We start from the raw sequence: 72089 nt of genomic DNA on the forward strand, positions 1-72089 counted from the left end.
ACTGAATATTTGGTTTACAAACATTTGTTTTAGTCCCAATCTGCTCTAAATACAGAAACCTACTTCAGGCTTACGGTTTTTATCAGATTTTTTCCCCCACTGCCAACAAATGTGGAAAACCCCACAAACCTCAAAGAACACAGTCCACTCCTCTTGACAGCACAGCTGACTGCAATCACAATGTGCTGCCATGCCATAGAGGACAAAGATAGGCAATATGCATAAATGCAACAATATTTAAAGTGACTTTTTTAGCAGAGTTTCCTTGCTGGCTGTGATTGGCTCCATTTTTTCCTTCCCTTCCTTCTGGGAAAAAGATACATATTATTCCCAGTGTGTTAAAAATGCAGGTAAGTAATAATTAGAAACTTCTGCAGATAGAAATATTTAACTAAATTTTAAAAATTTATAAACTTCAATAATCTTTCTGGTACACACAGGTTCCTTAGACTTCTGGTATTTCTTTATTCTTATTTTGGGAGAATTCCATCTGTTTCTATTTTTGTTTCTCAATTTTTACAACTGATCACTTTTCAAGATGAAGGGAAATAGTTTTCTAGCATTAGAAGAGCTAGACAAGAGAGCTACAATTTTAAAATCAATTTAAATCTTATAAAATTGGCCAACTATCAAAGGGTAAGAAAGAGTAATTCTTACACTGTTTTAAGCTCAAGCATAGTTCCTTACTGTCCTCTAGTGGAGCAGTAATATCCTCATAGACACTATCTGCTCCTTTCTTCTTGTAACTAAACCTGCTACCCTTGGAGAGCAATCCTTGCTATTTTCCACACTTCATGACACTATCAGCATCCATCACATCCCTTTTTTGTCTGTGAAGGGGTTCTGCTCTGCAATTTCCCCCCTTCTATATCCCAGTTCCACTTGCTCAGTGAATAATTTAACAGACTTCTCCCTCTACCCTTTCTAAGAACACAAATAGGCTGAATAAAATCCAGAATCCCACAGTAATGTCTGATGTACCTTTAAACAGGCATCCTCTGGAACTTCTTTTGCACCATGACAAATTGGTTCTACTGTGAGTTGCCAGATAAATCATACTTTGACACCTTCTAAGTGTCAAAATGGCCATCAAAACAGCAGCTGCAAAAAGTGTCATCTTTTCATTATATTTATAAAGGTCTGAAAATCTTGTTCATTATACTCCTATCAATTAGCCCAGTTCCCATGACTCCATAAAACTCATTAGGCTGCAGCCCCACTTATCTCCTTGAACTCTTTTTTAAAGCCTCAAGGCAGAAGTGTTATTCTGTTCTCCTTGACCAATACAGCTGGTTTGAGTGTCTCCTTCCATGCTCTAGTGACAGATTCAGCAGCTTCTACTCTCATTTTCCAATCCATGGGAGCAAGCTCCAATCCTGTGTGCTTGCCAGCACCCATTGACCTTTTCTGCCATTTCAGCTCCTGACAGCTCTGCCCACCCACCCTGCAAAGAAAGGTTCCCGGGCACTTCCATAATGAACATCACTGTAAAAATCCCACCTTTTCTTGTCATCTTACATTTAAATGTTCCCATTATTGTTTGATCTTTTACTTTACCTTTCACTTTTACTAATAAAGTTTGTTCTGATAGTTTTTAAAACAGGATTTATACTTATTTCTTTCAGAAACTTTCTCAAACAGCCTACTTCATAGCAAAATTTACATTTGATAAGTTGCAATGTGCTTCCACTTTTCTTTTGGTGGATGTAGCTTCTGTGTAAAGGCTCTCCCTAGTTAAAAGCAGTGTCCTACCCTACTCCTCTTGTTAAAAGCTTCTTTTCTAAAGGATAAATATTCAGAGCATGTAATAGTTGCTCTTAAATAATTTTCAATATACCTGCAAGAATTCCACTTTTTGGCAGCACTTGTTAATTTTTTTCAATTAAAAAATAATTCAGGAAACCAGACTTACCTACGCATGGGTTCTTTGACTGCCAGCTCCAATAAATGATTTTACAGTGTTGTAAACATTTATTGTCAGCATGTATCAGTATATATGGGAATAATTAAAGACTTTCATTGTTATTTGGCTTTATGCCTTTGGCATTCCTTAGGGTATACCCCTGTGAAATGCTGAAGTAAGTAAACCAACTAAGCAGGTAGGATGGGGACATTGCCTACTGTTATACCTTCTTCCACTTTTCTGCAAGGCCTGTAATTTCAGCCTAAAAGGATTTTGTGTTGCTTAGTGTTACAGTTAAACTGATCACACTCATTTTAGTTTTCTCCTTGGGCCTATGCTACAACCTCTCCACCAGCAGAATCTGCCACCATTCCTATATAAATACAGCTGAATTAAAATGGTCCTATCCACCAAGTTTTTAAATATATTTTTATACCCATACATAAAGTAAAAGAATAGAAATTACAGATACATTTATATATATAAATATATATAAAGATAAACCTCCAGATATATCTGTACTTTCTATTATTTTATTTTTACTTAAGGCATTTCTACAGCTGCTTGCTTTACAAACTCTTTTAAAAAGAGTTCTCACTGGTTGAATCCAACTCCAATTGTAGCTTCTTATTCCTAGGGATCTTATGGGGATCTCTGGCCTACCTAGCTATGTAGGTATTACCCTGCCTCTGTGATACTGTATAATCTTACTTTCCCAATGCAAGTATGGAAATGTATCCCCAGCTACAAAAGATTACTTTAAAATATCTCTGCAGAATCCTTCGTAATCTAGGTGATGACTATTGCTGTCCACTAGAACTCTGAGCAGAGCTGTCACCCAAATTTTGAAATAACAATGCTTATCTCTATCAATAAATGTGACATATATGCAAAGAGATTTGAAAGAAAAAATAAAAGGAATATTGGATATTCTAATTTAAACACTGAGGAATACATAGTGCTATACATTTAACACCAGAATTGAAGAAAGACACTTAGACCTCCTGGTTTTGACACCTCCAAACTATGAACAGTAGATACATTTCATATTTAATACAGCTTTATTCCAAGTAGATATAACCATTATTGCAACAAGAGAAAAGAAATATGAGAAAATCCAGAGCAAAATAAAAGCACCCTAGAAAATTGTCATTTCTGCTCCCATTGACAAACATTTACCCTTGAAAGAACAACTGATTTCAGTGACTTCAAAGCAGTCACTCACTGACATAAAGTTTAGCCAGGAATAGCTGGAATTTCAGCTGCTGGCCTTAAGGAAGAAAAAAAAAGTAGGAGACTTGTCTGACAGGTGCAAAAACAAATACAAAATGTATTAACACAATATGAAACAAACATACATTAAATAGTTTTGTTTCCTGATACAGCAGACTTGCAAATGAATTTTATAAAACTTACATATTCAATTAAACAATTTATCTATCATTGTGGAAAAACACAGTTCTTTATTTCAAGTTTATATTAACTATAAATATCTACAGACAGGAAAGTTACACTTCAGACTGGCACTCCTAACTTCCCCATCCTTTATGTCTTCTGCTCTTTGCCTTTTGGAGAAAACATTACAGCATAAGGCTGCCGCCTTTTTGGACGTTGACAGGGAGCAAGATCCTCTTTAATGTAGCCTTAAAAAGAATAAATCTGAGGTAAGAAATAGAATATAAGAACAGGCATAACTTTAGCTTTAATGTGTGTTCAGCCTCAAAAAATAATAATTATAACTTGTAAATTATTTTTTTTTCTTTTGGGGCTACTGGTTCTGACTTCACACAGAAGTTCTGAGATCCCAGTGTGCAAATATTATTCATTAAAATACAAGCTGCTTTCTAGTAGGTGACTGCACAGTAATGCAATACAGACAGTTGACAATGAAGAACAGAACGGAAACTATGAATTGTTCATCTATTCAAAACAAAACTGCAATTTTCATTTTCTTTCTACCAAGGATTTTACATAAGAGTAACAAAGTATGGAAGAACTGCTAATTCAATTCACTATTAAAAATCACTTTTAAAAACACAAATCCTAGTCATACAGAGGAAACTTCAGGCACATGTGTTTAGTAGATTTGAACAGTACCTCCCTCTGTTTTAAGAGCACCCAGATTTATTAAAGAGTGGAAAAAGCCAAACGTGGCTCAAACCTTGAAAGCTCTCTGATAAGGAAAGTGTATAGAAAATTTCTATAACATGCTCAACTTAGCTAACACTGACAGTGAACAGATATTTTATGCAAGTCAGTTTCAGCACCTGGCTTTTGTCAATTTCTTACTATTTATCAGCAACAACATCCACCAAAATGAGAACAATAGATTTCTACTTAATGGTTGGAAAATTCTGTCTATGTAATGCAGTTATTTAAAAAAACCCAACGAAACAACACAAACAGATGGTTCAAGATACCAATAAGAAGTAGAAAATATTTTTACTACTTTGGAGTGGCAAAAGCAATTGCTCATTGTGGGAACTCTCTCCTGTTTTAGTTCTCTTGCTGCACGGCTATAAAATATTTTCTTTTCCACAGGAGGGTTGATCTAAAGTCTGCCTCTGATATGCTGTTGAGGACCATTAACAACTGAACAGCTCTTACTCCAGCAGAACAAGGAGAAGCTAATTTTTAGTGAGGGGGCAAGCAGATTCCAAATGGGTAGCAACAAGTTACATGATCCACAAAAATCAAGGCTCCCTGTTCTGAAAGATTAAGGATGATCCTGCAACACCATTACACAATACACATACACAACTCTGGCTACATTTTCCTATGCCTGACCTGACACTGTTACAGAAAAAGATTCATATTTCACAGCTAATGCAGAAGTAAAGATATAAGCAACTCAGAGAGTTCCTTTAGGGCTCCTCACCCCAGCATTTCACCACTTCTGAAGAACTGTACATAAAGTACACTGTAAACTCACCGTGTTTTAATAGAATTTGTAAAAACTCATTTTTAGACCAAACTCTAAAACGTCAAAAAATGATTTAGAAAGAACAAACTTCTATGTGACAACCAGTTAAAAAAAATTCCAAAACCAAACACCACATCTTTCCATTGTCACTAACAAGCAGGGTATATGTATGAAAAACTGTTGAACTACACCTTACCTACAACATTTCCATTATCACCTGGTATTATGAAGCCCTAAAAACTCTGCCAATGGACATCAATAGTGGTGCCTGTCTCTCCTATGTAAGTACAATCTGCTGGCCTTTGCCTCTGAAAATCCAATTCTTGCTTATGGTCAAAAATATGTATGGCTTAAATTAAGTTCTATGAAAATGCCAATTATTTCTGCCTTCTCCATCTAGGCTGTAAGAAATTCTCCTTATACTGCTTTCTTAGCACAGGAACTGCTAAAACCAGACAATATTTATTAAAAATAATGGCTGCTGATAAACAGACCTCATCAGGACTGGGTGAGAAAGGCTGCTATATGAGCTAGAGATAATTTCAGGGGGAAAAAGAAAAAAGAGCTTTAAAAAGTTCTTTTCAAGATTTTTTTTTTTTTTTGTCCACAAACCTCTTTCCACACAGGTTTGGGTGGAAGGAAATCCAACCTCCCAGAAATTTTCTGGAGTATTTGGAGGAATGTAGCGAAATCTGTGTCTGGAACAGGAAGCTAGTTTCTTCTCTCTCTCTTCTTCTGGAATGTCTGCATAATACTGAAAGTAAGGGGGGGGGGAGAAATCCCAGTTAATAAATTCATACATAATAGAGAGACTGCTTTAGACAATTGACATTATCAATCACTATGTTTATTAACACAGTTATCTAAAAACAATGGTGAGGACAGCCAGAGTAGAGATTTGTTATCCAAGTGACAAACACCAGGCAATTATCCTAAAAGCTTACTGAATTTACAGACTAAGTATAACTTTATCATGGCAAATTTGTTAATCTTCTATCTTTTAACATACCATAAGTAACAAGGTTTAGGCATGTGTACAATTACTTATGTCAACAGTTTACTGACTGATTTTACAAAGCTAAGTAGCACAGGTGTTGAAAGAGATTGGAATGTTTTAATTTATTAAGTGTCAGCTTCCACTTATAAATAAAATTTAAAAAGGAAAAAAACCCACTACAAACCCCATGCTGCAGAATTATTTCCAGTATCCAATTTTACAGTAGTAACTGCAAACTGAAGTCAAAATGCTTCCTTACTTACTCACTCTCAAATTAGAAGTAAATAAAGAGTTCGTTTAAGTAGCTGACTGACACTGGGACTCCAGAAATTATCTGCCAGCTGACCATTCTCTATAGTAAATTTGCTATACTCTTTCATCCCTGTCAGCTGTACTGGGGACTGCAATGAGAAAAGTCTATACTCTCTCCAAACCTTTTTGCTGGGTGTTCCCCTGAGTAGCATCATAGAAAGTTAGGGTATATTTTTTTCCATGCAATTTTCTAGTGTCTTAATTTTTAATTCTAGTTGTATCTCCTAAAAATACAAATCTAGATCTTAGAGTACATAGAGTGTCAAAATATATTGGAAGTGAATGCATTGTTTGACTCAAGTGGTAAGTCAACATTCGCAGCCACACAAGAAATCTAACCCTTGTGAAAATGGTAAAATAATTCTACTGAAATGGCACTGTTACAATTCAAAAAGGCAAATTAAAGTTTATAACACATTCAGTCACATGGAAAGTGACCTAGACTGGGGAAATCGGGAAAAGAACAGAGATTATTTCCTGCTCCCACCTCCTGGCAGGATTTTAGAAAACCTACTTGGAATTGTAAAATATGCTCATTCAATTTTTACAAAAATTAAGAGCGAGGTGTTAAATCAACAAAATTAACTAAAAGAATTCAATGTCTGTGTATGACAAATATTGATGAGATTTATTTAGGAGTAATTAGCAGTGCACCTTATTTTGTCCTGTAAATAGCCTGAAGCTTTAGAAATTCATCTACTAAAAGTTGGTAGTGTTGCATTTTTTTTTAATTTAAAAAATTGTGATTAGTAAGGAATAATTACAGATCCAGTAATGAAAAATACAGAACAGTTAAAAATCAAGATAAGCATGTTTTAAAAATAAATTAGAAAGAAACTTTTCTTCTTTGGCTTATTAAGAAATCTATTAGGGCTGACAGAGAATGAGAGTTACATATGTCAGCTAAACAGCTAAAAGAACTCTCAGCTATTTTCTAGATTGATCTCACTGTCCACAGCATTTTTCATCCACACAAAACATTTGAGCTAGGCTTTTCCATGTGTGAATATACTTCAATCTCATCCTGTCTTCCTTGTAAAATAATTGTTTATAGAACTCTACAATTTGCAGTTTCAGAAAGGCAACAAACCCTATAAACATTCCTCCTTCTAGTTTAGCAAAAACTTACAGAATAATTCCTGTAATCTAAATGCATATAAAAACACCTGAATAATTCTCCTACTCACCTAAGTATAGCAACACTTAATAACCACACTAACAAATGTTACTCTTACAAGCTGCCAGTAACTTCTGCCTACTATCTTTGATAGCATCACAAGGTCATAAAAAAAAAACAAACAAGACTTCTTATCAAAAGTTCTACACTATAAAATGAATGAGATGCTTCCACAAAGCTTCAAGACAAGCACTTATAAAGGACTTTAATCAGCCTGTTGTGGAATGTGCAGAAGTTAAATCTCAGGTTTTCTCAGAGTGACAGTAACTGAACCCACTCACACCACTTGCAGTACCGGGCCAGAATCAATCTACTGATCTCCACTCACTCCCTAAATATTCCCTTAGACTTTGGCAGCTTTTCAAACTTATATGGCAAATCAGCAAGCCAAGATTTTTGTAAAGCATCATTTATGCTTTATCCAATACTCCCTTTTTCCACAGGCATTTAATTCAAAGCTAGTTTTATTATTGTGCAATGACACAGCCAAGCATTCCACACGTTCCAAGACATTAACCTTGAATGGTATAGACTTAAAAAAAAAAAAGTCCAAAAAAGCCCAAACCAACAACAAACCCTAACTTTCCTAGCATTTAATGTAGAAACCTACTGTTACAAAACTGGAGCTGTGACTGTTTCCAGAGACCATAGTTATCACTCCAACTTGACAGAAAGTAACAAGAACTGGATTTGCAGAAGGAAGGTCTGTAGCTTACAGAAACAGAAAATTAAAAAGCACAACACGTGGCTCTGGAACCATGAAACAGACTGACAGCTGAGGATTTTTTGTTTTCTTTCAAACTCTTTAAATCAAAGATTTTTTAAAACTGTGTTTATAGCTGACTATAAAAATTATTTATATTTAATAAGTTTTACCAAAACTGTTTTTCAGAAAATACTTTCATTAAAAACATACTGTAATAAATTTCTTCAGCTAAATAAATGGGACTTGCCTGTAAAGTGAATAGCAGGAGAATCTCTGAAAAATGTTGGTTCTATATATATATGTGGAAATTAAGTGAAAATATTCCAGAAAATCCACCATTGTACAGTCATTAATCCACACATCTACTGAATAATCATTTATTAGAGCATAAAGTCTATTAATGGCCAAATAAAATATGTTCCTATTACACACATAATTACGTCAATATTTTATCTCTACACCCAGTATCTGAAAGCAGTTTAGTAAATAGAAAGGGAGGAAAAAAATGTGTAATGTGAAACCTAAACTTTTGTACTTTTTAACAAGTATTTTGAACAAGTAACTTTAAACATTTTTGCATACATTTGCATAAATGCACACATTGTCACCTATGCTGGTGCAATTACGTGAAAAAATTAACCCAGAAATTAAATTAAACCAAAACGAGATCCGTCTATCTAGATAAAGGTACAACAGGATACAGAACTTATTTATTCCAGCTCACATAAAGTTCAGTAGAGCTTTTGATCTAAAGTTTGGAAACTTTATAATAATAATAAGTAATAGTTCTTTGACCAGCTGATGTATTTTTTATTAACAGTAATCTTACTGGAATCATGATATAAGATGCTCTTCCTTCGTACAGATACACACATCAAAATCACACCCAAGACTTTTCATGCTATATGCAGCTACTACACAAAAAACAAATAAACCATCTGCAAATTTGGTTATCCGGTTTTGGTAAACTAACTTCCCAGCTACTGTAGGTAATGAGGATGATACAACCAGATTAATAATTAAAAACAGCACTTCAGCACTTAGATACTGTCTTGAGTTAGGAGAATGAAAGACTGACAAATTTTAAAGCACTACTTACTATTTCACATTCCTTACAAGTGTGGCCAAGCAATTTTCTTCTTTCTTCTTTTTTTCGAATAACCTCAATATGAGGAAAATCTAACACAGTATTCTTTCTGAAAAACAAGAATGTTTTCACAGTACTTTAAACAGTACTTTTATTTCTTCAACGTGACTGGAAATTTTCGTTTTTTTAGAACACAATGATGGGCAGTCAAGTTAAAAAAAATAATTCAGAAAATGTCTACAAAACCCAACTCATGCTGCCTTTCATAGCTGAATAGGGCATTTTTTATAAATAAAACAGTTTTCAAACATATTATGAACTTTTACATAACTAGTGATGTGTGTCTCATTATTATGGCTTTTCATAGTGTAAAAGTAATTACTATATTGAAATTACTCAAATATAGATCTTCTATAGAATATTTATTTTTGCCTAAGACAGAGTTGTGCTTGCAATGATTTCTGTAAGAGAAACATATGTTGGGGCTCAAGATGAGTAGGCTCTTTTCAACTTAACTGCTCTCAAAACAGTAAATATGTTTTCCTCTACAAAGAAAACATGCATTGAGATAAAATATAAGCTAACTGAAGGGCTAGGTATCATTACAAAATGAAGATTCAGACTTCCAAATATGATTATACTGGAAGGCAACAGAGGAGGCACTACGAGAGAGGCACTAGAGAGCAAGGGGCAAAAATACCACAGAAGGAAAGGTTCGTACAATGCATTTGTACAAGCAGCCCACCGGTTCTTGGCTCATAAATTCAGGCACGACCACATGCCTATATGAAACCACATGGATTACAAAACACTGCATTCACTAAAATTATAAAAAGCAGAAGCGACCCCTTCTCTTGAACAAATGTAACAGGCATCTCATTATCCTTCCCCCTACCCCAGTTTTTATTTGGTCTTTTATCTAATTTATCTTCTACCTCTGCATCTTCAACTGTTAGTCTGTTACAAACGAACACATATATTTTATGGAGGATCAAGTTCCCTATAGGGAAGATACAAAGAACCTTAAAATGTCCCTAACCCTTAAATTACCTCTCATCACTTTTGAAATAAGGCTCCACAAAAGCTTTCTGCTTGGCTTTATCTTGTTTATCCTCATGTTCTGTAAATACACGTGCAAAACAAAATATAAGGTTAACAGACTGCCTGCAGAAACTTCTGTAAAATTATAAATCAACTGTTAAGAAATATAAAAATGCTATGTACATTTCAGTAATACAGAATTAATAGAACCAGCAATCAAAAAGCATTACTGGAGCAGGAAAGCAGCAGTTAGTAAAGCAAAAAAGACAAGAAGAATGTCAAAGGAAAGGCTGCTTAAAATACAAAATACTGTAAAATCTTCAATAGAATTTAGAATAGTGAGAAGAAAAGAAGTAAATAACTGTAGCCAAAACCTGGTGTTTCTTTTAAGAGTCACTTTGGTGTTCTGCTGTGCCAACTTCCACTACACATTACACATTTGTGTGGTGATAAAAGAATTACCAAAAAATATTTCATATTGCTTAATGTTATGTCCTTACAAGTAATCAATTTTACCACAAATTGATGCAAAAAGATGGTGGTTAATTTGGCATATTTGTTCCTAAAAAACAAAATCTGATTTCAAATCAACTCTTGTACTCTAAGAAAGCAAATAAAGACAACATCAAATTATATCCCACCCTTTAGTTTCTTGCTTGCTGCTATTTCCTTATCCTGCTCTTCATCATGAAGAGTTTCTTTTTCATCACATGCAGAAAGACTGTCTTCTGGTAGGCAGGATTCATATTCTTCATGGGTTGTCCGATCAAACATATCTGTTATTTCTCCGCCTGTTATTAAAAGCACGAATAACATCCAAATCAGTGTATCAATGATTTTAGTCAAGAAATTGCATTTTGACTAAATGCGTATCAAAAAAATTAACATTTACTTACTGCTTTAGTGTCAATTAACTCAAAAAGAGTTGTAGCTTTATTCTTGATGCAACATCTTTGTCAGTCTTTCAAATGTGGCCAATGCTCATTTATTTTTCTGATACCTTGTAACCCATTTCTAAAATCTGATTGACTGCTAAATCATTGTGAGGCACCTTTAACCTTAATACTGGATACACGAAACTTGTAATCATGGACTTACCTAAGCAGAAGGAAATACTTTTTGTGGGTAGGAAACAGTCACTACCCTGCAGCCATGATTCTCCACATAACATATGTTAAAAGTGATATAAACACATTTGAATTTATTTTAAACATACTAGTTAAATTAGTGAATACTAGTGAATACTAATGAAATTAGTATTCTCATACAACGTCTGTGTAATTACATAGAAAACTTTCAGAGCTGCTCACTGCAGATGAGATCAGAACTGTTACATGGCTAAGTATTTCACCCTTTAAGCACTGTAAAGGAATACCTACTGGCTCTCTCAGTACAAATCCTGTCTTTTTTTCTAATCTATGTTAAAAAAAACCTTAAAACCCACCACTAATTCTCTAGGAAACAGACTGATCTGGGTAACCTATAAAAATACATCACCACTTTTTTACTGCAAACCATTTTCTACTATCTAGCCATACAATTTAGCCCTACTAACTCTTTCCTCCTCCTCAAAGAAACCAATCAAACAAAAAAAACTCCAAAAACACCCCAAAACCCCATCATACCACAAAACAGCAAACCAAAGTAAAGAGAAAAAACAAAAAAGTCTTACGTGGACTGCTTTCTTGATTTTTCATTTTTAACAGTACACTGTCACTAACATATGTATAATCCATATCAACAACTTCCCCTCCAGCTGTGGTCTGAGAACCACTCTAGGAAAAAAGAAAGCAAACATGACAATTGCACCCAGAAGCAACTGGTGTAGTCAGTGTCAGTGCCGTGTATCTGATTTGGACACTGATTTGCTTTTTTTCCTGCAGGTTACAGCCTCATTTGAATTCTTTCTCATAAGCATTTGTCCACTTTCATACTGAGAATATGTCTGATGAGTTTATGAAGTACAACTAAACAGTGGAAATGTTTTAGGATAACTGTAGTATGAACAAGTATCAAATGAGCCAAATTCAGAATTTTGTTACAAAGTGGGTTTGGTCTGCCGAGAACAATGTTCATTATAGTACTTTGCAGGCTTTTTCAACATCATAGATCATGCAGACTTATTATAAAAGTTCACCTTTGTATCAATCACAGTAATGTCCATTTTGTACTGTGAAAGGTCAGCTCCTGGGTCTATGCTCCACTGGAAGTTTTCTAAAGAGGGTTTATCTTTCAGGTCTGTATGGACAGAATGTAAGAAAAAAAGACAAATAATCATAATCAAACTCTGCCAGAAGTATCTGATGTCCTGGTTGTTCTATATGTGCTTTTCGATGGCACTCAAGGTGATCTGCTCCATAACCTTTCTGGTCACCTGGGTCAGGCTGACAGGCCTGTAGCTCCCTGGATCCTCACTCCAGTCCTTCTTGTGGATGGGTGCCACATTTTCTCACCTCCAGTCAACTGGGACCTCCCTGGTTATCCAGGAGTACTGATAAATGATGGAAAGTGGCTCACGGAGCACTTCTGCCAGCTCCCTCAGTACCCTTATGTGGATCCCATCTGGCCCCATAGATTTGCGTGTGTCTAAGTGGTGCAGGAGGTCACTAACAATTTCCCCTTGGGGGAAAATTATGGGGGCTTCTTTCTGCTCCCTATTCCAGTCTTCCAGCTCAGGGACTGGGTACCATGAGAACAACTCATCTTACTATTAAAGATTTAGGCAAAAATGCACTTAAGCCTTTACCTCATCCTTTGTCCCTATGTTTCCCCCACATCCAATAAAGCAAGAATATTCTCCTTAGCCCTCCTCTTGTTACTGAGAGATTTACAGAAACATTTTTTATTGTCTTTTATGTCAGTAGCCAGATTAAGCTCTAGCTGGGCTTTGGACATTCTTATTTTCATCCTGTGTAATCTTACAACACCCTTGTAGTTCTCCTGAAGCCTACGCCCTCTTCCAGAAGTCATAAACTATTTCTTTATCTCTGAGTTCTAGACAATGCTCTCTGTTCAGTCAGGCTGGCCTTCTTTCTCATTAGCTCACCTTGCACCACATGGGGCAGCCTGCTCCTATACATTTAAGATTTCCTTCTTCAAGAATGTCCAGACTTCTTGGACTCCTCTGCCCTTCAGGGCTGCCTCCCAAGGGAGGACTGTCAACTGGTCTCCTAAACAGGCCAAAGTCTGTCCTAAAAAAGTTCAAGGTAGTCGTTCCGCTACCTCCCACTTCTCACTTCTCTGAGAATGGAAAACTATAATTTTGTGACTGTCATACTCAAGATGGCCCCCAACCAACTCTCTACCTACCAGTCCTCTGCTCACAAACAAGTCCAGGGGGTGCCTTCCCTAGCTGGTTTACTATTGAAGTTAGATCAATGACAATTACAAGTGTCAGGTCTAAGCAAAGAGTACAAAAGTGTCAGATTGTTGTTCCAAAGATGCCTCTTAATTTATCTCTGAGGGGAATATTTAGATTCCAAGCTACATGGCCACACCAACTACTGGCAAGTAGCTTTTAAATTCACAATGCAAGTATTTCTAAGTATGCAGTGTAACAGCTTTGCTGAGGAGTACAGAAGTTTTAATTCTACAATACTAGTTAAAAAAATGTAGTTCTCCAACTGGGAGCACTTAAGAGGAAAGATGATACATGCTCCAGAAAGAATACATGACAGCCTGTGTTCATTACCAATAAAGGTACAAATTTCTTTACCTGATCATTAGGAATAATGAAAAATATTAACAAAATTACTTATGCTTACACTTGAGTAGTTTTCAAGTATTTGATATAGTTTAAACTCAAACTTCATGATATTTTATTATTACACTACAACAAATAACAATGCTAAACAAACAAGAAGGAACAAGATTCCTAGCTTGTTGAATGTACACCTGAATACCAATGATATATTTATTATACAGTGGCAAAAATATGCCAGGAGGATATAGACTTGTAAATGTTGGGGGTGATCTTGAGAAATCCCAAAGAGAATGTGACTTAGTGAGAAGCAGAACAAAGGGATTAAAATGGAAGAAAGGAAGATTGGAAAAATTCTATTCAATTAGAACACAGGCTGAGGGGGTAGGGAGGCAGTAAAAGGAATATTTTCATTAAGTTACCTTGCTCATTTTGCTGTGCTTTACTTTTTGATAGTCTACAAGGGTTTGGCTGAAGTACAGATGCTGGTTCAGACTCTCCATGTCCTGTCCTTGTTTTCTTTCTATTTGGTACATGGCCACTGGCAACCTAACAACATATTGCAATTTTACTATTTCCCAAAACTTAAATAAAATACTTAAAAGGAGAAGAAAAAGAGTCAGAAAAACATACCTTTACATCATCAAAAAGTTCCTCTGTCTCTGCAGAACCCAGCAGCGGCGCAAATTTAAAGGGCGGAACTTCTTCTTTCATTGGGATCTGGTTTTTCCTGTCAGGGAATGTTTTTCCCAGCACTGCCTCTTGTACATAGGATTCCTCTTGTAAATCTCTGCCAAACAAACAGCTCTCATTGTTGGCATTTTGAACGGATGATGAACCTTCAGGAATGGTCTTCCCTACGTGTGAAAAAATGTCATGCAGAGTCACTTGCTTCATTTTATTTTTGTATGTCTCCTCACTTCCTTGCTTTTTCTCTTGACCACGAACTCCAGAGAAGCGATCAGACAGATCCAAGGGCTTATCACCTGTATGTTCCCCACTGACCTGCTGAACATCAGATCGAAAGGGTACAGAGTTCTCTTTACTGAATGATGTTTTCTCACAGCTAACTGCATGATCATCTTCAACTTTCTTTCTCTTAGCACACCTGCCTTCTAGCTGCTTCTGGTATACAAGAAGGACATCGCTCTTGATCACCTGATTTTTAGCTGTGCAGGCATTTCCAACACAAGTTACAGCCTCATTAGAATTCTTTTTCACAACCATTTGCCTATGGACAGAGGCCTGACTGATAACTGAGTTGATTTCTGTCCCAAGATTCAGTGGTGCAACAAAAGCAACATCTTCAGATTTTGATCTATTTTTATGAGATCTGGAATTGGATGGATTGTTGAAGAGGTTGGTTTTGAGATGAGGCTTTGATCCTGAATCTAAAATACAAGGAGTATGAACTGTACTTGAGTTGTTCTTCATGCTGCTAGAAGCTCCAAAAACAGGAGAAGCTACCCGAGAATCCCAGCCATCACGTGTAGGAGTGTTATGAGATGGATCTGAAATACTGAATACAGTGACACATGAGAGATTTTTCTGGTGTACAGATGGAAGGACAGAAAGTGATATAAAAAAAAAAATGTAATGTTTCCTATCGCTGATCTGCTTTAAAGCTGTCTGAGCTGCTAGTACCAACTGAAAACAGAAGGAAAAACAAAAATTAACCTATTCTACGGATAGGTACTGTTGTACTCAAGAGCTGAAGAAGGCAAACAAAATACAAGATCTCGTCCTTCATTTTTGGTGTATGGTGCAAAATTCTGTTCCATGTTCAACTGAGAATCAAGGATAGAATTAAGCCTGCCTAAGAAACTCTTCTATACAAGGACTCCCTACCTTCTAGTGCAATGAAAAGGAAGAAAGTGAGAATGGTTGTGATAGGAGTCTATTTATGTTCTTGTATAGATCTTAAAAGCATGACAGATTCTCAAAGTTTCTGCAAGTGAATGAAAAAAGTGCAAGCTCCTTTCAGGTGCTGTTTTTCACCTGTCTTCAACAAAACATACATTTAAGAGGACAAATAGGGAAAAAAAAAAAATCAGTTTAGACCACAGTATCCTGAGGATACTGAGAAGGGCAACAGTCAATTGGTTTGACACGTAACCAGAGCAATAAGATCCTTCTTGCATTCCAGCTCCAGGCCCACTATTCTCAGGATTATGGGCCTCAGAAGATACCCTGCAATAATGAGAAGTCAGGAAAGAAGGGACTGTGTACACACAAAGCCCAAACAGAAGACTGGAAATTAAGTAAAAGCCTACAGTTTTGCATTCTATCAGATTCCTTGCTTCTCATGTTATTTACTTGGAAGAAATCCCTCTGATATGAAAATACTTATTTCCATTTCTATACCTTTAAAGCAAAATGCCACAAAGTTTGTAGTTCTATGAAGACCCAAACTTCTATAAGCCTGCTAAAAACAATATTATTATAACTGATTGGAAACACACCCTAAATTGTTGTCATCATTTCTTGATTCAGAAGCTGGATGTTTTCTTGAGTCTTCAGACTGCATGCTCTCTGAGGGCTGGCTCGTAACTGTATTAGTGAGGGGAAGATTCAGTACACTCTGGGACTCCTTGGAAGTGGTTAAGGAAAACAAAGAAAAGAAGTGTGAGAAGATATTTGATTTAAAATTAGAAATATGCTTGGTTGGTGCATAAATACTCTGAAGACCCATTCAAATCAAAACATCCAAAACTCTGAAAAATAATAAAAGCTAAGAGATGAAATTTGGATCACCAGCTTTAAGTTGAAAATGGAAATTGAAAAAATTCATTCATGTGCATGGACACAAAAATATTCTGCATACTGTAATTTTCACGGTAGTTACCAATCAAAATCATCAAATAATCTCACCTGAGTCACCAACCAGTCTCAATGCCAAGAAATATTTTTCAGTGTCCTAGATTTGATTAGTGCACAAAGGGAATTTATCAGACCCAAGGATTTAAATCACTGTACTAACAAAACTTGAAAAAAGGAACCATGTCTCTACCCTCCTCCTCCTCACTTCCCCCAGACAGGTCAGTGCAGTTATATCTCTTCTTGCTAAAAACTAAGTCAGTAAACACTAAGAATAAGCAAACCAAAGTGAGCTTACTGGAACTCAGAATACTTTTGCAGAATTTTAATGCAAAAGAGAAAAATACTGTTTTTGAAAACAACTGGCCCAAAAAACTGGTTATGTAAGACATTTAGGAATACTTACAGATTCGTCTTCAACACCAAGTCCAATTGTTTCTGCAACGACTGCAGCCAAGTTAAAAGATGGCTTTGGAACAGGGTATCCTCCCACCTTTGGTTTATCTTTGTGAGTAGAAGGAAGATCACATTAAGTTACATATGCATTATAGTACCTTGCTAGATTCACAGAGATGGTACAAACACAGAACTAAAAAGATCACAAATTAAAACTGGCAGTCATGGAAATAGTTTGATCTCTGCCAGAAAAAAATCTTATCTGGAACGGTAAGTGGCCAAAGAATTTCTGATGACTGCAAACTGCTGTATCAGCACAGAGAAATACATGTCCAATTTGAATACAGCCCCCCCAAATTAAAAATCAATGTAAAAGTTGCTTTTCACACTCCTGGCCCAGGGCACAAATAGTCTGATAAAAGCACGTGGAACAGAGATAACGTGTATTTATAATACAATGCTTGTATTGCATATTTCCTAACTGACAGTCACTATTATTTTTCATATGTTTTTATTACGAAAACAAATAGATGAGTTTCCCTTATTTGAGGGGTTTAACATTACTCAGTTCATTAAACTGGGGCAAGATAATAAGATTGGAAAGTACAAGAACAGCAACCACCACAGCTCTGACTTGCATGAATAATTCCATGCTGATTCTCACAGTCATTAAAGAATTTTAAAAGGTTTGCGCTTCATCAGGTTTCTGTGTTAAAAAAAGGTTAGAGATGAAACCTCAGTTTTACAATATTTTTGCCTTATTTTAAATGGAATTAGAACTAAATCTATTAATACACTTACTTGGCACAGGGGACAGCTGTGGATCACAGGTGTCTGCCACTAGTATCTCTCCTCCATGGTGAGTGTTCACTTGTGTGGAAAAAAGTGGAATTTTTCCAGTCTCTAAGGAATGTGGAAACATTTTCATATAGTAAAATTAGGTATTGTGTTGTGATAATTTTGTGTAGATACAGGCAATGACCCTGATTTTAAAAGCACTTGAACGTATGATTTAATATGTCAGTAGATCTGGAAATCTAAGCACATCTGATAACTTGTGACAGTCATATGTCAGAATAAAAATAAAATTATAAAAATTTTATATTAACCCTTTTTCTCACAATTATGATCTCAGACAGCCAGCCCTAAAACAGTACTATCACAAAATGACACCACCATCTAGTCTGACCACATAAAATAGTTATTCAAGTTTTATGACCTGTTAATGAAACTACTGAAGATTAAACCATCCAAGGCCACAATGTTCTGCATCGGCTTAGGTAATAAAAAGCTGAAAAACCTGAGATCTGAATTATGACAAATATATGCCATGTAGTTCTTTCTACCTTGATGACCAATAGCTTTTCACAGCCATTAACTGTGACAGGCAGCTCCATTTTTTTATACATTATATGGAAAGAGATCGATATGCTTAGAAAGGAGAAATTACTCACCGCACTAAAAATTTCAAATGAAAAATAAAGGGCATGAATAACCAGCCCACCCTTCTCATCCCGCCGTTATCCTATTCTTATTCTTAGGAAGAGGCTTTTAGTCAAAACTAATATTTAGATGTATTCATACTTAAAATATATTTTTTTTAATACCACAAGATAAATTGACCTGGATTATGGTATTTACTGTGCAACAATAAAATACAAACACAAAGTGCCTTATTTCACCAAAGCACTTTTTGTAGACAAAATATATTAGAGTTTCTATGATTTTCCAGAACAAAGTCTGGAAATTAAATGCACACAATACTTCTGAATTTATGACACAAAACAAATGCAAACAGCGTAGAATACAGACAAAGAGAGATCATGTAGATACCTATCAGTTTCAGTAACATTACTTCAGTTGCAGAATAATTTCAGAATGTTGCAAAACATCTATTTCCACTAGGTGGTGACATTGCTGCGTGCACAAGTCAAACCTGAACAGATGCTTTTTCAGCCAATTTGTTCGAAGAGAAGAAATATAGGCTGGAAAACTGCTACATTTGCATGTGCATGTGGATGAATAAAAGTAAAAGGTTGAGATAAGTTCTGAGCATATCACTAATGTAACAGTTACTGCTGTAGACTTTCTTCCCCGGACTCAGGCATTACCACACAAACAGAGAAAAGGCAAAGGGAAAAAAATGCAAAAAAAAAAAAGTTTTTTGTTTTTTTTTTTAATTTTGCCCTTTGCAATCAAGTTTATACACCATCTTTCTCTTTAGCCCTTAATTAATTAGAGAAAAAAAAAAAAACAAAAACCCCCAAAAAACTCTTACCACTGTTGCTTTCCCTAAGTTCCAGATCTGGGGGTGTATGTTCTGTATATCGGACATGCCTATTCTCTTTTTTTCTTCTCATACAATTCACCACAGAAAATGAAGATGTTAGAACTGGAGAATCTGGAATGACTCCTTCTTCCTCCACTGCTTGCTGCTTTTGCACCCTGGAGACCAAATCAGGTGGTCAAATAAAACTCCAGGTCAGCAAGATGGAGAGGTTTCACTTCAGCAAGCAGGACAATCACACAGTTCAAGAACACAGTAATTCTAGAAATACAGCAACCTCAATAAAATTACACTGTTAAAAACTAATACTCAACCCTAATACATCTAAAAAAAGATTAATCATTGCTCCATCCATCCAAACAACAACATACAACCCTAGCTCTTCACATTTGAAGTCAACATACAACTGCACTATGGAAGCCCATTTTCCCCAGAAGAAGCTAGGTACTGTAGAGGTTATAGCTTGTTCTCTGAAGCAGATGCTCCTTTAACAAAACAATGCTGAAATTGATGGATCAGTGTTTCTCCTCCTGTATGGAAATCCCTGTGTATCTTCAGTTTATGATCCTGAGATTGGTTAGAGCATGGTGCTGGATAACACCAAGATTCTGGGTTCAATCCCTGGATGGGCCATTCACTTAAGAGTTGGACTTGATGATCCTTGTTGGGTCCTTTCCAATTCTGAATACATTCAGTGATCTGTAAATACTGTCTTAAATACAAAACAAAAGCTTTTGGACAATTTTAAATAGTAATGAACAACACTGTATTCAAAGCAATCCCTCTCCAAAACTCAAAAAGGTCTGCAGGGAATAACATAAAAAAACATGTAAAACAGGCAATGGAAAATACAAAGTGAGTTATGAAGTTAACCTACGCAGCTCAGTTAACGTAGTCAGCTCTAGCAGCCTATTGGAGAGTCAGTATATAAAAATTAGTGTAACAAATAACTATGTCTTTTCTCTCCAAAAACTCTTATCTAGACACAGTGAGGAAATAACAACAAAAAAGGACTGATTTTGGATCTTTGAATTTAAATAGTTTGTTTAGTACTTCACAAGGGGCTATCTGCTCTATGGTGGTGGCAGTGAGACGTGGAGGAGGCAGTAAAAGAAAAGCACACAGAAATCTAGCTGTGCCTGCTTGGTCATCTTCCTGCAGTTGCACTTTCCCTTACAATTCTCAAGAGAAAACAAGGGCCAAAAGATCATTTCCTAACTATAAAGAGGAGGATATAAGGTTTTCATCTAAGGGAAGAAGAGGAAATACAGATAAATTTTTGCTTGCATTGAGGCTGAACCACAATATCTTATATAAAATAAGGTAATGGAAAACTTTAAAAAGCTGTCTGGCTTGAGACAAAAAGCATTTTTGCAGTTAGGCTTTTTACCGCTACTAACTTTGAACACTTAATGACAAATACTGATGCACTGATGCTCTCAAGTCTTGATGAATCCTATTGTGTGATTTTGCAATTCCTCTTTTCTAGCAGATTAACAAAGAAAGCACTGGAAAACTGTGTTATCTACTAGCAATAGCTTAAGACACAAATCAAAATAAACAACAGAGCAATATATTCATCAATTTACTTTGCAAATTTAAATTAGTTGTTTGAGTTATCTTTAAATTTACTGGCATATGTGGCCTTGTTTGACAAATGAACCTACTAAAAATATATTTTTCTGCACCTTACTTCTATACAAACCAAGCAGTACTTTCTACATACCACCACAGAAATAAAACACCAAATGCAGCAGCTGCCATATGTACTGTACATCATAACTATGTAATAAATAATTTCTGAATCATGGATTTGTCTGAGACTCCAGAAGAGGTTTTTGTAGAAATTTCCTTGCTGTTTCCATCCATGCATAATCAAATCTCAATGTCATAAATGATCAGACAATACAATTCTTCTACACTTTGAATGATTTCACTTCTATTGAGAATTCTCCGATTTTTATTCCTAATATTATAACTTGGTTACAAAATATGGAAGACTGCAAAAATTTGATTTCACATAATGCACTAGAAACAATCTACTACTTTGCACCTATGATGTGATATTATGTTGACCTAGGTTGCCAATTCTAAATAAAGTACCGTGACTATAGCTTAACCAAAACAATCAAAAGCAATGACTGTATTAAAACAGCAGTACCATCCTTGTAAATTACTGTTTATTCACTCAACTCTGCACTTATTTGAATGATCATCTAACATGCAGAGCAAATAACTTATTGTTACATTTGTTATTGTCAGCTTTCCTACATGCACCAGAGATTTTTAGTGGATGCTGGGGTCATGAAGTATGTTACCCCAAGAAGATTAAATGCATACAGAAAAAAGAAAAGATAATGAAGGTGCAAAGATGGGAGACAAACTCAAGAAATACAAAGGAACAGGACTACAGTCATTCTGAACTGAACTCTAGTAGTTTTACTCCCTACTGAAGTTGAATTCTAAGAGAAAGAAAAAATAAACCACATGCATTAAAAACCTGTATCAAGTCCACACATCCTGTCCCATTTCTCCCAGGCATGTACACAACTTAGTCACAGATAGGCAAAAGTGAGGTAAGTTTCAGATGATGTCAGATCACAAGAAGTAAAGAACACTACCTCTGCCTTGCACAGTACACCACATTCATCTATTAACTACATTAGATGGCACATTCTTACTATATCAGATTTAAATTTCACAGTCAATTTGTAGCTCATTATTTTTGTCTTGTTTCCAAAAATTACTATAGTATTATTCTTTTAAAATTGCAAAATTAAAATAAGCTTATTTTAAAAATGTATTTCAAGATCCTGGGACTTTTTTGACTATCTAAATAACTGCTTTTCTGAAGTCTTAGCCTAGGATGGCAAACAAATGGTAAAGAGGCACCCATGGAATAGAAGTATGACATGTAAGGCTTTGCTATACACTGTGATCAGAAGTCATGCAAATATCTATGATAAATTTGTTTCTCTCAGTTTTACTCCCAGTTTAAAACAAGATGCACACAGTAAAAAGAAAATAAAAATCTGCACAATAGAAGGAAACTGGGCTTATGTTGTTACAGTGGCTGTAGGCTATCTTTTCACAGTCTATCAGAAAGAGGAAACAAGATTTAAAGACTTAAATGTTTATATCCCCAGACATTTCTACTGAGGAATGGGGGAATATCCAAAACAACCCAAAACTTACCCTAGCTCCTTCTGTAACTGCTGGAACTGTTCAGTTAACTTCTTATTCTCATCCTGTAAATTGTTTTTTTCATTCACTGAAATTTATAGAAAAAAATATTTTAAAAAATCAATGCACAGATGTTAACATGATAATCTTATCAGGTCCTTTAAGGAAACAGAACCAACCGTAAAATGTAGTAATATATAACTTCTCTATGGTTTACAAAAATTAAGTTTCATGCTAGTCATTAAAAAAGTAGTAAAATTACATGTTAGAAAAGGCAGAGGTGGCACAAGTACTGTATCACAACTTTAGTTCTACACAATCATTAATTACTTTTGTCCATGTACACACAAGTGAGACTGCACTGTAAAGATGAATGAATTTCTCACTTGTCTCCATGGACAAAATTTCTTCCTTAGACTAAAGGTATCCTATAAAATATAAAATAATTTTAATTTGGTTTCAGCCACTAAAGCAACCATTAAGTCTTTCTTCCATGCTGTCTCAAGCGAATGTACTGATAGCTCCCAACTCTTCTGTTCACTTTAATTTTTATGTACTTGTTTTTATTTTGTTGTTGTCTATTTTGCCTCTAGATTCCTCAGCTGATCTTTTTCTTTGTTATATAGATCTCAACCCAAACCCATGGGATCCTACTGTTGTGTCACAATTCAAGACTTGTAGCTTAAAGGTGAAACCTTGATTTTTAAGGATCAGAGCTTTATTTAGAGATTGGCTGTACCCTGTTTGCTGTTCATCATTAAACTCAGAAATCAGAGTATTTTTATGTAAGTGCCCAATATTAGAAGTCCATGAAACACTGATGTGTTTTGTATTAGCACAGAACCTAATATTTCCATAATTTAATTACACACCAGAAAGCTATGTTTTGTCTGGCATTTCCTGTATTTTATATCTCACTTAATGTCTGCTTTTTCTTGGCCAAGCAAGACAACCAAATGATACAAAATAATTAATGGTAAAGATACCATTAACATTTTAAAATTCTGTCCTGTATTATTCTATGCTTTACACAATCCATCCTTCCAAACTCTCTTTATAAACGTATTTGTATCCTGCTTGTATATCATCTTACAAACAGTTTAATTTCTCTCACATGCTCTATTTCTTGATTTCAAAATGAGCTGGCTACAAGCTGTCTGGTATAAAGCTATTTTTTGTGGCCTCAGTTGGTTATGTGACAGTTATGGGTTTACTGCAGTTACAGTCCAAGACCAACTACAGGATACAAGCTGGACCCACTTCTGTCTGAACTTGATACTTTGCAACCACCAGTTCCTTTTGAAGTCAGGGTTTTCTTAGGAAAGCTGGCAATCATTCTAGCTGTAGGAATAAACAGAAGCAGTCACATTTTATCTAAAGTAGCTACTTTACAGTGTAAGATTTTCCATGTCAGTTCACTTTCAGTATCAGCACTTCAATCTAAGAAGGTGGGTCAAATGACTAGTCACTGGTATGCTACATATTTTCAGCCTGTACAGTTAAGTATCCCCCAACTGAACTTTCTGGGCTTACTAAATACACCACATAAAAAATGTATCAATTCACAGGAATTACTGGAGAACCAGTTTAAAAAATAGCATGTTTTGTCTTCAGCAGTTTGGGATAAAACTCACTAAGCTCAGTAATAAGTTTGAGATTCTGCTGCCGGATATTTTCAAACTCTTGCTGCTTCTTTCTCATATGTTCTTCGGTTACAGCACAACGATCACATAACCCCGCTCTTAATCTACAATAAAATGAAGAGAAAAAGGTCCCTCTGTTAAAAAAAATACTGCTATGCATGAAGCAGATACCAATGTTTAACAGACCTTTTGAACAATGAAAACCAGAAAACTTCTGACAGCTGTGCAGAACACCATTAAGTACTGTGGTTTTATATGTTCACATAGCAATGTTTTGAGATTTCTAAAGGATCTAATACTATGTGCTCTAACATTCGCATAAATGATTGTAGGTACCGGATACTTCTAAAACAACATGCATTGTTGTTTACTTTATTTATTTATTACTTTATTTAATAAAGTGAAGCATGCTACACCTTGCCACTGAAAACCTTTGTGAGACATCCTACTAAGAGTACTGTCAGATATAAATCACCATTCATTTTAAGTAAAGTTCATTCAGGAAAATACAAATAAGCAATTTACTACAGTAAATAGAATTACTACTTCATCTAAGAAGGATATGTACTGTCATTAAGCAAAATCGTAAAATAAAAAGGACAAAGAGTAATTCCACTCTGTAACAACTGCCAAGCAAATGTGAAATCCTTTATCTTTACCTAAGCACCAATAATTTGAAATGGATCCAAAAGTTCATGAGGAGCATTGACTCCACGGTCTCTAATGGCTTAGACTGGCTGTTTAAAACATATCCATGATCAGAAAAGGAATGGTTACAATCACTCCATCTTACCTGACATACTCATTCATGCAATGAAATGTGTGTTCATTTTATAGTTGATAAATGGAATTTATTTATTTCTGATACACAGCAAAAAGCTAACAGTATTACCAAAGTGAAAACCACTTTGAAAACCAGTTTCTTTTGCCTGCTAAATAAGTTAGTCAAAAGTTCTGCATTGCTGCTAGTACTACATCAAGTATTAAAAAACCCCAGCTAAGCAAACTATGTAAGTTTCCAATTTCACAGCTGAATATTGGAGGTAAAAGCCATACTGGTTTATTGGTGTTTTAATATTGTGGAATTATGGCAAAAGTAAAATATTGAAACACCTTCTCATACTATCTTATCTGAATGTGTAACAAACACAGTAGTACAATCTCCTTGTATTAAATCAGTTGAGATACTTTTCTTTTCAAAATTACTCACAATGTAATTCATCTGGTAATGGATTAGAAAAGTCCATCCACACCATGAATGCCTCTCTACTTACATGGTATGAAAGTTTATTACCTGCTTGGCTACAAGCGTATCCCTAATGCCTTTCACAGAGAAATGGAGTTGAAAGTAGAGTATCACAGCTTTAAAATTTGAGATAACACTGGAATAGTGGAAAACCATTTACTATGTAATGATGATCTGTTCCCAGAAAGCTTCTGAGAGCCTATTGACAGCAAATTTAACATACACTCTCCAAAACAGGTATAGTTTTTAAAGATAAAAAAATTGCACTGTAATTTCATGTCTATTAGTTTTGTTTTGCTGTACCAGATTAAATAGGAACAAATAAAAGGCAGAATGGATCAAAAGGTGAGGAGAACACCTAAGTCCAAACAAAGGCAACAGACAGAACCTGTGATCAAATTTAGGTAAAACAAGCAATTAGTAAAAAAGACCCCTTCAAATCTGAAATATTTCCTAGTGAGTTATTTCATTAGTTTCACGACATATTATAGTCTTTGGGTTTTGTACTTGTATTACATCTGATCAATATAAAATTTAACTATACAAAGAAGGATACAAAAGAATGAACTTTAAAATGTCTGTTTGTCTCCCATGTTGCTCTATTCTAATTTCAATTGATCTTAACTGAACTAAACAAGATAAGCACTTTGAAAATAACAACATAACAGAATTTTTATTTATTTCTATTTATTATTTATTTTATATTTAGTTATATAGATGAGATAAATAAATATATATATATGTAATATATTTTATGATTGCTCTTCAGTTGGAAAAATTCAAATTCTACACCTTACTCTAGAACACACTATTTGGATTGCATTAGAAAAGGACTGGCTCACTAAAAAGAAAAATCATTAATCCCACACCAAAACACAATAAACTCAAAGCATCCAGAGCTACTCTCTAAGAGCAAAATAAAGCAAACTCAAAAGACAGAAGACACTACTTCACCTGTCTTCTAAAACCTTGATAGTGTCATGAAGTGCTTTTTGCTGTTCTCTGAGCTGCTGGTTCTTGGTATAGAACTCTTCAAGCCTTTCTGCATCCCTGAAAAGAAAAAGAGGAAAAATTAGTTCTAGCTTTAAATTGCAGCAATTACTTTTTCACTAGAGAATTTTCTCTGGCATGTTTGTTTCATATCCTTGGGAAACATGATTATCATCAGCACAAATATTAAGTTGAAGATAAACAAAGCTAGTGTTTCTGATTAATAATAATTTACAAATGTCAGACAAAAGATGCAGCTAGTTTCTAATTCATAATACAGGTGATCTTCTGTTACATCTGATTTTTTTTCAGGTAAAAACCGGAATTGATGACAATCAAGACATTAAAGCTAACAATGTTCAAGCAACAATTTCAGAGAACAAACTCAAACCCTTCTCTTACACTTTACTGTGTTGTGGAGCTGTTTGGAATCTAATGGGAGCTTTCACAATCAGGTCATTTTGGTCTTATCAGTGAGTAAATTCTGTGTGGCAAACCACATTAGGTTTGGAAACCTCTGAAAAGTCTTTAGATCCATTAGAGGTTTACTTCCTCAAGAAGAAATTCTCTATAGAGCACATATTCCCATAATATGAATAAAGACAAGAGAAGTCTCTTTCCAAAACCCTCAGAAGCAGATAATCTTGTGGAAAATACCTTCTCTAAAAAGCAGAACTAATTAATTAACTAACGAAGAATATTTTCTCCTTAAAAGAGCTAAGGAAAAGTAGCAGCATTAACTTCCCAATTTTAGCTCCCTTTCAGTTTTATCATCAGATCACATCTCTTCAAGATGCAAACAAGGTATGAGCGACAAGCACATAATTATTTTCTACACGGAAATTAATGTTCAGTAAAAGCTAAGCGCCTGAATCTGACTAACATGACAATGACTAACTTCTGAGAAATTCCCAGCTCTTCTTTTTACCATGGAATCCTTTGCATATCTCCATGAAAGCAGTTGTTTGTTTTCAGTGTGCCCGAGATGGATTACTTGTGGAAGTCATGAAATTGGCTCATGAAAAGCTGTTAAGTGCACACACACACACACCAGGAAATGAAAACATATTTACTAACTTGTTGATACAGTTCTTTTACACAAACATACTTTTAAATTGGCACTATCCCCTTAACTTAAGTTTAGCCAACCACATTTCATACTGCTGGCATTACAATAGTACAAGAAACTAGAACTCACGGGTCATAAAGTGAATGGCACAGCTGGAAGCTTCTACAGTGTACAATCACAAACATATTTTATTAATCCTTAAATTTAAGTACAGATCCTTCATTTTTCCTGCACACAGACCCATATACACCATTCCAACTACATATTCAGCCTATAAAACTGTTATATGCAAACACCATCAGGGACCATTTAAGGCTTCTACTTTTACTTGGGAAGGACAAAATGTTAAACTTTTTTTACCTCAGTTCACTAACCAAGTACAGACAGACCATGGCAAAATTTGAAGTCTGACAAAAGCAGGCTGTATTTTCCTGATGCTTACGACATTAAATAATCCCTCCAACAAAAAGCTAAAACCACAAAAAAATCCCCTCATTTTTTTCTGTTTATGCCACTCACGGGAGACTTAATGTAGCCAATTTAAAAATTGTTCCTAGTTAATTCTAAGTCATTCTATGGCATTAAGTAATTTTCAATAAATAAGTAAGACATAAATGTACACTAATACTACATGCCTTTCACCTAAACCCTGTAAAGTGCCCCATAAAGACAGTAAAATGACAGAAGGAACTAGGCTGTTGGTTGGGGTTTTTTTCCTTAAAATTCCAGTATACCTGATAAACATGACAGACACTTTTGGCTATGAAGGCACTGCATAATGGCCAGTCTGACCTAGGCTTTATAAGTCATTAGCTCCAATGCCGGAGTGGGATACAAAATAAGGTGCTCATTGTCAGCTGATTACCAAGTTTGAAATACTAAACCCCAGGTATTCAGATGCAGCAAGGAGAACAAGACCTCCTATGTAACAGTACTGTATCTACAATGTGGCAGTTGTAGAAAGATTCCAACAAACAATGATTAACCTATCTGGTATTTGTTCAGCCACAGCACTGATATATCTCATTTAGAAATTTAGGATTCCAGAACATGGAAGCAACTTATGATACACCAGGCTAAAATCAAAAGCAAGAGATAATTTCATTATTTCAGATTAAAATTGAGCAATTACTTAATTTATAAATATACTCAAGAAAAAACACACCCTGTAAAGAGCTCCATACATCTTTCAGATTACTTCAGCTGAATTAGTGAAGCAGAGTTTTTTATACATCTAAAGGAAGAATCCATGAAACCATAATTGATCTTCCAATAATTGCAGCTCATTAATAAATTAGATCATTAAGATGAGTACTTACAAGCATCTTTCCTTTTTCAACTTAGATATTTTCAGCTGTAAGCCTGAAAAGTAGAAAGAAGAAATTACGTTATAGAATTCTGACTTAAAAAAATGCGTAAGACCAATAAATTAGCTCCCCATTTTCCACTGTCATCTACAAAGAGACAAAAAATGTCACTAATCTGGAGAGCAAAAGGTTGCTTCTGGGCTTTTTGAGTGTGTTCTACAGGATCTTAGAAACAAATATAGTCATTGTGATCTCCAGGAAACAAGGACTTCTTAAACAAACACATAGATTTAACACAAGTAAACAAACACCTTTGTGAAATAACCACACATGAATAGCCAGCACTGTCAATATATTTTCATTGACTATGCCCACATAAGTAGCATAAAATAGGTTCTGTGTGCACATAAAGTCATACTACTACACTGGAAATGAAGCATCCAATCACTGAACTAAGAAATGCTTTACAGTGTATATGCATAAAGGAAACATTAAAAATATGTGATTCAAGGCTTTAAAGCACAGGACGACATCCTTCTTTGGAGATGTGCTACCAGATTCTCTCAGTCAAAGCTTCCTTGGAATATCTGAAGGTGAATTGAGGAATGATATTTCATCTGTGGCCCTTCTCCCACTAAGAGTTCCACACTCCTAACTATATATCCTGAGAAGAATTGAAAAGGTTTGCAAATACAATTGGTGTTTTCAGCAGGAGTGGACAGCTGACAGCCCAGGGGACAGAACACTGTCCAGCCAAACTGCTTGCAAGGTCTTGGGTGCATTTGTATGTGCACAGAGACAAGAAGATATTTATGTACAAAACAGTTGAACAAGCAGGACACAGTGCTATGGAAATTTATGTGATATTACCCACACACAAGCAGGTCATTCCTGTTCCAAATAAACAGAAATAATCAGACTTCCATGACAGAACAGTTTCTTACACAGAAATCCAAGAGAAATTTTCATATCACATCAGAAAATAACAATATTTCCTAGCATGGTTATTCTCTTCTAATGATGAAAGATTACTACCAACCTAGGTCGAACATCAGGCTTCCTGTAAGCTCTCTTGCAAAAACATTATGCATGTAGAATTTCAGGATAAACTTATAAAACCAGAATACTTGAAAGAAAACTTCAGACTACTTTGAATTTAAGCCTAAATACATAGCTGATACTACATCTTATTAAAGAAAATATAGGTTAAGACAGTTAACAGACTATTTTTTCTCCCCTACCACACTCAACTAGGAACAGCTCAAAGGGAAGAATTAATTGCTTGAGAAGGTTCACTCTTCAGGCCACTTAAAATGTCAAGCCAGCCACAGACGCAGTGAACCCATACTTGCTACAAGATGCCAGTGAGACAATGAGTTAAAAATGCAGACAGACTACTTAAAAAAATTCTTAGGAAATATAGCAAGATCTCTTTTATCTCCAAGTGTTCAGCACCTGTGAGACATTATGTTCTATCATGCAGATCAGCACAGAAAGAGGGTTTATTTTTTTAAGTAGTTGCTATTCATCAAGTCAATTAGGCATCTGCAATTAGAACCCCTATAAAGCTTGCTTTAAAGCTGCTCCACGCCCATCGGAAGGAATGAAGCTGCACAACAATGCATCTCCTGTATGAACAGGTAGTCTGTTCAGCAAGTATTTAGGATTGTAACTTTGGCAACCTGAGCGACCAATTGAAGAGGCAGGTCTCAAAAGGCCCAGTACTGTGCTACAGGTAACACTATCTCCCTTCTCACCTGAATTCAGGAAGAACTAAACTAGTTACTTAAAGGTTGCATTTTTTCTTAGTTCAAATGACTGCAATGAGAAGGCAGGAAACCAGCCTGTTATATCTATCCAAGAGCCTTGAATTACTACATCTGCTGTAGTCTCTTCCTTTCGCTTTTCCAGAGTATTGAGAGTTTTTAAGCATGCTCATTTAAAGTGCTTTGCTTTTTCAAGTTTCCTTATTTAACATAGGGAGCACATAAAATTATGTGGAACTACACTGTGTCCCTTCCCAATCCAATTTTATCTTTTGTGCAATATTTTCATGGAATAGACAAGCTGTAGGCTATATAGATCTACACTGCCTAATGCTTAAGTGCATTAGTAAATGACACCCCTCTACACCTGTTAAAGCAACAGAGACCTTCTTTAAACTATCATTAGGCAGACCAATTAAACACTTTTTTAATGAAACTTGCTATTTGATTAGACTACATAGCTGTAATATTTCAATTAATGGCTATGATAATTTCTGTTCTGATGAATCTTCAGATGCGTTGAATGCACTTCCTTAAAACTGACATTGCCTTGGAAGACTGCAGAATCTTTATCACTGAAGACTTCTTGAAACAAGTTGGACAAGCTACTGTCAGCAATGACGCAGACATAATCCTACCTCAAGGGTACAGAGATGGACTAGATGACCTCCTAAAATCCCTTCCAGCTCTGTTTTCCGTAATTATTTACTTTTGAGGAACTTCCAGCCATTTCCTTTCCTACAGCAATCTATCAATGAGATTGTTTTCCTCATAAGTTTCTCTCCTTCTGTAACCACAGTTTTTTTTTCTCTATTGATATCTTCTGCTTTTCAGAGGTAAGCAATAATTAAAAAAACAAAGCTATTTCTTGTACATAAAACACTGCTCACATTTTTATGCTGATATTTTTAGTACAGAGTTTTAGATTCAAATTAATCCTCGAACCCATCTTGATAAGATCCACATGCAGCAAGCATCTATATAATTATTTCAAGCAAGAAGTAATAATTACCAACTGTAGAAATAAATCAGTTTATCAAAAGCATTATTAAATTCCTTTGAATCTTCTGGGCACTATGTAAGTATCCTACACATTCTACAGATAGGAAATAAGAGCAAATAGTTTTAATGACCATTATTCTGAGTTGTTGAGTACTTCTGAACTCCATGAAAAGTCAACTGACACTGATCATACCAAACATCTTTGGAAACTGGGATGTAGGTGTCCTACCCATTGTCTCATAATGAATTTAAGTTAAATAATAGCTATTTTGGCTGAAGAAGGCCAAAATTTGAATTTTTTTGGAAATGATCAGTTTAAAAGAACAAGAAACTGGATTTCTTTACATAACGCTGGAAAAACACATCCTTTACATATAGTAAACACACCCTTTATATAGTAATATCCAAATTCAACAGAAATCCTTTCAAACTGCATGAGTTTATAGTATTCTTCAGTCTACATTCTATAGATATAACTTGTATAACATGTCTGACCATGTCAAGTTCATGTATCATAAATTCTACTTTTCATGAATTTTAAATAAAAAGAATTTCACCATTTTAGTGTTTAGTACCTTGTACATGCAAAAAGCTTTTTCAACAACTACTAATTTTCCCTTAATCCACCTTCTACCACCTTTAAAATAATTTTTGCTGACATTCAGATTGGAAACTCATGAGTCAATTTTAATTCTTATTTATAGACTTCAGAAACAAGCAAAGTCTAGGCAAGTCTGTGTTTGATGTTTCTAAAATATCTTCCAGTACCATTTTCTCTAAGAGGATCCCCACCTTCTGAAAAAATTAACTATCCTTCAGGCATGACTTTGATGTTATCATGGAAGACCTAATTTTACCTAACACAGTGTGGGACATACTGACAAAGGGCTAGGCATGAAAAAGACTGCCTGGTGGCAAAATTACCTGGCCACACCCTGCATGCATGCTAAAGAGTACCTTGCTTGCAGAAAGAAAACCCAAACTTGAAAATCACGTGCTGCACACCCCAAGAAACTAGAGAAAGGGTCACTTAACATTAGTTTCTACACTAGAGCTTTTCGTTTGTTAAGTTTTTGTTGCTCAGACGTGCCATAGATTGTCAGATCCCATTCTGTCAGTACTTCCGCATATATCTGTGGTTGACATCACACCCACTCCAAAAGAACCATAGACAATTAAAAAAATAATTATTAAAAAAGTTAATTTTTTTTGTTTTGGAACACAATATAAAATTGTAGTTCATATGTTAATATAAAGAAATCCTACTGTCTGCTATCATTTTCTTTCCATTTGCCATTTTGGTATATGCTTTTTGGTTGCTTGTTTAGTCTGTTTTTTTTTAATAATCAACAACAAAGTTGTTGCTGATTATTGCAGTTGACAGCTGCAAATTATTGCATCAAGACTTTATGTAGGAGGCATGTAACATCTATTAATTATAAAACAATCCCTAAGAGTTTTTGAAAGCAAGAAGTGATGGTATAACTGGGCCAAAATGGACAGACCTGAAGCAGGTCTTGAGGCTGGTGGAAACAAGCAAGGCCACTCAAATGGTCTGGGTAAAGATCCACTTGCATGACTAAAGCTCTTAAATCACAAAAACTCACCCACTTTTATTCCAGCCTAATAAAAAAAAAATACTATTTCATACATAAGGATATACTTGTTAGAAGATACAATCTAATACTGTTTTAATTCCATCCAAAAGAATGGATCACGTGACTTTAGATTAGCGGAACAAAATGTTAACTTATTTTGTGTTTTTAACAAAAAACCCTTATGAATACTCCTTGTAAAACAATATTACAGTAACAATACATCTGGTGCAATAATTCATCTTTTCTGAATTACTGAAGAATGAACAGACACTAACAGCCAATCTGTAGTAAAATTGTTAGTAAAAGTCACATAATGTAAGAATTATTGTATTATAAAAACATCATAAATTTTGCTGAGAAAAATTAGAACACTGAAATCTGAAGAAACAATTTTCACTTCAGTAACATTAATCTGCACTGTGATTTTGCACAAGTTAGGGGAAATAAACAATGCAAGTAATTTTAATGTATCTGAACCAACTAAAGCCAAAAGCAAAAGGAAATACTCCATTGAATAACATGGTTTGGAAATTTGAATCATAATCCATTAAAGGTAAAGTAACACAAATATTTTGCACACAAGCAGAGATTCCACGTACCATTGTGCTGCTTTTTCTTCACTGACCTAGCAAATAATTTATATGTGTTGATAGTTTAATCCTGTTAAACAAGGCTGAGGTGGTCAAACTCTAAGGATCATTTGTAATCATCAGGTCCAACTTTCTGCATAACTTAAAACATTAAAAATCTATTTAGTTCCATGCAGAATATTTTGGTTCAAAGTTTTCCTGTGGTAACTGACAAACACCAACTTTCACCTGACAAACCCAACCTTCAATGATTTACCTTGTACTTCTTTATCATGGCATTCTTTCAGTTTGCACCACACTTCTTTGAAGATATCTCCTGCAGGTTCTGCAGAACTAGGGCTCCCACAGCTTCCTCCAGATGCATTCATCTTGCTTATTTCTGCTCCCAGCTTCTCTGACTTGAAGAACTGGCTCACTCTCAAACTTTATATTTTAAATTACATAGTTATGAAACTATTTCTGAAGAGAAGTGTAGATCTGTAACAACAGAATGATAACACTTACATTTGAATTTATCAGAGCATAACTTGTAGCCATGAATGAAATGAAAAGTTTGCTGTCTATGCTTGTTGAAGATATATATTTATATACTTTAATACTGACAGTCACACAAAGTTTGGACAATGCTATGTATTTTGCTGTAGGTCATACAAATTAACAGAATTTTCCTCCCCTTAAAAAGCTATCAACTCAAAATTTGATTAAAATACCTAGGAATCTGTATTTTTTTCTAATCTAAAGATACAGTTATACAGAATTCCTGTTTTCCAAAAACAAGCCATCATGGCAAAATCTGGCTGCCAGCAAAAGCATTTGTCAAAAGTTTTATCAGAGATGGATTTGTCTACATACATTCTTTATATAAACTTGGATTCAAATTACACCCTTTTGCAAGGAAAAGCTCACATCCCCTTGAAGTCTTCATAATTCTATGTTAAAATTATTTCCATTCCCTGATTAAAAAAAAATAAATTGGAGAGTATCTGCAAAAATCTGTAGATCTCCAAAACATTAATATTTGAGAGGAACTATCAAAGTCAGATAGCCCTGTCTTAGAAGTTTGACTGCCTGCAAAATTTAGGATAATTTTACCCATAATTCTCACTTGTTTTGAAGGATTTCTTACAGAGATTATGCCCTCAGGCAAACTACAGGGGAAGCATGGTACTCAGATCTGGCTCTGAGCCAAGATAAGATTCAATTCTACTGGCACTGGGTGTCCAATATTGAAATACTACTGTAATCTCTGTCCTTCCATTCCCTCTGTGTGAAACTGGACATTCTAAGTTTTCCCCATTTTTATGCAATCAATTTTAAACAAACACCCTTGAAAAGGGACTGCCATTACCAGGTGGACATAGCTATCTCTATGACTTTGTAATATAAAATGCAGTAAGAAAAAAAAAAAGCTATTTTGTACTATCCCTAAGTTAGCAACTTCAGCAAGCAAACCACCATGCCTATACTGCTAAATGGAAGAAACAATTTGCTCTCAAACTTTTGAGGTGTAAGTTACAGTTCAGATGATACAAGATTTATGATTAGTCAAGAAGCTGCATTTCCTGTCTTGAGAGCCTTCAAACAACTCAGAGTATCTGAATGCAGCTACTGGTTTAACTGCTCCCTCAGATTCACCACAATAAAATGTCCAGTCCAGTGGACAGTAACCAAGTGTAGGGCCTGGAGGCTTTGGTTCCACTCTCCTGTCTCATCTCTCTGTGCACTGTTTTAAATCACTTTTTTTCAGTCTGGCTATCTTTACAATGGAATAAAAATAATGGAACAAAACATTATTCTCAACAGAAACACTTGAACTGTATGTTTTCTATAGCATAACGATACTTGAATGCTACAATAATGCAGCCAGCAGCTCCACGTTTGTTTTAACCTGCTCTGTCCACAGCAAATTCAGTGCCTATTTCAGGATATGGCTATATGTTAGCAAATGCTGTCTTCAGAGAAAACCTTAATAGAAAATAAAATTACCATTTGAAATTAGCAATGCCTACAAGTCTTCAACAGAAGTTGAGCAGTAATCTGCTTGCATCACTGCAGCTGAAATGCCCTACTTTGTGTGCAGCCACATTAAGCCATCTTAGAACACTGTGGAACCAGCTGTCTAGTGACATTAGGTATGGCTTTTAAACTCTTGCTTTGCACCTTCAACAGATGTTTCAGGATCAAGCTTTTTCTCTATCAAGGACTAGGACAGTGAAAACCACACGCTTGCTTTCACTTACTGTTTCAGATTTAAGTATGTCAGATGACTCATTTCCATGGAAAAGTCATCTGACTCTAGACAGTAAATGTGTCCGTAGTGTTTGTTTTGGTTTTTTTCTCCCCAAGATAATTGCAAGAAAAAAAAATGCACAAAACCCGCTCAGAGTTTCTGCAAATTATTAGTACACCAACAAGCAAGGCATTTTCCCAAGCTTCATCTGCTTCAGGGTCCCAAAAAGATACATAGCTTCCTACATGTGTTCAACCTCCCTTAAAATACAGGACCCGCAAGAAGTATACAAGTCGAACCTTTGACAGGTCTGGGCAGCTGCACAGGTGTTAAAGTGATGGCTTAGTCTCCAGCCCTAAGAAAGTGCTTTCTAGTCCTTAGGGAAAAAAAAACGCCGGAGCTGAATGTACGGACACTTGTAGGCAGGGGCAGAGCTGGAAGCTGCTTGGGGGTGGGGGTGGAAGCACCGTGCCAGCCCCTCTCCCGGATGTCCTGCTTTGCTGCTATCCCGCCGACTGCCGCTTTCATAGAACCACCTGAAAGCGTCCATTTCCCTCTTCTTCCACAAACGAACTCTCTCCGGCACCGTAAGGTTTTCCACGGCTTCATCAATGATTGCCTCCAGGAATCCATCAGCACCGATAAACGCGCCGAGGCCGCTTATCGGTGTTGATACCTTTCCGCCGGGGACAAGCCGCCCCTCCGGGATTCTGGGGAGCACAACACGGGATTCAGGGCGCCTTGATCCCCACCAAAACCCACCGGCTGCTCCTACAAACTCAACTCTCCTGTACTTCCCGGCGGTGAACTTTGCTCTCCTTTCCCTCTTGCACGAACACCGCACAGAAAACTCACTCGAAAGACACGCCGGGATGCTCTGGGAAATCCTGCCATGGCCAACACCTGGGAGCTTCCCGCCAGGCTTGGGTCACGCCCCGCAGCCGGGACGCCAGAGGAGCGGTATGGCATGTCCCACACGCCGCTTCTCCCGAGCGTCCCAAACGGAGAGAACGAGGCTCCCTCGGGCAGGCGGGGCAGTGCCTGAGGAGCGCCCGGCGGGGACCCGGGGCCGGAGGGGCCGTGGCGGGCCCGTCCCCGGGGCGGAGCGGGGGCGGCGCGCTCGCGGTCGCTCCCCGGCGGAGGATGAGGAGAGCGCGCGCCGTTACCTGGTTGGCTCCCGGCGGCTCCGCGCGCCAGCGGCGGGAAAAAAGGAAAAGCTGCAGCGAGCGCCTTCCCTTGCCCGGGGGGGCGGAGCGCGGGCAGCTCTCGCGAGGTTTCCGCGCTGCTCTCGCGAGGGTGCGGCAACCTGAGGGTCTGACACCCCCCCCTTCCCACCCGCCTGGGCGGCTGCCGGGGGCTTCAGGTGGAGGGGCTGACACGGTCACAGGATCAGGATTAGCTGGGTTAGAAAAGACCGCTGAGAGAGTCCTGCCTTCGACCAAGCACCACCGTGTCAACTAGACCACGGCACTAAGTGCAACGTCCTGTCTTTCCTTAAACACTTCCAGGGGGGGTGCCTCAGCCACCTCCCTGGACAATCCATTCCAATGTCTAATCACCCATTCTGTGAAGACACTCTTCCTGATGTCCAACCTAAGCCTCCTTTGTAGCAACCTGAGGCTGCTTCTTTTTGCCCTGTCGCTTGTTGGCTGGGAGAAGAGGCTGGTCCCCAGCTGAGTACAGCCTCCTTTCTGATGGTTGTCGAGAGCGATAAAGTCACTCCTAAGCCTCCTCTAGGCTAAACACTGCCAGTTCCCTGAGGAGCGCTTCATGGGACACATGTTCCAAATCCTTTACCAGCTTTGCTGCCCTTCTCTGTACATGCTCCAGCACCTCAATGTCCTTCCTGAATTGAGGGGCCCAAACCTCACAGCCTCACCAGTGCCGAGAACAGGATCCCGCTGGCCTCACTATTTCTGACACAGACAAGGATGCCATTGGCCTTGGCTGCCTGGGCATACTGCTGCCTCGTGTTTGTTCATCGAGGTCACCAGGTGTTGTCTCAGCCCTCTCCTCTGGCCCAGTACTTGGGGTTTTCACAGAGAGCTGCCAGAGGAAAGCCAAGGGGATAAGCCAGGGCCTGGCTGGTGCCGCAGTTTGGTGTGACAGCAGGCACAGAACACTCTGGAAAAGCAAGGGTGTGTGCGAGAGCCTACATTGAAACAAATGCTGCCCCTGCCTTCCTGGAAGAAGTTCTTGCTGGTTTAGAAGTAGACAGTATCATTGGGGTGTACAACTGTACCAGAAGTGGCCTTGCCTTTAAGGCTATGCTGTTAAATCTTTCTGTGCCCCAGGATTTGTTATCTGGTTGCTGGGGCTTATACACAAAAGTACGTGGGGAGGCTTCCCCCCGCCTTCTTGGTTTTAACAGTTTCCATGGCTTGTTATTTTACCATACCACAAAGCCGTCCAGACATATTTTTGTGTTTTATGTGAATATGGAAACCAGTAGGCACATATAATTAGTACAGTATAAGGCTGCTGAACTTTTTTGTCACTTCTCAATGTTATTTTTTTTTTTCCCAAATTGCAGATCCATGTTCCTTCATTCATTGGGACCAGCCCTGCTGTCTGCAATGAGATAAACCCCTTGATTTTAGGTAGTTAGTGATGAAATAGAAACAAAACACAGTTTTTCACTATTACTATTCTGCCTTCTCATGATTCCGCTGGACTGTTTTGATACATGTAGGAATTCTTGCAGAGGCAGCTTGGTGGCATGACTAGAAGGTACAACAGCGATCAGTTTGGAAGGGACAGTGCTGCAAACATATACTTTCTAGATTGTTAATAGCAATATTTCAAAAGTTAAGTGTTCAAGTATTTCATAATTGTTAGTAGCTGTTCCATCTAATTCTTTTTACATTACTCAGATCATTCAGGTCTCAAGAAAACATCATAAATAATAAAGTACAGCACAAATAAAACTGGATCTGAAATACTATATCAACATTTTTGAGGTATTTTGAAATACTGTCAGACAGGAGATGACACATTAGTCAAGCTTCAAATCTGCTTGAAAAGACTGAAAATTTTCTTGGTTTCCCATCAACTATGTACCATGAATTCTGAAGTATTTAGAAAAATCTTGTACTTAACTTTTCTGCTCATTCCTCATCATTGTTTAACTACTTATTTTTCAACTTAAATAAAATGAAAATGTTGTTCAGGAGCTCAGCAGCATATTACTTATTGTAAGATCAAATAGTAAGTTTGATCTGTTATCAGATCAGTAGACATATGGGGTAACTAAAATTAGATAGTGTTTTGGAAGAAGCTGTCATGTCGTAATAGGTTGTGATTGACTCTCCAGTCTTATTAAATAACGCTTGTTGGCAGCTTCTCATTCTACTTTTGAAACTTTTGTAATCTTAAAGTTTGTGATGTAGGCAAGCAATCATTTCCTCATGTTAAGAGAAGCAGATGTCTTAAATCTACGCACAGATCTGATAAGAAGCAATAAAATAACCCTCTTGCTGATTGATCAAATACTTTACCATAAACTGTACCTTTCTTACTATTTATAGGAAGCACTCTGGCAAATAATTATGTCATCCCTTTTATTTCCCAATAAACTCTGAACTGTTTGTTTTCATATTCTCTTGTGTTGATCTTTACAGCAATATAAATCCAGTGACTTCTACAGTGTTATCCTTATCTACTCCACAGTGAGTGAAAACGGATTAACACTAACGGTTGAACTTTACTTTTATCTCCCTTCCAGATTTATTTGATTTTATGTACTCCGTAATCACATAGTTGGCCACTGAATAGATTCCTGGGTCATTGAACATGCTAGAAAACTACTGGAGACTCTGATACTCCACATTCACACACGGGGTGTCTTAAGATGACTAGTCTAACTGGAACTGCATCTCATTCACCTTGTAAGAGTAAACACACACACCTAGACAATAAAACTGTGGGAAAAATGCTTCACCGTTACTGTGCTTGAACAGATATGAAACTTCCTGTGGTGTCATGGCTCGTGTCCAGATTTCAAAATAACCCTTGCCGTGGCACATTGAACTAGGTGACACAACACTTACCCATGAACAATTCTGCAAAAAGGGAGTCTTATTTTATCATATCCCATTTAAGACCTGGACAGTCTGAAATGTTTAGTCCTATAACAGTATGTAGAGCTGTCGATTTTCAGTTACAGTTTAGTGGCAATGCCTTTCTTTTTGATGACTGTACTATTTACCAGCAAATCAGCTAATAACTGAAGTTTGATTGTATTACTTATTTTATTTATGATTACTTATTATTGTATTTCAGTTATTACTGAAATTCTATTGTAAGAGTTGTTGCAATGTTGCAGAGCAAATAAAATTAAAAATAGCCTTTAACTTTATTTCACTGCATACAGAATAAGGCTAAAATATATTAGCAGAAAGCTTACTTTTTTTTGTTTCTATTACTTTAAATTTAGATGTAAAGATTAAATTTGAATGACAATGGGAAGTAAAATTTAAATATTTTATTTGCTTTATGCACAAAGGTAAGTGCTTAATTCTTTGCATATATATATGTGTGTGTGTATATTTGTGTGTGTGTGTGTGTTCTATGTATAAAATAAAATAGTGAGGTCCTTATGTATTTGCATCAGATTTAATAGATCAGACATACATATACATGGCCAGTGTGTTCACAAACTCCTCTACCTGCAGATCTGCAACTGAAAGATAAATATATTGTTTAATTCTCCAGTCATATTCATTTAATGTACTTTATGTTGCAATTGCCAATGAAGACATCAAAGGAGCCAAACTTCAGATGCAACAAATAAGATTAAGTGGCACAGTTCAGCTGCTACCTAAATGGGATTTGAACTAGAAGTGTAAGAACTGGAAGTGCTCTGAGCAGCATGATTTCTTACAGCTGGGAGGGCACACAGACAACAAACACCACGCTGTCTGTCACAGGTGGTTGCTTTCTCTGGAAAAATAGGGAGGAGCCACTCCATCACCCCACTAGTTGAATTTGATTCTTCTCAAGCTGCTTGCGTAGCTCCATTTGAAACTGAGCCAAGATCAAATTTCTCGATGCCCATAACACTGTTCATTTTAAGGAACTCTCTTCTTTGAAGTGCTTTCACTGCTCCTCATCTATAGTCAGAAACTGCCAGGGCTTATTCAACTCAAACTCTCAGGTCTCTTAGAAAGTCTTGATGGAGGGGGGAAAAACATTTAAAAAAGCAATATGAGGGGATGCTGTTGCAGGACCCCAGTACAGTGTTCCTGGTCTTCAAGCTCTACACAGCAGCACCTGTTTGTGTTAGTTGTATATGGAAATGTTTTGCTGATATTGATGTTTCTCAGGGTAACATGACCAGTTTGGGTAGTTATGCATATTTATTTCAGCCTTGGAAGGCTGAAGTAAAAGTTAACAGATCTGAGCAAAAAATCATGCCACCTATCTTTTACTGTAGTGAACAACATAAATTCAGGGACAGAAAAGAAACAGCAGATAAGAAGTAATATTTTACTTACCATTTAGGAAAAAGGAATCCCCAAATAATAGTCCCTGCACTTCCAGCCCCTAAAAAAAGAAGGCAGCTGAGGAAAACCCAAATAAAACAGAACACATAAACCCAAGAGAGGATGGCAAGCAGATTTTTGAAAAAGTGATTTATTTCATTTGAATTTTAAATATATTCAACATGTTCTGTGTTAAAATACTATAGCTTTAGAAATCAAAGCTCTCTTGTAGCATTTTATAGGCTCTACACAGAGTTCTTGTGAAAACCATACAGTTCAGCCAGCTGTAATTTTTCTTTGGAGAATGGTTTATCCCTTTGCAAGTTTTCCTTACATATTTGATAGCAGAATCAACTGAGAATATAAGAAAATTAAACATTTTTTCCTGATGAATATATCAGCTTCTGGGAGACTACAAAATTTTCCTATGTTCTTTTCTGTTTATCCACTCTTGGAAGAAAAATTTTACACATACATACAGTGCTGCTAATGAGAAGGTGATTTCAATTCATTGATTTTTTTAAAGAGGCTCAGGAGGCCTTTTTCTTGGCACTCTACAAAAGAATAATATTAATTTTACCTAGAAATAGCTGGCACTAAACATAATTGAAGCTTCCTGTTGTGTGAATACCATAAAGTCTTACATAATCCAGCATAGATATTTTGTATCTAGTGGTTTGTATCCACTGATTCTGATATGGGTTTTTTTCACAGCACAAAAGAAAATGGTAATTGTTTTGCTTAAAGTTAGACAAAATCAAGAATGGCTGGGAGACGGAAGTAGCTATGTGAGGGTTTTTAAAAATGTAGATACACAGATATTGAAAAGATTCACATTTACTTATGTTAAAGAGTTATTTTTTCCTAACAGGCATGACAAAACCTGTCTTCATTCCTTTCTATTCAGCTCAGCTAGTAGTTCTGTTCTCCAGTAGTTAATCAGTTACCAGATTCCACAGCTTTTGTTTTTACACTGTTTAATTTTTCTTATTTGACACAGAACCTGTGAATGGATTCAGCTGCAGATACAGGTACAACTTTCAGGTCAGCCTGCTCTTTATGACTAGCACTGCTTTTTATTGCCATTAATACCACCATTACCCATTTTAAACAGGTAAATTTCTAAAAAGTATGTAGAAAGAAAGCTGTAAGAATGACAAATAAGTTTCCTATCTTACCATGAAATAGGTAAATCTAAGCTTAAGTAGCTCATTCTATAAAATTGAACAATTAAAAAAGTTAGTCTGGTAAGAATTAGTAACCACACATCATACTGTAATGACATTATGGCTTTTCACAACACTGCTCTTATGTGACAGGGATTATGAAAACACTGTATAAAAGAGAAGACCAATAAGCAATACCTAAGTGAACTGCTCAAAATACCAAGTCATTGGCTGTGGAGTTTCTATCTCTCACTCCCGTGCTAGGTTCATTGAACTGTCTCTGCAGTAAATACTCTGCAGACAGAGCAGATGATGTTGAGCTGTGCACAGAAGGCTCAAACAGCTACAGTTACCAAAATCCTGTCAACAAGTGCCATAGAGACTGGCAGTACTCAGACACATTAAGGAGATAGCCACTATACCACTTCAAGCATCAGAGAAATTTTTTGCTTAAGGTTATCTTAAATTAATTTTAAAGAAAGATTTTCAAAACTCACCCTTCTGTTTGAATTGTGAAAAGTTCTGTTCTTGGTCGGGGTGATAAATATTTACTATTGACTTCCCCTCCAGCTATAAACCTCAAGTGTAAGTGAGATGAGGAAGCCACTGTGGACCACACTAGAGAATGCCGAGAGGAGATCTGCTGCACCTAAGATATATACAATGTGCAATGGATAACCTAATATGCCTTTCATTTAACTGGCTGGGCAGGTTTCTGCATTCTGGAGAGCATGGAATCATACCAGAATTTGTTGGCATAACAGGCCTGTCAGACCGGTTCCCGGAGCACCCAGGAACCTGCCCAACCAGTCTGCATCAAAGGCTGGCCCAACATGCTGCAGCTCAGCTCGGCTGGGGAGGCTTCTACACCGCAAATTATTCACGCCTCTGTCAACTCCCAACATACTACTCAGAGAGAATGATGTAGCCTCCAGCAAAATAATTTACCGAGGGGTGGGGGAATGATACATCCTTGTGAAGTGTAGCAAGATCTTATTGTTATAAATTTTGTTTCATTTTATATGCAGATGAACTGGGCTAGAGGTCTGCCCTGAATAAGTGCTAAGAGAAACAGAGAAGAAAATGCCTTTTTTTTACAATGCTAACTGTGCAGACTTATTATGATGGAGTAACACCAAATCTTTACAGTGACAAATTAAAACCCCCCCAAAATTATACACTAATTCAGATTTATTTCCTGTGCAAAGTATATTTGCTGTGTGCATAGGATTCAGCATATCTTTATTACCACACAAGAGGCAGCACATGGGAGCTTGCACGTGGAATATCCATCTTGTGACTTTGGTGGAGCCCTAGGTCTGTGCAAGCTGACTTTGAATTACTACACAGCCTACTTCAAGGTGAAACAGGTCAGAGAACATGACACATATCGGCCATGCTTCCATAACTGTGAGGAACTACAGCAATTGCCCTGCTACAATAGCACATGGGCTGCAATGGCAGCTACGCTGCTTCTTGTTCATGGCTGTGGGGCAAGAATACTTGCACAGCAGTCTTGCATATTGCTTAGTTATTCAGGCTGTAGGCAGAGATCAGCATATGCCCCAAGAGAAGCCTGCATCTGTGTAAACTTATTACTCTTTATTTTTTTCCCAGATACAAATATAGGCCATAATTTTCAGATCTTCTGCTGTGATTGTCAGAGCTGTTGAGTAAAATCAGTAAGAGTTTTAATTAACACTTCTGGAAAAGTAACCATGGGTACATATACAAACATTCTGCTAAACCTGTGCTTAGTTTTGTTTAGGCACCTAAAATTTAAACACTTGGGCTTGAAAAATTTGCTATATTGAATGTTGTCAAAGGCTGTGAGTAACTGTAGAAAGCTGTGTTCATAAAATGATCCCACAGTGATGTTTGTAATTTTTTAGATCATCTTTTCTTACTTACCAATTTTAATAATACTTACTAGACAACCTAATAAGGAAGATACCACCAAATTCAAGCAGTGTTGTGTAGCACAGACAGTGTTTTCACCATTGACCTGAATATGAAAGACAAGCTGATATTTGAATATACTCAGATAATTTTACTACAGGAAAGTAACCCTTCCTATAAAACTGCATCTTATGACTGTCTTGAAAGAAAGGCTCTTTTCTGAAGAAAAGAGCTATTTCAGCTAACTGGGCTGAAATGCCAGATGTATGATGTTTCTGCTTGCAGTCGCACCACCTTAGGCTATGATTGCATACAGCTAAGCAGGGCTGGGCTGGGTCAGTACTTGGATAAGGGATTTACAGAAAGTCTGCTGCAGGAAGTGGTTTTGGTGATTCAGGAGGCTATACTGAATAATGGGCTGTACTGAATAATCAGGCATCACTGCCAAATGTGATGGAGAAATTGGATTCTGGGAATGTCCCAATCTTGGTGCCATATTAAATGGAAGTTTTTTAAGACTCCAAAGCCCTTTCCACAAGGACTTAATCTTAAACTGGAAATCCCTATCCAATGTGAATGTACCATGTCTACCTAGGATTTGGTTTTATGAGTGTTGCATAATTGGATAAACTGTGTAACTGATTAACACAAGTAAATTACCACCCAAAATAGCTGTAAGACTGTGCAATGTGGCAAAGGTTCTGCTCATGTACTAGACTTAAGGAGGGCTGGTGTGCTTCAAAGCCAGTCTACTTCCAGTTATGTCAGCTGGTTTCATAAAATATATTGTCTGAAATGTTCCTTTTTGCATCCTGAGCTCATCATTAAACTTGGAGTCTTGTAGTGAACCTGATGGTGGGTCTTTAAAGGCATTGTACTTTCCATTGGATTCTTTACTGGACCCTGAAAAGCCTAGGGATAAAAGGGATGTTTACTACCTCTTCCTTTGACTTGAGAGCTTAAAGGAGCTTGTTCTTTCCAGACTCTTGTTCCCCCCAAACAAAACCCACCATGTATACACCTTAGAGATTCAGCAGGGGCTTTTCTCTAGTTAGAGTTGCTGACAGGATTGAGATTTTAAGTTACACTTTTATATTAATTTCCACCAATTACAGAAATTTACTTTTCATAAGTAAAAGGCAAAAGTATAAGACAAAGAAATTATTGTATGTATCAACACATATTTTGACATCAGTTGACTCTTGTTCTCAGCCTCATAACTCATAACAGTTCTAAATGTAGACTTACAACAGACATCAATATTATAGTATCAGACTTGCTCTGAGTTGTCTGTGAGAGAGATTGTTTTTCCTTCTGAAGAAGGCAGTAATATTATCTGAAGGACCTATTTCTCTCTTATTTCAAATATAATTTGCATTAAATGGATTTCACAGATGAATTCTCTTCAAAATCAAATGTACTGTTACATGCTTTTCCAGTTGAGAATAAAGTATAAATTGTTTATCATCTCCAGCTTCCATCAAGAAAACTCTTGTAATGCTTATCTGTTAACTCTACCAATTTATACAGTGATCACATAAAATCTTCAGGAGAGGAGTCTCAGAGAGGTGCAATTCTGAAAAGTAAGACAATATAAATGGTGCAGGCTTCAACTTGTTCTTATACTGAAGGTATGAACAAACATTCATGTCTGCAAGTATTCATTATGGAGTTTACAACATACCTCCCCATAGCTATCAAAAGCTGTTCAGTACATTCACAAGCAAATTCAGATAACACACATGCCCCTACCCCCTATCACAGTTAGGTAATATTTCTTTCCACTTGACTAGTTGTGTAGCACTGTAAGGGCAAGAGACTGTTGGTTCATAAAGGGCATAATGAAAAATAGGCCAAGTCCAACCTTGGAAAATGAAGAGAGGTAGCAGCAGGTAATTTCTGACCTAGAGGCTAACTAGAGAAAAATGCCTTCAAGTCAGCCAAGGGATGCAGCCTAAAGCATTTTTGATGCTTTCCTGAGCAAAAACAGGTTTAGAAGTTGTTGCAACTATTTTGTTGGTGACGACAGTTTCTCCTTTACCTTGTCTGAGACACTGGGATATAAAAAAACAATTACAACAGAATTACCACTATTCTCACTACAAAAGTAAGCCTGGTTCAAAAGCTTGCTATTTTTCTCAGAGGCATGTTATGCATGAAATGTTATTTTTTGGAGTCCTACAGGCATTTAGGACTGCTTTGCCTTTTTCTTCATGGAGATAAATGGTTACAGCAGAGTGAGTATTTGCTGTAAAGAGAGTTATAAAGCAGGAGCCATAAGAGGCATTGCTGTCATTGTTTGGGTGTCTGAATAATAGGTACTTTTTTGTTATTTGTCTGCTTTTTCAGATGATATTGTATTTAGGAACAGACTTTCTATATGAAGACTTGGAAGCATGGGATATCATGGACCTCACAGTTATCTTTTCACATACTGAAATTAGATATTTTATTTTTCTGTTTTGTCATCTAGGCCTTCAGTTATTTGAAATATGAGAACTACTTTCCTCTCCCTTAATCTGTACTTATGGTATTCTCTGCAGGCCTTGGTCAAAGATCTTAGAAAATCTGAGTAAATTGTCTACTACTCTACTAGTCTGCTGTTTCACAAATACATGAGATAGTTTTGTTAAGGAGCTATAGTTTTCTTTTATAGGAGTCTTGCTGAAATATTCTTAGCACATTTTATTTCTCTTTGTGTCTCATATTGCAAAATGAAATAATAGTTGAAATCAAGCTCTTACTGAAGAAAGACTCACTAAAATTTTCAATAGGTCTGCTTTTTAAAAAAAGAATATATTATTTGTTGCTTTCTGGTTCATTGAGTATCAGTGAGAAAATACATTTTTGTTTTGAAACCTAATGTTAGTGAGACAATATCTTTTGTTAAAAACTTAAAATGCCACATTGGTATTAAGCATCTTCAGAATTCAGAACACTGAGGGAAACCAAACCACTCTTATGTTCCATTACTTCATTCAGCAGTCCTGTTGAAGAATTTTCTCTTCCAAGACCTAAAGCTTTGTTGGTTTCTCCTGGTTCTTGTATGTAGAAACAGCAAGAGGAGAAGGCTATTAGGAAAACACTAGATGGATGTAAATGTATATTCCAACATTTCAAAAGCAAAGCTTTTGACTTTTACAATTAATGTCTTTCACAGAAAATTCCAAGCATCTAAAGTTAGAAGGAGCTTTGCTAATGACTTTACTGAAGCCAGATTTTTAATCTTCTTGTGTTATCTTTCTTGAATGATAAAATAATTTTGAAAAAATTACTGTTCCAGTATATGTTTCTGGCTTGAGCTGTTAAGGGAGCTACTTACTTTTTAAAGCAAGGGGGAAAGATAAACTTCGGCAGTCATTTCTCTGTGGTGCTAGGCCATACACGTTATACAGAACCATGCTTTACAGTGGCTCAAGATTCTCTTCCTGGCCATGCACAATAAAAACAGAAAATCAAGACAGATCCATCAAGCCTCCATCTTTGACCTTCAGCCTGTGACATATACCACAAGTATGCTTGTATCAGTTCAGCACATCACCCAGCACATCACTAGCTCTGTTTCCTCTCCCTCTCTCACTTCTTCAATTTCTGTCATCTGTGATCAGTTATTTATAATTGGCAGCTACAACAGTCACACCATTACCTGTTGTTAACCTGTTGTCAGCTCTCTTAGGACTTTAAAAGGAAAAAGTTCACACCAGACTTGCAGCATTGTTGAAACAGGATGAATAGAATGGCTTGTTTTTATGCCTCATTCAGTATTTCTTCTTCATCCTGTTTCAGATTAGCTACCTCTGGGAAATCCCAGGAGGAGGTGTCTTGTGGCAGAAGGAGGGGAAGAGCAGTGAGAAGTGGGAAAGGTGTGGCAGTGCCTTTCCCCAGCACAGGTCTCTGCAGACCTTCTGTACGCCTTCCTCTGAGACAAACATCTGAAGAATGAAGAATGAACACCTGACATTCATAAATGGCAGAGAAGCTGTCACTCACCTTCTTGATTTATCTTGAAGCTAACTTTGCCATTGTCTCCAAAATTTTCCAATGAAAGTGTTGGTGGGTTTTCTTGGTGGAGAGTATCAGTGAAATAGTCTGGTTTAAAAATGTTATACTTAAGCAAAAGGAATTTTTAAGTAACAATTATTAAATAAATATAATAGCACAGCCACACAAAATCTGTATCAGGATAGATGAAGTACTGGCAAACCTTGGCAGGGCAGACAAAAGTGGTGGGCTCACAGGATTATTTTTTAAAGCAAAACATGTTTCATTTTGAAACAAAGCAGTGGTAGCATGTCTGAGGGGCACATGCTCCAAACTTTTCAATACATGAAAGAGATCAAACTTTTGGGAAACTGGTACATGCTCCATGACCAAAACTTTACTTAATATGATATGGATGCTGTTAAAGGCCTTAAAATTTCATGAGGAAACTGTGGAATGAACTGACAGCTACTGTATGAGCGCATTACTGGACTAAGTCTAGAAATGATACTCTACATTTTCCTCATTTCCAGCTGCTTTATCAGATCAACTGATAAAGAGATGGGATCAACTGAAAAAAGAAAAAGAAACACAGAAAAGGTAATTGTGATTTAAAAGTATCTTTTGTTTTAGTTACTTTCCTCCGTCAGGAAAACTGCATGGCTAAAACATAAACTCTTCACCTGCAGAGGAAAGATACAAACTTTGAAGTGCTTCTTCGTTACATGATGCCAGTCAAATTTTGTTTTGCACTGTGTTTATTGTGCTGTGCATAACACCGCAGCTTTTTCAATGCTCCAGTGATCAAAAAAAGAGCAGTACCATACAGACACAATATAAGTATTGTTGTTTCCTTAAGTACTAATGAGCTTCTGAAAATTCCAAGCAAGGGAAGTGGTAATTTCCCTTAAGGAAAGTGTATTTTTTTTGGTGCTTCCATAAGCTCCTGACAGAAGGCAGGATTGTCAGGACTGATGGCTCAGGTCTCCTTTGTCTGAGCCTCCAGCTAAGGCAAGGTCAGAGTCCAGCTGATAGCTAAGGATTGAGTCATGTTGTCTGAGAAAAGCAGACTGCAGGATTTTAGTGTAGATGAGTTTTTTGGATGATTCATTTAAGCTAGACCAAATTCATCTGCAGCCACTTACTTTGACTTCCATTCCAAATCAGCTAAGACAAGACAAGAAGTCTGGATTTGAATGTGAATGTCAGTAATCAGACAACTTTTTGGATTTGCTTAGTGTAATCAGTTTAAAATCTTGTCTTTCATCTCTGTGTCTGACATAGGCAGATTAGAGGGAAGTAACTAAGGTGTGAATTTACAGCACACTGGCTATCCTTCCCTTCTGAACAAACACTTGTAGTAAGTGTCAATGTATCCTACTGTCAAAGTGGACTAACTAGTGAATTATGATGGTGTTCCCTAGTCCTTTTGGCAGTGGTTACCTTTTATAGCTGGAATTAATTCACTGAAGGTTCCTCATATCCCACTCTTGAGATTAATTTGTATTTCTCCATGATTAGCAAAAAGTGGGCAGCAAAGTCAGTAAGGCTGACCTGGAGCATGTCCTCTAAACTGGTGCTTGTACAGGTAAAGTGTGAAATTTAATTGGGTGCTAAGTAATTCAGTTATCTAAAAGGAATTGTCCTAATCATCCTTTGTGCAGGTTCTTGCAGTATGGTCTTCTTTAGGAAGTGAATGTTTTAACAGATGCTTTTTTGAAAGTAAAATAATTGGAGTTTGATCTAGAGTTTAAAAAAACTACTTATTCATACAGTGTGGAGGCCTCAAATGTTTCTATTTGCAAATCAGCAAGGTGTTTTTCTTATGTAAGCATCTAGAAATGCAAAATCAGAACACAGTGGTGAAACTGTTCTTTACTGGGCACAACACCTAGAAAAATTACTCTGATGCACCCTCTAGAATTAACACAACTACATTTCTGAGGACGCCCACCTCATGTTCCTCAATAAATTGCTTATAGTCGAAACTAACTGGGAAACAACTATCACTCTCTTCACCTGGCCCAAACACTAATTCTCCACCTACCTTCTTAAAACTGGGCTGACTCATATGCAGTCAGGACCAGACAATATGCTCTGTAAAATGCAGCAACTAGGAACTTTAAAGAAAGGAAAGAATACTGACCAACAAATGCTTTTTAAATTCAGTAAATGAAAATGTGTGATCTAAGTGGGAGAACACTTATACCCACCTGAGCAATTTAAAGAATGTATGGAATAGTGAATAGTGTATTCGTACCTTCGATCTTATTTTTTTTTCTGACACTTAGGTATGTAGTTCATTACTTTCTGGCTTGTATTCAAGCAAATACAGGAATATAATTAATTCTAAGAACAAATATCAGGGACTCATATTTGAGTTACGCTTTAAAAGGCAGCGAAACAAAAGCATGAAGTGTTAAAGCACATCTAAGGTATTGATCTAAGCTCTGCTAATGTTAAAGCAGGCTTCCATGTTAGAAATGAAGGGATTGTTATTTCATTAAGGAAGTGCATAAAATAATTTTTCATCCTGAAATGGATGATCTCAGTGTAGGTGCATGAGGAAATTGTTCAGTTATGCTTTCTCCTTTTGCTAATTTGCTGCTCCTTAGGTTTTATGTTTTAGGACTCTTCAAAGGCTTGTCTCTGTTGAGTCTGTGGAGGCACACAGAATTAAGGAATTAAATAGGCCCCCCTGTTTCATAAACTGAGCTGGCAAGGATTCTGCTGCCTGAATGCCTGTGCTGGAAGGGAATCTGCATCCTCTATGCAGCCAGCTATCCAGCTGCTTCTCAGTAAAAGGCTCAGTAAAATAGATGAATGGTGACTATTTTGGGGTGAGAGCAGAGCAGAAGGAGGGGTGATTTCACAGGAGCAATCTGTTGCTTCTGATTTCTTCATTGCAGCAGCTGCTGCTTTCTTCACTGCAGCAGCAGGGGTTAAACCCTCAGTTCCTGAGTTTTGTCAACATGTGTGAATTATGTTAACCTGTTCTTAGGGTGTCAAGATCTCGTCTTCCCTACATGTTGAGAAGCTCAGGGACAATCTAGTGTCAGCAATACTGTTTTCTAAGAATTCTGCACCCTTATATACTTAGTTCTCAGATTATATCTTTATTGTTTTTCCAATCATGCTACTTATATTTTAAACACAAGGTAGTACAAGGATTAATGGAATTGTAATGTGCAGACTGGAACATGGCCTGTTTGTTACAGGAAACCACTGTCACGCGTTACTGACAATCTGACATAGGCTCGATTGTCTACACTGCAGCGTAAAATGGGAAACTTACCTTTGGGAAAATGGAAACCATTTATCAGTGGCTTATCTCCAGGTTGTTTTCTTAACATCAGTGAGAAACAATAATTCACTGACAAAGAGAAGTTGGTGGTTTTTTTCATTAGTTTCTTTAGAAAATAGTTTTTTTTCTTTTTAATGTTTTTGCAGTGCTAAGCCAGAGGAATAACACACACACACACACACACACACACACATACAAGCACGAGACGTTCTGATCTCATTGAATTTCAAGACACATGGAGTTGATTTCAACTGGTACTAGAACTAGTTTAAAAACTGTACACAGTTTGCTTTGGTTTCCCCCTCTCACCTTATTTCAAGTTTCTAGATCATGTTGCCCATTTCTGGGCTGTATAAAAACCTAAAGCTGAAGTGTGCCCTGGTCCTCCACCACCTTGTTGGCTTGAAAACAAAGCAGGATCCAGTCCAGTGTCTGTCATTCAGATCAAAATACCGTTTTCAACATAAAAAGGATTTTATTGGTAGGACAAAGGTCAAGCCATTGAATTACCTTGCAAAATTTTCTTTTAAGGGACATCTAAATGACTGAAAATTCAAATAATATTTAGCTTCGGTAAAACTGTAGGAGTTTCTGTCTGCCACAGGCATGACATAAAGGTTATACTGAGCCCCTGTGGGTGAGTAATATCAGGAGTGATCAAGGTTAGGAAGGCTGGACAGGGTTCTGAGTTTTGTTTTGCTTCAGGCCTATGACAGCAGCCCTATTGCACTGGAGATTTGGCATATTTTTTTATTTTTTTTTTTCAGCTGGCATAATGAAATGCTCTACCTCTGGATGCATGTGTATGGGCTGTGGGAACAGGGGAAACATACAGAAAATCCATGTGACATCACAGAGCATACTCCAAAGCACTTGGCTGGTGACCTGCAGCCTGTACAGCAGCCCTGTGTGCTGTAGTTGTTAAGTCTTGTTGGAGAAGGCAGCTGCTGACAGCAATTGTTGAGAATAAGAAAAGGAGGGCATGGGAACAGCAAGGATGATAGCTGACACAACAACAGAAGTATGGACCAGAATACAGGTGAGGGGAAGGAATCTGGACAAGAACACAAGGTTTATTTCAGTTTGAAAAGCTTTTTCTTATGAAAGCAAATGCATGGTGCTACTTTCTCTAAATATACTCTCAGGGGTTTTTACTGTTACCCAACTGCTTATGAAGCAGTTCGTTAGTCCTGGCCAGAGGCTACCTGCATCTTAATTTTCTGGAGAGAAAATAATCTTATTTATGTGGAGGAAGTGATTAGCACCTTTGACAAGCATGTTGCTATCCAGAAACCAGACAATATCTGAAAAACAGTAACATGAATATTTCTAATCATCTGGCATTTTCCATGGTATCAATCAAGCAACATTCTTAAGAAATTGAGAAAACGTCTTTATCCAAGCAACTTTCTCCCATTTCTGTTCTGGTTCAGATTTTCCTCTGATTCAACTCCATAATAAGCACATTATGGCAATTGTTAGCAAGGCTGGAAGAGTTAAACCAGGGTGAATATGGCCCTTTTGTTTGTGCTATCTGTACTTTTTGTACTCTAAAGCCCAGGGTGACACTTGATATTGTACTTAGTCAAAGCCTTTCAAATGGTGCTCTCTGTATCAGATTAACGATGCTCTGAGTTACACAGGCAGCAAATCAACCAAATCAATACACATACAATAGTTTAGGTGGCCTTTTTTTTTTTTTTTCAAAAGAATGAAGGACTTGCTGTGGCAACAACACCGGAAAGATAGAAATATGTGGGCAGATGGCAGTAGGGCCTCGTTTGGACAAGTGAACAGCCTGAACTAGTGTCATCTCACCTGGTATGTGACCTGAGAGAATTTGGCTCTGAGTTCTTTCCTCCCTTTTGCATGCTCTTTGTTCATTGTCTTTCAGCAGTGGCTGATGTTTGAAACACATATGCTACTGCTGTTTACAGAACTCTAGCACCAGAGGAAAGCCCTGGTCCTGAGCTTTAGGGAGACTTCAAAAGCAAAAGGACATAACATCTCTCTTGGCACGGCTGTTTGGTCTGGTCTCTTTATAACGTTTTGCCACTGAGAACATAGCAGATACCTAATTTTGAGCAGACATCACCTTAGTTTTACTTTGAGGGGACACTCAGTTCAGGTGGGATCTCTGCACTTCCATCAGGGCAGCCAGCTGTCTCAATACCTAAGTGAAAACACATGTGTTAAATATTCTTTTTTAAAAATCTAGATCCTATGAAAAGAAAAGAGATAAAACTGCCCATTTTTTGCAAATGTTTGGGTCAGAACAAGTAAAAGGACTCAACCTGAGGTGTTTGCCTCTACAAGGTCTGACTATAAGTCTTGCAGAGAAATTCCAACGAGATTGTTACACATGCTAAAATTTATGCTCCTTTCATTTTCTTTTTTTTTTTTCTAGATTACCTTGTTTTATCATTCAAAAAGATCAAAAGGCACACAAACACCATGAAAGAAAATTAGGAAAAACATGCAAGTGCAATGAACATGGCAAAAGACTGCCAGGTGAGTGACCTTGAGGGGATTGAGCTGGCTTTTGTCTGGGTCTGAGATTCCAGAATTAAATTGAGCAAGGCTTTTGCACTAGCCACTTAGGAAAGACAGATGTGGTACAAGTGGAATTTTATTTCTGTACTTCATATTCCTGTGTAACTGGAAGACAGCTAATAGCAGGAATGTTGTTGCCTCAGATCTGTACTGGAAGAGATGATTATTTAAGTCAGTGAGGAAAGATGTTGGCTTCCTATTCAGTAGTATTTTCCCCAGTTTGTTGCACAGCATGACAAATAGAACTACACTTCCATGATATTTATATGTTTTATAATACATTCTAGCAGGAGAATCAAGACCAAGTGCCAAGATAGTTAATTAATTCCACTTTCTTGAATTACCCATAAGGTTTAAGTTATGTCTGGCAATTACCTCCTTTAAATTATTAAGCGTGCAGAAGGTGGCTGTTGCCTGCTGTCTTTCTGCCTGCACTGTGGCAGGGACAGTGAGCCTTGCTGTGTGTGCTCTTGTGGTGACACAGGAGCGCCACAAACCCTCCTGCTGCTGGTGGAGCTGTGAAGATCTGCTCTGGTGGCCCTGCTGTGCCAGGCTGTGCTCCTGCAAGCAGCTGCCAGCAACTTGCTTCCCGAGGAGCTCCTGTTCCAGGAGGTGAGGCAGGAAAGGGTAAGGCAGCAGTGTATCATCATTGTGGATGTAATGTGAAGGAGGAGAAAAGACACAGAGATTTGAAGTGGCAAGTCCAAGGTTGCCCTGAGGAGCTGGAGTTACTGTAAGGAGCTAAATTTGCCACGTAACCTATGTCTCCAGCCCAGGACCTACCCACAGAGCTCTGTGCTAAATCGCACAAACCTTAGAGATTTCTTTACAGTTTAGTTTCATCATATTGTTAAAACGATGCCAGTACCTGGCCATGCTTGCTTCATGTGACTTCAAGGACTCTGGTAACTTGAGCAAACAAGGAAAACCACAACCAATGGGCAAAAACATGCTGCTCCTTGCTTGGACTTCTTGTTTTTTCTGCTGAAGGTGTCTGGTTACTTTTTAATTACTTTAATCTGATTATCTTTCACTGGACCTGTTTTAGAATAATGAACCTAAACTTGAAACTAACAGTCTGAGGCTGCTGTGTGTTTCTGCAGAGTGATATAGTACCTCCCCATCTGTTTGCAGGGCACATTACAGGGCCTCTGCACAGAAGCTGGTGAAGTTAAGTGATTCTGGTGCATTTGGTGTTTGATACCAACAAATTATATGATGTCCTGCAGTCCTACAGACCTCTCTAAGCCATGTGTGAGGCTTCACTGCATAGAACCAATGTACTTTAGTCTGTTTTGGGCTGCACAGTTTCCTTCAGTGGTTTGTTCTTGGGCTTCCTGGCATGGTTTGAAATGTAACCCTGTGTCAGTTTAAAGGATAAAGATAATGTAGTTGATCCATATTTAAAAGCTATACCACCATCCATCCCAGCAATCCATAGTGTGAAGGCAAAACCAGGGGACAGCATACTAGCAGATGATGAATTTCAGCTCCTTTCGAGAGAGCTGTGCAGGGAGAGTGGGGTGTTCTCCAGATCACACCTTTCCCTGCATGGCACCTAGGGACCCCCAGCAAAGGGAGATGGTAGTAATGCTACTCAAAGCTTGTAAAGCTGGGGTCCCTGGAGAGGGACATTGCTATAAAAATGCCTGCTCTTAGCTTACTAAGAAAAGAAAATAGTTAATGGTGGAAAATTAGAGTGTTTTTATGGTTGTATTTAAAACCTGAGGGGAGCCTGTAATAGGCTAAATAGACTACTTAGAGAAAAGCCCTCATGTTTTCCTCTTTTTTGTGTGTGTTTTAATTTACTGTGAGTAGCTGCCATTTATCCATAAACCAAAACTTACGACTCTGTTACAACAGGAGAAAAGAACACTTTATTGTCTGCTGCTGGCAGATCACCCAAAGTCCCCTCCCAACTTAACAAGCGTTAAGCTTCAATAAGACACAAGACACTTTAGAAAAAAACATCGCCACAAGGCTAATGATGACAACAGCTGCCAGCAAACTTTCCATTGCAAGCAAGTAAAGACTTGAAACAAATTTTAGCTCAAGTTTTGTTTTAGTAGCATCAGTGACATGTCTGTACCGGCAGCGGCTCAAATCGCATTCCTTAACACTAGGACTGAAGACCTATCTCCTGGAGTCATTACATTGCAATAGCCTGGTAGTCAGGGGTAGAGTGAAGTCTTCAACGAATCTGACCTTTTCCTTCCACTTAGAAGAGGTATTTATGTCCTAAAAGGCCAGTGAGATAAGTCTCACACAAATGAGAATTTTTGCATGACAAAGAATGTTAAGGTACCTTTTATGTTTGGAGGAGGGCATGAGAAAGAGGTTGTAGGTCTCAGCAAGGCTGAAGAGTCAAGAAATTTGTAATTTTTTTTTACTTTTTGGATACTAATTTTTTCTTAACAAAAAATTCAAAATATTTAAAGCCCACTCTACATCAGTGACCATACCTACATGAATAAGAGCTTTATACAGCAAGGGTAGGTGAAGTGTGACCTCCCTTCATTCTTCCAGTCTACAGTGCAGTGAAAATTTTATTTGTACACCTCTTCTCTCAGCTGAGTGAAGTTGCTCTATGTGAAGTTGTTGTATGCAGAAAGTGTTGAAGATAATTAGATGAAAACACCACAAATCCCCTGATAAAATATCTAAACAATATAAATACCTAAATATAAAGATGGTAGAGCACAGGTAGTGAGAACAGACTGGCAGGAGGAGAAGTTCACACTGTCTGTTTTTGATGCACTCTCCTCATTACAGTGTTGCTACTTTGCTCAGCACCTTCAAGAGCTGAAAAGATATAATGAAGAAAGGCAGGCTGAAAAGCCCTTCTGACAGCCTGATTGTCTTTTCTGTCCTGTGAAAAGAATCTCAGCATGGAGACTGTCTTGCAGAGATGGAGGTGGCCCTTAGGTTAAAATAGAGCTTACTTTACAAATTGCATTTTTTCTAAGAAGAATCAGGAAATTTTGGTCCACATAAGCTGCCTCTCCCTTACCCTTGTGGACAGAGCACAAGGCAGAAAGCTGCATGAAGCAAAATGCACTTTCTCATCTGTGTGGCTGCAGTTCTGGCCATGAAGTTCAGCAGCCTACCTATCCTTGCTGCAGACCAGCCTTTTTGGAAGGCACCTACACTGCCTTGTCTGCCTTGTGTAATTTTGCTGCATGTTAACATGTTTGAATCTGGACTAAAGAATAGTACGACTCCAAATCTCTGAAGGTCTGTTTTGGGTGTTAATATTGAAATTATTTGGACATGAAACAAGTTTGATAAACATGTGCTGAGACATAAGCTTGGAATGCAGTCTAAATCAGATCGTTGTGGTGCCCACACCTGTTTTGGACTGTGTAGTCCAAAGTCCTGTTACTGGAGTCACACAAGGGCACAATGATGTGACCTCCTACTTTTGTTTATTTGTAGTGCAGGTACACTAAGTAAACCACATACTTAAAAGAACTACAGACCTCCTAAGCTTCTTCTACAAAATTGTTTTATTTTTGTGGTCTAGCTTGAGCAGAATAGTACAAAATAGGCAAAATGAGTGTGTTCTTAAGGAGTTACACTGACTGAAGTAAAAAAATAAAAAGAAAGCTAATTATAAAAAGTAAAGAGGAATATTGGATTTGAGAGTTTATGCTGAGTATTTTGTATAGAAAACCTGATATTAAAGTTGCAAATAATCCTCATTTGTATTTCAGGGATGTAGTCCTGGTTGCTTATATACAAAATGCTTGCCTGTCTTTATTATTTAGGATATGTTTCTCAGATTAATTTATTTTAGAATTGAACAAGACCAAATTGCTGTGTTCTTACTTCAAAGCAAAACTCCCACATTTAGCCTAAATTAAACGAACTTGGTTTGATTTATCTTTTGGTTATTTTCTATGGGACATGTTGTGTTATTAATTTAGGCAGAAGGCAGAACACTCATTGTTTTCACTGGAGAGTCCTGCTTAAAGCATGAATCCACATTGCGCTATCCTAATGATGAACTTAGAGTAAGTAATCAGATCTGAAGGAAGAGACAATCTGATTTTGGAGATGTATTACTTTTTATGAAACTTGACTTTAAAAGAGGAACAAAGAGACAACATTCAGTTTGAATCATGCCACACAGAATTCATTTTTCCAAATGAAACTCTCTTCTCTGAGAAGGGAACTTCATTTGTGGGGGCAAAAAAAAAAAACCCAAAAAAACCCTGAATTGCATCCTCCCACGAGGACATTTAATTTAATAAAGCAGCCTCCTCAGGATTGCTCCACTGTTGCTTAGGCGCCTCGGGGGCAGGATTCTTCCTCATGAGGGGGAGGACCTTGGCCAGGCATGAGGGAGACGCTAAGGCTGGGTGTTAGGGAGTGGATTTGTCCCTGAGGCAACATTCCCCCTCTGCAAACAGCTGTATGAATTTCTAATGCAAATTCTGTCTTCATTATGTCTGTGAGAGAATTCATTTTTAGGTAGGTCAACTGTTTCACACTCCTTTCTGAATTCCTCTGGCTAACCTGTTTGGTCTGGCAGTTTGCAGAAGTGCCCACCCTATGCCCTGGTGTTTACCTGCCGCCCCCCTCCATCCTTGCCCCCAGGTGATGGGATGTTGGATAATAACAGGGTAAATGAATTGCTGGCGAGTTATACAAAGGAAATCTGAGTTTTGGCTTTAGTGTGCCAGTGTTGGTAATCCCAGGGAGAACAAGTTAGCCCTTCTGCCTCTCAAAATGGAGTCAGTGGAGTCCCCTGCCCTGTTTGTAGATAGGGTCTGGAGTGGTTTAGTCAGCTGCTACCCCAGCATCAGTCACCCACCAGCTCCTAGAGCCAGAGCTGTTTCTCCTTGTCACACTGTGTCGGCAATTTCTTCTTACAGCATCAATTTACAGGGTAGTAGCAAAAGACAAAATCCACTGTATGCTCCTAAAGAAGTGGAAAGGAACTTTTTCTGTTAGCCTCAACATGAGCAAAGCTCAGAAGAAGCCTCCTCCTGCCCTCCCAGCTTTTACAATAGCGCAAGAGCCTTACAAAATGTGAAACAATGCCTGCTTTTGGGAAGCTCAGTGTGTACCTGTTGCACACTGCTTTCAACATAGGTTGTATGTTGTCCAGGAAATAGCAAAGCAGAGTTTTACATACACAAATAATACACTCTTCTATCTTCAAGGAATATTCTAGGGACATAAAATAAGTTGTTATTTATTGCTAAAGCATTTCAGGCCAAATAAGTAAAGAATGGAGACGGGAATGAGAAGATTTGCAACAAACTTGCATAGAAGCAAATCCTTACTAGGTGGTTGCCATTCGTGTGCAGCATCTTGACTGATGATTAGATACATTCCAGGCTTTGGGGATTTTTGTGAAGGACTAGTCCTTTGTTATTGTTTTGGTTTGGTGTTTCTTTTTGTGAGGTGGGCAGGGTGGACGGGAGTTGGAAGAACAGATGTGTGCTTTTGTTTGATCTTTGTGCTCTTGCCTCCCATGGCAGTCTCTCTGATTTGTCTTACCTGTTTGATTGAGTTTTCAAGAGGAAGCCTAAAGGAGGAGAAGCCAAGGAGCTGTGAAGGAAAGGGCATTGAAATGCTCTTGCATCCAGAAGCAGGAGTGCATCTGGCAGCACATTCATGCCTTTAAGCCAAAACTTCTCTGATAAAATGTTTTTGGCTAAAAATCAGAATTGATGAATGGATTGCATATTGAACTCCTTTCCAAAAGTATTACAAGAAAGGAGGGGAAATACTAATCCGTTCAGAAAAACTCAATGGTACTGTATTTTAATATCTAGTTATGTATATTTATTGTAAAGCATGAAAAGTGGAGGTTGCCATTGTCAAGGTCTCATAACCAGACTTTTCAAGAAAAAGCGACAGTAACGCCAGATGGCGCTTAAAGCCCAAAATAACACTAAAATTGCCTTAACCGCAGGGCTTCCAGTGCCACCTAGTGCCGCCACCTACCCTCCTGCTTCGGGCAAGGGACATCTCAGGCAAGGGGAGCTCCCAGAATGGCTGATTTCTGAAGGAGTAGGCTATGCTCTCTGTGTTTATCATGTGCAACACAGCTGATGGTTTATGATGGGGAGTCTGTCTGGAGGAAATATTACCACATTTCAATATTCTAAGTCTGTTCTTGCACTCCTCCCAAAGCATCCCACCCTCATGGACACAGTATTACTTTAGGTACACTATTCACTGTTCTTATGGTATTTTTTATGGCATTGAAATTTGCTATCAAAAATAAATTATGCTATCAAAACCCAAAATGTATTAGTAAAAAGAGGCAGCCTGTGAGGAAATAAATGTTCCTTCTTCAGTATCCCTTTCAGAGTGCACAGTGTGCACTTTGCACACTTACATGCCTCCAACAGAGGTTTTACAAAGAGTAATGAAGAATTATTATTATTATTATTATTATTATTATTATTATTATTATTATTATTATTATTATTATTATTGAAATTGCCATCATACTTTATTTGCTTCCCTTTATCCCATAACTTACTAAGTGAAGCAAACAGAAGAGGATGATTGTAGACAGTCATTTTCAAGGATTCGTTTGGAGCAACAAGACTTCAGTTCCTTCTGCTTTGCTGCTGAGCTTGCAAATACTTGCTGGCAATCTCTGTTGTTCATCACGGGGAAAAATTTTAAAGCAAATGAACATCAAAGAAGTAGTGAGAGGAGAAGGATTGGCAGTTTCCACATTAGACTAGCCTATGTTAAAAAAAAAAAAAAAAGAAAAAAAAAAGAAAGGTTGTTTTATCTCTGAATGGATGGGACTTACTCATCTCTCCACAGCTGCCTGTTTTACACAGTCCTCCAGCCTGCCTGAGCATGCATGTTTTCTAAGTGGAAAATGTCCCATCTTGTTATATCAGCTGCTTTGCTTTGCTGCTTTTCTCCTTGGGGGAAAAAAAAAAAGTTGGCAACAATGCTCTTTTCTTGCAGAAATGATTTTCTGAGCAATGATTTTCTACATTTAGTGGCTTTACTGCATGCTGAACACTTGCATTTCTAATTGTATGAAAATCTTCCTAGTAGTTGAAACAGATTAGTTGCAATTATTTAATACAACAAATCCTTACAGACATTGCCTATTAAGTCATTATTTTGCATAGCAACCTGTTGGCCCTAGGATGTTGTTTCCCTATCTGTGCCAGTTCTCTATTCCTCCTGTGGATCACAATCATTTATCCACAAGCGATAGGCAAATAAGGGTGGTGTTGTGTTTTTGGGAATCTTTCCCCTCTTCATCGAAGTGTTTGTGGTCTGCTTTGTCTGTGAAGGACACCTGAGCCACCTAGAGGGCTGAGAGTAAGGAGCCTTCTCTGGGAGAAGGTCAGTGAAGGAGTGAGAAGGGGGCCCCCAAGGGCTTGCTGGTTCTTCTTGGGAGACACACAAAGGACACAAGAGAACTCGCAGCAGTGTCACAAGTCAGACAAATAAAGTCTTGCTCTGGGATTTGAGTGTGTAACAAAATAAGGGGAAAAAATATTAACTCATCTGGAGAAAGTGTGGGGGAAATAATATTTCTTAACAACTTACATTTAAAAAAAAAAACCAGAAATGTTACATTTGCTATATAATTAATGTGCATTTTTGGCTGGCAGTGTCACAAATAAGTGCAATATGAAAGTCTCAAGCTCCAGTCTAGGAGGAGACAGTGACAAACACTGCACTTCCGCCTGCTTCAGTGGAATGAATTCTCAAAATTAAATGCATGCCAAACATTTGGGGGGTTAAGCACTTCTGTACTGTGAGATCCCTGCGTAAGTGTTTTGCTGAGTCGAAGCCTGGGACACATGTGGACCCAGACTTGCATGTAAAGTAAGGACACCCAGTAGAGTAGAAGCATGACTAAGAATGTATTCCCTCGAAGACACTTGGAACGGGTATTTGTGCCTGCAGTAAAGATTGTCTGATGCTTCCCAGTGAGAAAATGAGCGCAGAGTAAGTGGGAACAGATGTGGGGATGGAGAGAGAAGCCAGGGAGAACAAGAACAGCAGAGTTTTCCAAAGAGAAAATACATTTTTCTTCTGTGATTGAACTGTGCTTTCCCAACTTTCATCTTTCATTTGCTGTCTAACAAATAGCTTTGAAATATACTCATTAATGTTCTGTCTTGTCTCCCTCCCCTGGCTGGGCATAGACAATAGTCTTCTACTGTGTCACCAAATGCTCAACCAGATTAGGACAATCGTAGGCTGTGCTGTGGATCTTAGCTTTTGGGACCTGATGACTACTCATGAAGTTTTCCAGTACTCTGTCCCTCTTTTTTTTTTTTCCTTTAATGGAATTGCATGTAAAACCTACATTATTCAGCTTGCAAGTCAAGCACTACAAAGTAACAAAATATCAGAAATAAGTTGTCACTGTTACATTGTCTCTTCCATGCTCATGACATTTGCATATTTTTTTCCCCCGTAAAGTCCTTAATTGCACAGTATGGGCTATCTTCTCAGAAAAAAATATCAAGATTCTGTCAGTCTTACTTCTGGGAAAATGCGGAGGATAGACCCAAAGTTACACTCTGGGCCACTGAAAAGCTTCAGTTTGCTATAGTAGTTCTGTTAAATCCAGCTACAAGAGGAATTTTCTGGAAAGAGATTTTCTGGAGGAAAAGCAATCAAATGCCCACTATTTTTCATCCTCCTTCTCTTTTTGAAACCTATAAAACAATGTGGTTTTGTGTGTGCTTTTTGAACCAGGCAGGTGGTGAATTCCCAAGTGGATTGTGTAATTCCTGACCTCTCTGCTGTTTGGTTTGGCTGGTAATTAAAATCTTGGGTAAATTACATGGAAAATACGTGCTGGCTGATTCCTCTCATGGTTTAGGTAGTCCAGGTGTATCAAGAGGTGTCTTCCAGTCAGATGAGAGCCATCAAAGACTATGGAGGTTGTCATTGGTACTTGATGGTTCTTTGCAGACAACATATGAAAAGCACAGTCCTTCAGGTGCTGATTTCCAACAACTGGTTTCAAAACCTCAACAATAAGTATGTGAAGAGTTCAAATTTTATCCATGATCTTTCTGGGCTACTGAGGCCAAGTAGGTTTAAGTTGATGGAATTTAGAATATCCCATTTGGTCTTCCCTACTGAAGGTACCAGATGAACTTGCCTCAGGAAGGATCAAATGCCATAAGAGATGTGTTTTAGATGTTCCTGAATGGAGACCCAAGTATCAGCTGAGATTCATCAGAGAGAAGACTTGTATATTCCTAAATATATATTCCTGCCTAAATGTATATTCTTGTGTATGCTTCTCATACTCAGGAAGAGAGTACAACTTTGGGATCCTGGGTCTCAAACTTGTGGCAGACTCAGCTGGAACTTGTGCCTTAACTCATCAGATCCTTTCTTCTCAAAGAAAGTTTGACGGAAAAGTGTTGTCCACAGTGTTGAGCTGATGACTAAAGCTTTTTGTATCTGGTGGGTTACTTCTGTATCCCTGTGCAAGCTAATTCTGACTTGAGGATTCATATAAAGGACTTTCAAACTTATCCCTAGATCCCAGCCAGATGCCATGAGTGAAGAGTCCCAGAAGAATTTATCTCCCTAGGAAAAACTGAAGAGAGGGATGCAAAGAATAATTGGTTTAACTGGCTGAGGTAAACCATTGTTGCAATATGCATGACCTCTGGTGCTTTTTCTGGGGGAACACAGCCAAAATCTGTTAGACAAGAGTGGAAATTTTTGTGACAAAGAGGTATTCTTAAAAGTTTGCTAATCCTTCCCTGTTGTAAAATTTGTTTCACCAGATGAAATACATCTTTACATTCATCAGAATGAATCAGATGACTTCAGTTTTAAAAGTGTACTCTAATTTTTTTTTTGAGTAGGCAAATAAGTCTGTGGTGTTGCTTTGACTGGTCATGGAAGGTCTTTGAGGCCTCATCCACACTTAACAGTAGATTGATATTCACCCTCTGGATGATCTGGCACAGAGGAGAGCAGGAGGGGCAGTGCCACTGCTGCCCTGCAATAGCAGAGGAGCTGCTGGCAAGGTTTGGCTGTACAGTCTTTACCCTGCTGTGAGATGTTTTATTAAAGCATTTTCAGAATTTAATATAGCTGTTCATCCTTCTGCATGCTCTTCTCAATAAAGGATGCAGCTGCATTTTAGGCAAAAGCTAAGCAAGGAGAAATTTTTTCCCCAAGTCAAAAATACCAAAGTGATGATTTGAATATAGAGATAAGGAAAGGCTGAAGCAGAAAATACATCCTCCTTTATCCTTTTCGGCATTGCCCTAGAAACCTTGTTCTCCACTTAAAGAGAGTTTACTTTAAGAACAAAAGAGCTCCTGAAGAGTGTAGAATTAAGATTTACTTATTTGAGCCCTGATTTTTGATGGCATTAATGCACATCAGAATATGTTTTTAAAATTTTCTTAGCCTCATTACCAGAATTACCTATACTGAGTAGCAGTTTCACAGATCTTTTACCCTGCTCTCTTGATGTACCTCTGCTGAATTCCTTTCCCCCACTATTACTACAGTTTTTCTTACAGAAAGAACACGCACCTTGTTTATATGAAATTGGCATATGAGGAAAAAACTTGGTATTTAGAGAGAGAAAACTTGATCTGAGGCAAAAGCAAATGCACCCAAATTACTTTCACTTTCTATCTGCTCCATAAAGAAATGCATATTTGTTGTCATGTTGCTCAGGTGCCTATCTTTCAGGTCTCAGTAACTTTTGAATCTTGCAGAATCACAGAATTGTCAAGGTTGGAAGAGATCCTCCAGTTCATCTAGTCCAACCATCAAGGTGGTACCACTATAATCAACCCTAAACCATATCCCCAGGGGCCACATCCAGATGCCTCTTGGACACTTCTGGAGCTGATGACTCTGCCACCTCCCTGGGCAGTGTGTTCCAATGCCTAGCTGCTCTTGCAGAGAAAATTTTTTTCTGATATCTACTCTGAACCTCTCTGGTGCAATCCTTTAATTTGCTGAACAATTTCTGTTTATTTGATGTAGGAAGGTTGACAATGATTTCTTCTGTGTTTAGTGAAAATTAGTAGCTGAGCAGAGTTGAGGAGTCTGACTTATTTTTATGCTGAGGGAAAGACTTCATTATGAGCCATAGATTATTACTGGACATCAAGAAATCTCCATGGGAGAGAAAAGGAACCGATAGATGTCTCAAACTCAGGAAAAGTTTCAATCAGAGTTTACATCTTATTAGGCAAAAGATAATTCAACCACAAGACACAAAGCCACAGGAAATTTGACTTCATTTTCTGTAGCTAGTAGTTTTCTTAAATCAGAATATTTGGGGTTTTCCCCTCTCTTCACTTCCAAAGAATTATTACTGTGCTATGATCTTGTGCTTTGAACTTACAGCATTTTTATTTTTTAACTGCAGCTCTTTTCCTATTAGTTTGTAATACTTCATGAATGTAAAAGTTAATTGTAAAAGTGTGGATAGTAAGTCTGAGTATTCAAAATGTATTTGTGACGTCTGTCTGCTGATTAACTGTAGAGTTTTACTACTTGTAAACATAGTAAGTAAAAGTACTTTTCCAAGGGCTGATTTAATTTTCCAAACAATAGCGTGTGTGCAACTTATTTATAGTAGATGCAATGGTTATGGTTACATCAAGATTTTGCTATAGCTCTTGGCTTACAATTCCTTGAGGGAAAAAAAATGTACTTTTGAGTTAAATTGTCTGTATTTATTTAAAGCCCTGAGGATTAATTTATTTTGGAGGCATTTTTAACTGTTTATGAAATTATTTATTTGGTTTTATAGCATTTGTTTAGTGAGATCTGTTTTCACTCTTGGCTTACATATGGGAGGAAAAGCAGTAACAAGCAAGATTAAATATTGTTTATATATGTTTTTTCATTTCAGTGTCTGTTATTTCCTAAAAGAGGCAAGAAGGGAGAGGGTAAGACTTCTTTCTTTAAGCTATTAATTGTGTGAATTACTTAATTTATTCACTCTTTCTTCTGTTCTGAATTCCATGTAGCCAGTTGGTCTGTGCATGGCATGCTTCTTTGTATGGTAAATCAAATTCAGTCCAGTTCAAATCAGCATCCAGTTCAGTACTGCCATTTAACACTTAAATAGCAAGTCCTTAGCTGTCCCCAGAGGAAGCAATGTAGTTAAATTAAGCTGTCCCCAGCCTGAAGAGTTATTGTAAAATAATGAATATTCCATAGTAAGGAAATGGCGGAGAGGACAAGACAAATATTTGAAGCCTCATGAAATGTTGGAATTAGCATCTGTATCAAGACCTAATTAATGTTTCCTTTCTGAGTTAATTTTCCATCTAATTGGCCAAGCTCTGATTGGGAACTGGAAATGTCATCCAAAAATATTTCCTCTTACATGACTACTCCAAGCAGAGTGATTATAATCTGTCATTATAATCCCAGTTTATTCCCAGCATATTATATTATGTTCTATGTTTTTATCCTTCAAGGATTTTCAGCCATAGTCATTGTATTTGTTGCTATATAATTGCTTAATCTGGGCCAATTTTCAGTCCAAATTTAACTGTAAAACTGGGCTTTACTTTGGGTCAACATAACTCAGATGAAATAAATGGTGCCCTGTGCCCAGTGTCAGTGCTGTGTGGCCATGTGAAGGATTTGGACGGGTGGAGTTAAGCTCCCCTACTCACCATGCAGACAAAGCTATGGTTCAACTCCCAGCTTTGGTGAACCATAAACCAGGGACAACCTTGTTTAACATATCACTGAATCTGATTGATATGTTAATATCATCCAAGTTCAAAGCAACACGCCCTGGCAAGATAAATGCTATTTTTTTCTTGTAATTTACCATTTCCTTCTTCCGTAAATCCAGCAGACAAAACAACAATGGAGAGGGGGAAGGGAGCTGGGTCGGACCAATCCTTTTAAAAACTAAGAATGCTTTGGCAAAGCCTCTCTAACCTGTTACTGTAAACATCAGCAGTCCTGTCACTGTCTCAGCCCGTATAAATATGTTCATGGCGCCCCACCTAAATCAGTGAAATATGTACATAGTTCAGACATACAAGCTAAATCCCAGGCAGCAACAATAAAGAGTAGGAACCCGAGGTCTTTTCCCAGGTTTTATCTTTTACAGGCATCAGTGCTGAGAGCGTAGTAATGCAGTTACTAAATCCTTCTCAGCCCGAATCCTGCTTCCTCTGTTTGTGTGGCACTTCCTCCAAGTGTTGTGGCTGGGGCAGCAGAGCTGGGTCCAACACAATAGTCCTGGGCTGAGATTGTTGTCACCTGTCCTTTTTTGTCTCTTGGTTTTCAACCTACCACACCTAAGTATGAAAAGGAAAGCCCATGGACGACTGCTGCTTTTTTTTTTGTTTTTATTTTTTCAAAGAGATGAACTGTATTTACTTGATCTTAAAAAACCAAGTCCTGCTCTGTGCAGTCAGGGCAGTGCTCTTTCCAGTGTTTTTTCTCCCATTGAAAACAAACTTCTCCAAAGTTTGTGTTGCCTGAGGCATACCCCTCAGTACTCTGTGCTGCTGGAACGCCGTGGTCATTCATTGCTTATTGTATCAGTGTCTATTTTAGAACTGTGGGAGAGAAGTGTTTAAAATTAAGTCCTCTGTAATTTCAATGGCTCTGCTGGCGTGATTAAGGGTTAGCATGTATTTAAAGTCTCCTCCTGAACTGCATTGGCAGCATGAGGGATGAGAACTGGGATGAGAAACCAGGCTGAAGTCCAGTCCTCATGGACTGCTTGAGAAGACTGAAAAACAGCTCTTGCTCAGGCAGAAGATATTTTGTACTGTAAGATTTCCAGTACAAAAATTCTACTGTTGCTTAGGTGACAGGAAAAGTTTAGTCAACACTTTGTCAGAGCACCCACTTATGTTTGGTTGTAAGGTGTTACAAATAATTTGGGGGCTCCACAGTGCTGCTCAAGTCTCTTGTTCTCCAGATTTCACCTGTACTGTCTTAATTAGGGAGAGAGCATTAGGATTGGGATGATGGATTGATAGATCTGAATAAGCTGATAAGTGGTGTGAGGTGCCAAAGTGGTACTTTGTACAGTGTTAGGGCCTGGACTTGACCACATAGCAGTATGTTTTCTGGTATCACTTGTGGCCATTCTGCAGGTACAAGTGGCACGGCCACTGCCAGGCAGGGCTGCTCTGGTCTGCTCCAGATGAGGCTCTCCTGACCCCAGCCAGGACCAAACCCATCACAATAAATTGTACTAATTGGTGTGGGAGGTCCCAAGGGAGTGGGACCACTGCTAACATCTACATTTGGGAAGGATCACGGGTGTCCTGCAATATCGGCTGCCTGGGTTCCCCTGGGCACCGAGAGCCCAGCCATGCCTCAGCTCTCTGAGGCACCCTGGCTCAGGCCAAGCCCCTGTGTGGGAGATCTTTGTTAGAAGGAAAGCGATGGAGGAGGCTCTACAGTGCTTTGGGCATCTCCTCTTATCCTGAGCTGGCACCAGGGAAACTGTGTGAAGGCTGCCTTTTGTGCTTGGTACAAAGGTGCTGCTGAAGCACTGCTGACAGCTGAGCTGGTGGCACCTCCTGAGCTTCTATGGGGCCTTATTCCAGTAGCAGAAATGGGTAGGGGGTTTGGATCGGGCTGACCTCAGGGTAGGCACCCAGAGTAGTGACCAGTGCCTCATCCACTTGCTCAGGAGAAGGGGATTCGTTGCAGGGGGACAAGGGATCAATGTTATTAATGCTTAGATGGATGTTTGTGTTCCTTACAGAGGGAGGGAGCACAGTTCCTTCTGGGACAGAAACACTGGTAATTTATGCTGCTTGGGGAAAATGTAAATAATTACAAATTTCCATCTTACTGTCCAAGAAAGACAGCATCATTTTATACATTTGTTTTGGTACCCTATAATTGTAATCACCATTCTGGAACATTATTGGAAAAGTTATTGTTCTTTCTAAAATTTTAGGTCACTTTAATGACTAAAAAGTTAATAAGGGTCTGGTTGTTCTTATTATTCATTTATTATCCAATTACTTCACAAAATTGGCTCTGAAAACATAAAATGTATTTTTATGGCATAACAAATGCTACAATTAAGTTTTAAAGAGAAGTTTGTTTTTAAATTCCTGTGGAGAATATTAAAACTGAATTTAAATATTAAAAATTGAATCTAAAAATGAACAAAAACATTAGAAAGGAATGAAAACAAGTTAATAACATTATGGATAGTACATGAGCAGGGAAGCATTAACCCTTTCACCATTGCAGTTGAAAACATTTATTATCACCACCACAGGGATCTGACTTGGCCCCCTTTGTCTGCCTTTCCTCTTGCTCACAGTTACCCAATCTAGCACTGAGTAGCACCCTGAAGAATTAAATCAGCCCAGGTCTGGTTCTGATCTTCATTTGAAACTGAAACAATTATTGTCATCAGTGGAGCTCTGCTGGTGAAGGTCAGGGTTTAGTGAATGTAATCATGACTTTGAAATGTAATGCACTTTACAGTTACTTGCCTTTCTTTGATGGGACACACAGTACATTTCTGGCTAATTACATTCAATTCTGTGTACAGATGGAATTTTATTGAATTACCAGTCTGTAAGAAATGAAGCAAAGGAAACATATTGATGTTTCTATGAAGATGGGGAGTGAGCTCTTCCATGAAGTGTCTGGGAACTGAAGTCAAGATCCTTCTATGAGAAGGTTGGTGTCTTTTACATCTTGTACAAAAAGACTGTGCCCTGCTGAGCTCCATCAGCCACTGTATCTTTTGCAGTTGAGAGCTCTGTTGGCTTGGTAATCAAAGCAAAAAAAGGAAGTAAGAGATGTGATAGGGGAAGCACAGTGCTCATTTGTCTTATGTCCCCCATATGTATCTGAGCAAGCAATTTGAGAAAAGCCATTTGTTAAGATTGATATCTCCCTTCTGGGAAATTTGAAATTATTTATTGAACTTTTTTCATTAATCTGCCTGTTTAATATGTAGTTTGCCAGCAACAATGAATGATCCACATTCAGTAGTGAAACTCTGCAGGCAATCAATGTTTGCTAATTATGTAAGTTAGGCGGGTAGAAGTGGTGTAAAAAATACAAAAGAAAACTTGACTTTTGAACCATGAATTTTATTTGATAGTTAATATCCCTTGTTTGCCAGTGGCATATTCAAATTTAATACTCATTTTTTGTAGTATTCTGAAAAGGAGAAGAAAAGAAGACAGTATTATTAGAAATGAATGGCAACTCATAGCTGTGAAAATACTTGAATTCAAATTTGACTTTGGATTCAAATATGAGTATTTTCCTAAGCCCTTTCTTGTAATAGGAGTTCTAAGAGTTCACAAAATAGTTCAAATTAAGAATTAAGTTCACTGATGAGCCTGTTCATAGTCTTATATCCTTTAAATATTTGCACTGAGGGGCGATTTCTTTCTTTGTATTATTATTTTTATTAAATCTTTTAAGATTAATAAAAACTCATGGTGACAAAAGGGAGTACCCAGATTTGCTTGTATATAAATTTGCAAGATTTTTTATTTACAATTACAATGCTTTTTAGTAACATTTTATTTTCTCTCAAATATTACTGGCAAAATAATGAATGCAAAACTGCTTCTGAGCTAAATTTTCATGTGGCTAAGTCCGTGTCTGGCTAAAAGCTGTTTTGCCATACATAATATATAATAATTCATTATTGTTTCATGCTCTGGTGGCAGCTGAGCAATTGTGTGTCAAAAAAATATGACCCTATCTTCTGCAGAGGCCACCAGCACTGAAACATTGTCCACATGAACAAAAACTTTCCACTGGCATGTTGGTATTTCATTCTCTCAGCATATGGGCATATAAACTTAGACATTTCCTAATACAACAGGAGATAAACAGTCACAAGGAAAAAAAAGAACAAGGAACTCAATCAAAAATCTTTCTCATTATAGCATTCTTATTACAAGGATGGCTTGTGCACTGATTTATTAGAAAACATTGCCAGCTAATAAATTTGCAATAGCATACAATATTGTGACAGAACTGGCTATAAATAGGTTAGGTAGATACATTTTTGTTCAAAATTCTGAGTTCAATCCAAAGTTAAAACATAATTTATCCATTCTCTCTACAGCTGTTTTCATATACTTCTGGTAAACTACACAAAAAATGTGCCATTCCATGACCTTTAGCTGCTTTCCCCTGGTATTTCCGCTTGTCTCTTGGTGAAAATGGAGGCTGATGTTTTGCAGTCTGCGTCCAGGACAACTTGCTTCTAGCTCCCCTTATCCTCCTTGATTAAAAAGATCTTGTGAAATAATGATCTGAACAAGCCTGTATGTAAGAGATCACTGAAAGATTGCAAAATGCTGCAGAAAGGATGGAGAGAACATGGAAGTGAAGAGTTTGAAACTCTTTTTCTCACTGTGTGTGAATCCAGCAATGTCACACTCATAGTGTGACACACTCTACTCATCAAAGAATAACCTTGGTGTCCAGGAGTGCTAAATACAAATTGCTCTCCTTTAGTTTTGGGACTTAAACTATGCCAGGACCAGGGAGACTAGGTTGTCCACTTGCAACTTACTGAGTTTCCCACATGTCCTTGCTGAGTACATGCCAAATATTCTTCTAGCTAGTTAATTCTGTGGGTTTCTTTCAAAAATTATACAATATATCTTGAAATTCCATAGCATCACATGGCAGGAAAAAGCTTCAAATTATTCAACTCTGATTTCAGTAGCACTTTCATTTCATTTCATTTCATTTCATTTCATTTCATTTCATTTCATTTCATTTCATTTCATT

At 37.5% G+C, this 72089-nt stretch overlaps 1 protein-coding gene across 1 annotated transcript; it reads right to left on the reverse strand.

The window, feature by feature from the left end:
* Nucleotides 1-3026: 3026 nt before the first annotated feature.
* RBBP8 (RB binding protein 8, endonuclease) lies at nt 3027-37060 on the reverse strand. The gene is made up of 19 exons (XM_005517217.3): nt 36826-37060; nt 33997-34217; nt 28797-28839; nt 26373-26468; nt 24164-24276; nt 22542-22617; nt 19338-19504; nt 17861-17962; nt 17070-17167; nt 16309-16436; nt 14480-15365; nt 14269-14395; nt 12284-12384; nt 11819-11921; nt 10788-10937; nt 10156-10225; nt 9118-9214; nt 5439-5580; nt 3027-3546 (listed from the first exon to the last, which is right to left on the reverse strand). Exons 2-19 carry the CDS (start codon nt 34106-34108, stop codon nt 3449-3451), a joined length of 2709 nt encoding a protein of 902 aa, XP_005517274.1. The 5' UTR covers nt 34109-34217; nt 36826-37060; the 3' UTR covers nt 3027-3448.
* Between the last annotated feature and the right edge of the window lie 35029 nt (nt 37061-72089).

The sequence above is a fragment of the Pseudopodoces humilis genome, chromosome 1, assembly GCF_049639895.1.
Source record: "Pseudopodoces humilis isolate 2021_Gansu_Grassland_sample_001 chromosome 1, ASM4963989v1, whole genome shotgun sequence".
NCBI classification, from domain to species: Eukaryota; Metazoa; Chordata; class Aves; order Passeriformes; family Paridae; genus Pseudopodoces; species Pseudopodoces humilis.

Coding starts and splice junctions, on each gene's coding strand:
- RBBP8 (XM_005517217.3), bottom strand. CDS start 34,108: ATGAATGCATCTGGAGGAAGCTGTGGGAGCCCTAGTTCTGCAGAACCT. Junction 19,505..22,541: donor CAGTTACAGAAGGAGCTAGG/GTAAGTTTTGGG, acceptor TTTGGTCTCCAG/GGTGCAAAAGCAGCAAGCAG. Junction 11,922..12,283: donor TTACTGTGATTGATACAAAG/GTGAACTTTTAT, acceptor CTTTTTTCCTAG/AGTGGTTCTCAGACCACAGC.